Source organism: Mirounga leonina, unplaced genomic scaffold (assembly GCF_011800145.1).
Source record: "Mirounga leonina isolate KUSES-001 unplaced genomic scaffold, KU_Mleo_1.0 Mir_151, whole genome shotgun sequence".
NCBI lineage: Eukaryota > Metazoa > Chordata > Mammalia > Carnivora > Phocidae > Mirounga > Mirounga leonina.
This window is the reverse complement of record NW_023270377.1, coordinates 99,740,632-99,805,508: the sequence shown is the minus strand read 5'-3', so window position 1 is coordinate 99,805,508 and position 64,877 is coordinate 99,740,632. Positions and strand designations below refer to the sequence as shown.

The 64,877-nt window shown below is 50.8% G+C and overlaps 1 protein-coding gene across 1 annotated transcript; it reads right to left on the bottom strand.

Moving 5' to 3' along the window:
- Window positions 1-9,190: 9,190 nt before the first annotated feature.
- STEAP3 (STEAP3 metalloreductase) lies at window positions 9,191-53,544 on the bottom strand. The gene is made up of 5 exons (XM_035008177.1): window positions 53,312-53,544; window positions 28,232-28,731; window positions 26,057-26,584; window positions 19,402-19,566; window positions 9,191-12,024 (listed from the first exon to the last, which is right to left on the bottom strand). Exons 2-5 carry the CDS (start codon window positions 28,721-28,723, stop codon window positions 11,743-11,745), a joined length of 1,467 nt encoding a protein of 488 aa, XP_034864068.1. The 5' UTR covers window positions 28,724-28,731; window positions 53,312-53,544; the 3' UTR covers window positions 9,191-11,742.
- Between the last annotated feature and the right edge of the window lie 11,333 nt (window positions 53,545-64,877).

Below are 64,877 nucleotides of genomic sequence, written 5' to 3'. Positions count from 1 at the left end.
TAATGCCCTGGGGCAAAAATTGTTCTACAGACTAATCCAATCAAAGTGTGGCTCCTTTTTTTTTTTAAAGGTTTTATTTATTGGGGTGCCTGTGTGGCTCAGTCGTTAAGCGTCTGCCTTTGGCTCAGGTCATGATCCCAGGGTCCTGGGATCCAGCCCCGCTTCGGGCTTCCTGCTCAGCGGGAAGCCTGCTTCTCCCTCTCCCGCTCCCCCTGCTTGTGTTCCCTCTCTCACTGTGAACACAAGCAGGGGGAGCAGCAGAGGTAGAGGGAGAAGCAGGCTCCCCGTTGAGCAGGAAGCCCGATGTGGGGCTGGATCCCAGGACCCTGGGATCATGACCTGAGCCAAAGGCAGATGCTTAATGACTGAGCCACCCAGGTGCCCCAAAGTGTGGCTCCTTTGAAGGAGTAGTTTCTTAGGTCTGTGTTTGATATTTGTTCTGATCCTAGGAGGGTTCTTTCCAGCCATCTTACTCCATGGTTCTCTTGTAAACTAGCCTGCTGACATTCTAGGCTGTGTTTTCTTAAAATCCATGAATCTCCCCATTGCCTTTCTCCAAAACCTCTGGTGTTCTTGACAGTGCCCTTAGGTTTGAACTTCCTGTGCTCTGTTGAAAATGAAGTCAGTTACTTGGGAAGAGATTAGGAGCTATCTATTTTATAGCCTGCTTCTCCACTTAGGCTAATCTCTGAGCCAAGGCTCTAGAGGTGCAGGTGGGAACAATGGCAAGCTTCTGAGTCATACCCCTGCTCTAGCAGGTGAGTGGTAGAGTAATGGCAGCAGACTGAAGTCCCTTTGGTTTGCCTCTCCTGGCAGGGAACCACTACCTGATGAGCTGGAACAAGGGTAATTGGGGCCCCAGTATTCTTAGCATGCCACACCCAAGGTAGAGCCTCTGTTCTACAAGTAGGGCTAAGCAGAAGAAGGGAGCCCACACTTCTCAACAATACTTGATTGGAATTAGCTTCAGCAGTAGGAGGCTGGGGGTACAATGAGAAACACTGAAGTTCTGCTTCTCCTAGGAAGAGAGCCCTTCAACTGGTGGCCTGGGGAGAGGGAGCCCTGGGTTCTTGGCTGCAGCATTCTGGAGTCTTTACCTCACCAAGCTGGAAGAGGGAGGAAAGGCATGGTCTTAGTTCAAATACCACCACTCTTGCCTTTCTTACCAATTTTGGCAGGGGCGGGGGGTAAATTTTCTTAAATATATGTTTTGTCATTTGCTATTTGCCATTAAAACCTTTTTAGAGGCTTTAAATGCTTGTTTTCAAAATTAATTTTCACCAGTTTCACTGGGGAGTGGTCACTGGAGCTCCTCATGCTGTCATGTTAGAAGTGGACCTTCCTGTCCCTCATTTTGCAAGTATAGTTTTGCTGGATTTAGAGTTCTTGGTTGACTCTCTTTATCTTTCAGCATTTTAAATATGTCACCTTTCTGCCTCTGGTCTCCATGGTTGTCCCAGTTGGCTCAGGCTTCCATAACAAATACCATAGACTGGATAGCATAAATAACAAACTAATTTCCTCATAGTTTGGGACACTGGAAAGTCCAAGATCAAGGTCCAGCATGGTCAGTTCCTGTCTCTTTGTTGATACTCTATTTGATAAGGCATCATTCTCATGCTTTCCTGTAGTTATTTAGAGATGGTCTCCTTTAGTTCTTTGAACATGTTTAAGAATAACTAGACTCTCTTATTACTTATAAAAATTTCTACATTCTTTTGGGGTTCCAGTATAGGAAATTATTACTTGTTTTTTCAAAAAAGATTTTATTTATTTATTTGTCAGAGAGAGCAAGAGAGAGAGAGAGAGAGAGAGCATGCTTACAAGCAGGGGGAACGGCAGGCAGAGGGAAAAACAGGCTCTCTGCTGAGCAAGGAGCCTGATGTGGGGCTCAATCCCAGGACTTTGGGATCATGACCTGAGTTGAAGCCGGATGCTTAACTGACTGAGCTACCCAGGTGTCCCAAGAAATTGTTATTTGTAAATAATCAGTTTTGTGTCTTTCTCTCTCTCTATATATATGTGTATATACACATATATATATATAAATATAAATAATTTCTTTTTTTTTAAGATTTTATTTATTTGACAGAGAGCACAAGCAGGGGGAGCAGCAGAGGGAGAGGGAGAAGCAGGCTCTCTGCTGAGCAGGGAGCCCGATGCAGGGCTCTATCCCAGGACCCTGGGATCATAAGGCAGATGCTTCACTGACTGAGCCACCCAGGTGCCCCTATACCATTTATTTCATGTGTTATTTTCTTCTTTTGCATTGGCTAGTACCTCTGGTACAATCTTAAATAGGACTGGTGATCATGGGCATTTTTGTTCTTGATTCTAAGTGAACTGCTGCTAACATTTCACATTAAGAATAATATGTCCTGTAAGTTTTTTTTCTGTAAAATTAAAAAAAAATTTTTTTAAGATTTTATTTATTTATTTGACAGAGACATAGCAAAAGAGGGAACACAAGCAGGGGGAGTGGGAGAAGGAGAAGCAGGCCTCCCGCTGAGCAGGATCCTGGGATCATGACCTGAGCCGAAAGTAGACACTTAATGACAGAGCCACCCAGGCGCCCCTTCTGTAATTTTTAATAGATTATCAGGTTAAGGAAGTTCTCTTCTATTCCTATTTTGCTATGAGATTTTTAAAAAATTAAATCATGAAGAGGTATTGAATTTTATCATGTCTTTTTCTGTAATTGAGATGATAAAAATTTGGGGGCTGCCTGGGACGCACAGTGGGTTAAGCATCCAACTCTTGGTTTCAGCTCAGATCATGATCTTAGAGTCGTGAGACTGAACCCTGTGTCAGGATCTGCGCTCAGTGCAGAGTCTGCTTGAGATTCTCTCTCCCTTTCCTCCTCCTGCTCATACTTGCTCTCTCTCTAAAATAAATAAATCAATCTTCAAAAAAAAATTTTAATGTAGTGAATATAGAGTTTCTTATATTAAATTACACTTGTATTCCTGGAATATGTCAAACTTAGTCATGGTATTCAGTCTTTTTATATATCACAAGATTAAATTTGCTGATATCTTTATTTGGGATTTTTGCATTTATGTTCATGAGTGAGATTGGCTTATAATTTTCCTTTCTCATATAGTTCTCATCTATTTTTATTATCACTCATTGCCTCCTAGAATAAGTTGGAGAATAGTTTATCTTTTTATAATTTTTGGAAGAGTTTATGTAAGATGGAATGATTTGTTCTTTAAAAGTTTAGTAAAATTTTGCTGCCAAACCATCTGGGCCTTGGGTTTTTTGTGGGAATTTTTTTGGGGGGTGGGAAAATTTTAAACTACTGATAGAATTTCTTTAATGACAGGAATATTCAGACTTTCTTTTTCTGAATCAGTTTTGGTAAGTTATATTTTTGTCCATTCTAAGTTGTCCAATTTAATCACATAAATTCATGTGTAGTATTCTCTTACTATCTCTTAAATTTGTTTCATCTGTAGTTTTGTCTTTTTATACCTAAGATTTCTTCAGTCTTTTCTCTTTTCCCCATGACTGGCCTTATCAAAGATTGATCTATTTGATTCATCTTACCATAAAACCAGCTTTTGACTTTGTCAGTCCTTTATACTGACCTTTCTATTTCATCAATTTCTGCTCTTACATTTAGTGTGCCTTTCTTTTTACTTTCTCTGGGTTGATTCTTAGTGTATTAATTCTTAGTGCATAATTGAGACTGTTGATTTCCTTCTAAGTAATATTTTTGCTGTATCCTCAAATTTTTGATGAGATACTTAATTACCATTCCATTTTAAATTTTTGAAAAAAACTTCACTTTAATTTCCTTTTTGATTTATGGCTTATTTGGAAATCTGTATTTTAAATTTCAAGATATATGGGCATTTAAAATGCAGCCTTGTATTCTTGATTTTTAACTTCTTTGCACCAAGTTTAGAAAGTATATCTGTATGACATTTGTTCCTTGAAATTTTTTGAAATTTGCCCAGGTCTAATATATTTTCTATTTGTTTTCTTGAGAAGAACATAATTTCCTTATTCTTTATGATACCAAGCTTCTTATGTTATAAACACACACACACAATTTTTTGTTTGTTGCAATTTCCCAGTATAACGATGAATTTGTCTACATTTCTTTTTTTGTTTTTTGCTTCATGTATTTTGAAGCTGCATTATTAAATGCAGACATTCTAAAATATTTAAATCTTTATCATTATATAGTGACTCTATCTCTAATATTGTCCTTTGTCATAAAGTATACTTTGTATAATAATCTAGCCACCTCAACTTTCATTTGGTTTGTTTTTGCCTAACACATTTTTTTTTACTATTGCTTATCTTTAGTTTTTAGGTAGGCCACTTATAAATAGTATATAACTATATTGAAAAATCCAATCTGGTAATCTCTGTCTTTTAACTCAAGAGTTTAATCCATTTGTATATATTGTGATTATTGATATATGTGGATTTGTTTCTAACATCTACTTTTTGTTGTTGATGTCTCCTGCTTTTTCTATGCTATTTTTCTCTTTTCTTGCTTTTTAAGAATTGAATTTTTACTTGTTTGTTTTCTTATTTCGTTTTTTCCTCTCCTCAGGATTTGGATGTTATATTTTTAGGTTTTTAGTGCTTACCCTTGGCATTTTTCCAGGCTTACTTAACAAAATCTAAATTAGTCCATAATTTCTCCCACCCCTGAACAAATACAAGAGTCTCAGAACATTTTAACTCAATCATTTACTCAGTCACCTTACATGTCATTGTTGTCCAGTCCTTCAGTGTCCCCTTTAAAAAAAACCCTCACATTAAATAGACATGAATGTTATTTTATATAGACATGGCTTGTTTAGATTTATCTTCACGGTCACTATTTCTTTGTTTACCATTCCTTGTTTTTTGGCCCCCCCATGGGATCATTTTCCTTCTATCTGAAGTATACTTTTTAGAAGTTCTTTAGGTAAAAACTATTGGTAAACTCTCCAATTTTTGCATATCTGAAATGTCCTTATTTTGCCTCTTTTTTTTTTTTTTAAGATTTTATTTATTTATTTGACAGAGAGAGACACAGCGAGAGAGGGAACATAAGCAGGGGGAGTGGGAGAGGGAGAAGCAGGCTTCCCACTCAGTGGGGAGCCCAATGCGGGGCCCGATCCCAGGACACTGGAATCATGACCCGAGCCAAAGGCAGACACCTAACGACTGAGCCACCCAGGCGCCCCTTGCCTTCTTTCTTAAAGATCAGTTTTGCTAGATCTACAGTTCTAAAAGAAGTTGACAATTATTTCCTCTCTGTTCTTTTGAGATATTAGATCACTATTTTCTGATTTCCATTGATTTGTTAAGTTTGTTATAATTTCACAATTGTAAATAATCTGTAATTTTTCTCCAGCTGCTTTTTGAGCTTCCTAGTGTGTCTAGGTGTGGTTTCATTTTTCACATTTGCTTTCCTGCTCAGAGGTATACATTGTACTTTCTGCTTTTTGAGAGTCTAGTCTTCTGTTACTTTTGGAAAATCCTCAGCCTTTATCTCTTTAAAATTTGCCTTTCTACCATTTTTTCTTTCTGGAGCGCCACTTATTTGTATGTTAGACTTTTTCATTTTAAGCTCTAGCTCTTTTAACCTCTCTTTTATATTTTCTGTCCATTTCTCTCTCTCTCTCTCTCTTTTTTTTTTTTTTGCATTCTGGGCAACTTCTTCAGCTCCATTTTAGAATTCACTGATTTTCTCCAGTCAGCTGTTAAATTCATCAGATTAGGTTTGTTTCCAACAATCTTTCATTTCTGAATTTTCTATTTTTCATCATACCTGGTCCTTTCATTGTGCCTTATTTCGTACTTATTTTTGTGACTCTATTTTTTAATCCTTTAATATATCATTATTTTCTATTTGATAATTCTATTCTTTGAAGTCTTTGGGAGTTGTGTTTCTGCTGATTCTCACCTGTGGCTTGTTGAGCTTAGATACTGAGCTCCTGCTTGGTTGGTCTGAATTGAGGCAGGAAGGACTTAAATTTGCCTCTGCCAGGAGCCAAGGATAGCACTGTCTGGTTTATTTGTATGTGCATGCATACTCCCATTTCTCTTCTGCCTTGGTGATTTCTCTTACCTCCTGAGAGTTTAGCAATACGTTAAAAAGTATGTCTTTTGTCCAAGAACCAGTTGCTTTGTAGGAGGAATACTCCTCAGGAAGTGAAAGCCTTAATGAATTCTCTAGTTAGGGAACAGTTTTAACTGTTGGATAAATTAGATTTTTTTTTTTAAGATTTATTTATTTATTTATTTATTTGAGACAGAGAGAATGAGATACAGAGAGCATGAGAGGGAGGAGGGTCAGAGGGAGAAGCAGACTCCCCGCTGAGCAGGGAGCCCGATGCGGGACTCGATCCTGGGACTCCAGGATCATGACCTGAGCCGAAGGCAGTTGCTCAACCAACTGAGCCACCCAGGCGCCCTGGATAAATTAGATTTTTATGAGTAGGCTCTGCATATGATAGAAATTATAGAAATAAGCTAGGTTTCTCATCTGGTAGATGAAATCAACACTCAGTAAACAAGGGGTTGATTATTCACTTTATGGGAGGATTGGCATGGAGGCTTTTGTTTGCTAAGTGTATCAAAAGTTCCATTTGTGACTGTCCATTTCTCAACAGAGAAAACAAAATGAATCCAAAGCATTTTGAGTAACTATTAGAGGTCAAACTGAATAAGTTAAAGTACTTGGAATTATTACAGAAATTGGTGGGGGAAAACAGAATTTACCTGAGCAAAAACTCCACTTTGCACACTAAACAAAATTAGTACATTTCACCTTAGACAAAAAATGTTATAAACAAGTTGTTTGTTTTGTTTCATCTTGGCTAATTGTATCAAGGTTCCCTGGACAGCTCCCTTTTCACTTTCTCCAACAATTATTTTTAACCTTTTCCTCCCTCTTCAACCATCAGTGTCAAATCTTCTTCCCTCACGGTTATGCTTAGCAAATGCCACTGACTTTTCTACAAAGGATACAGACATCATCAGAAAAGAACTTCTACACCTTACGTCACCAAAGTAAATCCTCCACCCATTGGCACCTATCCTTTTCTCCTAATTTAATTAATTAATTTATTTTTTAGAGAGGGAGGGAGGGTAGAGGGAGAGGGAGAGAGAGAATCCCAAGCAGCCTCCATGCCCAGTGCAAAGCCGGATGTGGGGCTCCATCCCACAACCCTGAGATCACAACCTGAGCCAAAATCATGAGTCGGACGCTCAACTGACTGAGCCACCCAGGCACCCCTTTCCTAATATTAAAAGACAAGCCGCTCCTCCCTGTGTTCTGGACCTCATCTCTTTACATATCTTCTGGGACTTTGATTCCCATTCTCTTTCTCTCTCTCTCTTTCTCACTCACCTTCAACTACTCCTGTTCATCTTGTTCTTTTCCAGGAACACCTAAAACATGTTCAGGTTAAAACCATGGGGAAAAATCCCCAGCTCTCCTTCTTCTACCCCATTTCTCCCCAGTTTCTGATCCTCTCTCTCTCTCCCACTTCATAGCCAAATCTCGGATGAGTTGTCCACTGCTCTCCATTTCCTCACTTCTCATTCATCCCCAGTCCTCCAACACATTCCATTGACATTCTCACTGTAAAGTTTCCGTATTTCCAAATCCAGTGGACATTTATTGGTCTTCACCCTCTTTGACTGCTCCATAGCATTCAACCGTGTTTCAAACACTCAGTGCACATGTCTACACGCATACACACTCATACACTTCTTTAACCCTTATTTTAAAATGTCAGTTATAAAGGAGGTCGATAATGTTACGTTCATTGTATTTCTCTTAAAACCAATTACTGTAAGATTATTACTCGTAATAATCACTATTCATTATTACTATAGTATATATTAGTGTAAATTACTTTATTTCTACTTCATGTTTCAATTAAGACCTTATTATATTGATTTAAAAAGTGTATGCATAGGTAGATTCTATTTCTAAATTTCATTTTAGGTGAGTAAAAAGGGTTTTCAAATTATCTGTTAGAAAGAGTTGGTGCTGGTTTGGTGGGACTGAGTTTCTGCCAGCTTCCTCTTTGTAAAGAGAGCAGGGCAGTGACCCAGTAGAAGCCAAGGGCCCACGTCACTGCTTTTGGAAAAGATTCAGCTTGTCAAAGAGCTGAGTGACAAATCTTCTCTTAAACTTCTAGGAGTTATTTTGGTCACTCCTTAGTTCTTGTGTGAACCACCTTAATAATGGACATTCTTTCATCACTTCTTTTAAAGCTTAACTCTCAGCATCATGTGTGGGAGGACACAGAGTAGAAAAACAAAACTCCAAGCGTGAGATATTTTTTGCTGTTGAAAATGATTTGTAGTGAAGTTGTTTTCTGACCATGGTTCTTTCTTTGGAAGACTCTTCTCGTGGGCTCAAGGCCATCTTTTGGTTATTGTTCCCAAGAAATGGTTTTTAGCCACTAGACTGCTTTATGCACGGGGGTTTCTTTTTTCTTTTTCCCCCTATACAGTAAGACAGTTCTGCTTTAGTAGAAAAGCTTGACTGCATAATAGGTCGGTGTTCTGCCTTTCAGAGAACAGGGGCTGCAGCTGCATCTGCAGTGTGCACGGGCCTACCTCTCCAAGGCTGCCAGGGAACCAACGTCCTGGGGAGGGTTAACGCCGCAGCGATGCAGCACAGCAGGGACAAAGGAAGCCATCTAAGCCCTTGTTACTTAAGAGTGTCTGAGGATCAACACCATCCATGTCACCTGGGAGTTTATTAGAAATGCACAGGCTCAGCCTCATCCCAGATCAGTGGCTCAGAGCCTGTGTTTGAACAAGATCCCTATGTGACTCCTGTGCACACTCTAGTTTGACAAGCACCACTGCTCTTAACCTACATTCAAAGTTGCAGCCTTCCGACCAGAGAACAGACACTGCTTCCTCCGGGAAGCCTTCCCCTGACTCCACTGGCTTTGGTTAGGGTGCTCCTTTTGCACACACAACCGATCCCCTTCCCCCCACCCCCACGTTGTTGCCTGGATCTCGTCTGTCCTTCCTTGCCTGTTGCTGTAGGTCTGCATGCCTGTCCTTCCTCAGGGGTGAGCTCTAGCCCAGATCATTCTGTGCCCCCCCTTGCATACTGCCTGACTCAGAGCAAGCGCCAATCAGAAGCCTCATGGAGCCAATGAATGAATGAGTGGGCAGTGATCGGCAGGACAGAAATAAAAGCCTGAAATTCACAGAAGGTTAGGTGTTTATTTTTGCTGCTTCTTCGACAAGCTCTACAAGGTAAACACAAAATACACAGACTGTTTCAGTGGCATTGATTTTAAACATCAACCTCAGACCATGGCATTTAGGACTTCTGGAGCACATTGGTTCAGGCACTTTTGTACCCAGAGGCACATAGAGTTTACCAGGCTGAAAGGGAGTGACTTGCTCTCATGGGGATGCTGTTGCCAGCTGCCTGGTGAGGTAGGGAAGAGCAACAGACACCAGATCAAGCCCAAGCACACAGCACACCCTGCCTTTCATGAGTTGATTGTCCAGTTGGTAGGCGGCCAGGTCCTCTGCTGCACCTGTTCCCTCCTGCCACCCACCTTGGAACCAGTTCCCTCCCCTAGGAGCACCTGCAGCAGGAGGTGGGTGGGGAAGGGAAGGGAGCATACTGGATGTTGCTGGAAGTCAGCATCTTTGGTATAAGGAGATTCCCTGGGCCCAGGGAGGGCTGGAGAAGGAAGGCAGCCAATACTGACTGGGGTTGGAGATCCCTAGTGGATCCCAGGTGCCCCTGTTCTCCCCGCTTCCAATCAGCAGGAAATGGACGGGCCCTCATTTTATGAATCGAATGCTGGAATCTGTGCTTCGCCTGCCTCCTTTCCAGCAAGCCTCTCCGAGGAACACAGCGGCCGCTCCATCAGGGCCCATTTGGAAGACAAGCTTCTGCCGCTCAGCCTTCAAGCAGCAGATGGAAAACATCAGCAGGAAGCAGACAGCTTCGCCTGCACCGCCTTCCCTCCATCAGTCACTGGCCTAATGAGATATTCTTGCACTTGGCTTTTTTTTTTTTTTCCCCTTTTCACTAAAGGACCCTAATGTGCTCTACAGACATGAGCTCATGAGGCCTCCCTGGGGGAGGCAGGGGCCTCCTCTTCTCGCAGCGGTCTTGTCAGCCTTTGCTGCCTCAACTCTCTGTTCCTAAGATCCCCCCTGGCCGGGAAGACCTGAGACATAAGCATGACCAGCGCTCCCCATTCAGAGCAGAGTCCAGCGTTTGCCTCACTTGCGTCTTCCATTGGGACTTCATCCCCTTTGTGTTCACAGATGCTTTTTATGTGGAGGTGACAGATCATCCTGGTTCTAGGGTGTGGGGGCTCAGCCCAAAACAGCTTTTTCTCCACAGGGGACATAAAAGTGGTTTCAATAGGAACGAGCATGGGGTTTGAGGACACGTGTCCTATGACCCTGGCTGTGGTCCAGCCTCTTGTGCTTTGGGGTTGCAGCACTTCAAGTTTGTAGCTTTGGTAGAAAAGACCCTCCCCAATGATTCTGAAGCGTGACCGCCTGGGGTTGGTGATTCTTGGGGTGGCCCACTGCCCACGTTCTCCCTGTTTCCCTGGAGCAGTGGGGAACTTGGAGCCAGTGTGGTTTTCTGGCAGGTTCTCTGCCCGGCAGCAGCAGCGGAGGACATACTGATGAGGTCCCCAGTATTTTTCCACGGGACGGTTTCAGTGGAGATAATCAGTCCTTCTGTGCGCTGGGTGGGACCCCGGAAAGCCTTAGCTGGGATGCTGAGCGCTGTCTGCCTTGTTTTCCCCTCCCCCTCGAGCTGACTTTTAGAGGGCCTGCTCTGGGTCTTCCTAAGAGATATCCACACTAATGATCTGAAAGGTGAGAAGGCACAGTGGTTTAAAGAACGGTCATCACCAACTTAAAGGAGGGAAAGACATTACACTTGTTCTCAAGATGGTTCATTAGTAGCTCCTGCACAGAGGTGACTTCACACTCCCATAAGAGATCAATGTGCCGCCGCTGTGGTGACTTCTGACTTTCAGGGAAAAAAAAATCTCCCCAGCTCAGGGAGGACTGGGGAGATCAGCTTGGGCCCCAATCGCCTGCCCCCTCGACCTGGCAAAGGACCCCTCGACAATTGGCTCCCAGGGTACAGACAGCAGGCTCACCCCCCAGGGGCCCTGGCTCCCGCCTGACCTCCTGCTGCTGCTGAAGGTGAACGAGGGAGGAGGCCTCCCCCTGCTCTGCTTGCTTGCTCGAGACTCTTTAGCCCGGTGCACCAAATCCGGCTCCAGGCCGCGCTCTTATCTGCCCCCTTAGAGCCCCGGCTCTGCAAAAGCCTCGGGAAAGCAGCAAAAAGGGAGTGGGAACACAAATGGATCGAATCCACCAAGGTACAAGCCTCTCACTGCCTTTTCTGTGCAAAGAGTGTGTGTCCGTCCCTGCAGAGATCCCAATAGGGTGAGGTGCTGTTCTCCTAACGTCTGGCACTGGCTTTTAAATCTACAAGTTGAAATCTCAGGGACTCAACTTTTTAGCTAAGTAAGTATAAATGCAAATCCCGTTATATATATGAAATCTATATGAACATATATGTCACACCCGCACATGTGCCATTCTGAATATTACCGCATACATGTGGGTCCCAGGAATTCAGACCTCGAACCACCACTTGGTGCACAATTTCACCGGACCGCACGATCCAGAAAAGCAGCCCTGACAGGCCCAGGGCACCGTCCTGCCCGTGTCTGGTTTCTGGGATCAGAGGCAGGCACCTCACACGTGGCTCGTCTTCTGGGCCAGGGTGTGGTCCATTGGCAGAGTAAACTTGATGCCACCATCCTTCTCCCAGCCCCTCCGGATTTTGGAGAGCCTGCGGCTGAAGCAGGGGAGCAGGAACAGGCCTTTGGCCAGGATCACAACACAGGGCACGAGCAGTGTGAGCGTGAACGTGGGAGGCAGGTAGAACTTGTAATGGTTATCTTCGAAGGCACGGGTCCAGCCATAGGTGAGTGTGTGCAGGGTGCTCAGCACCAGGGCCACAAAGCCCAGGGTCGACTGCAGGAGAAAGGAAGGATGGAGTTAGGGCCAGGGTGGTGACACGGGGTGATTCCACCAAGGGCTCTTCTGCCTGCCTGGCCGAGGGGAGAAAGGAGGACTGCTCTGGTAGTCGAGACTCTGGGTTCCAATCCCAGCCCTGTCCAAATGCTCTGAGCCTCAGTTTCCCCAACAGAAAAAGGAGAATAATGCCTCTACCCTGCAGGTGTGTAAGGATCGACTAAATCATGAGGATCTGGTAAATGATGCTGCTTTTCCTCAAACTGTGTTATTTGTACCTCTGGTGGATGCTAGAGGACTTTAGATGGAACGATGTTTAAAATGTTTAAAAACATTTTAAAAACATTTTACTAGTTTTGTGCATAGTTTAATGTATAGTAGAGTAACAGGTGTCTGACAGCATATCCAAGCCATAATTTCACCAATAATATTTGGCCTAAGATGAGGCCAGATAAAAAAGTGAATTGGTTTGAAGTTGATTTAAACATGGACACAAAGTAACAAATGTACTTGACGTGTGGATTTGGCATCAGTAGTGAGGGCGGCTCTGAGGCCTGTAGGCCGGGCTACAGGCCGGGCTACAGGCCGGGCTACATGACACCATGTGTGAAGCCCTCGGCTTTTGAGCATCATGTAGATGCTCTTGGTAGGGGCTGGTCCCTCCCCTCCTACCCACACCCTGACTCATCAACACCTCAGATGGAAACCCTGCCAGGTTCCTCTCTTGCCTAGAAGGGAGTCGGTACTGCATGGAGACCGGGACAGTCACAAACCCAAACGGAAGCAGTTTAGGCCATCCTGCAGCGAAGGTGAGCATCCCAGCCCTTGAGCCACAGATGGGCTTCTGTGCGCCACCTCCAGCCAAGAGCTGCTCTTCATCACCCAAGGGCTATACAATCCTGACTTTCCATGGGAGCCGGGGCATGTAAATGGCTGGGAAGTGCTGATCTGTAGCTCTAGCCTTAGAATCTTGGGCAGTTTCTTGTGGACGACAAATGAGGCATTCCAGAGTCTACTGGAACAACACTGTGACCCTGGGCAAGCCACTACTGAGCCTCAGTGACAAGTAAGTGGTCCCCAAAGCTAAAGTTGGAGATGTGGGGGAAGCACTATATGGATGGGCATTCTGCAGCCGCCAGAGGAGCCAGGGATGATGGAGAGCTTGGGGCAGCAAGGGGCAGGGCTTTGTGGAAGGCACAGAGGAGAAGCACTGGGTGGTTCTGACTGCATTCCGTAAGCACCAAGGAACCACTGAGAGATCTGGGGCAGGAGAGCCCTGTGTTTATTACATAAGGAATGAAAATAGCAGTGACTCATCAAGCCATGAACACATATGCATTTTCTCCAAGGAGACACTGGAAGGGCTTAATTGAAATGTGGCAGTATGACGGTACCTCGGGGTACTCTTTATAGGTTGGCTTGGAGCTTTCCACAGAGAAGCTACAATTGGGCCTCCTGGATTTCCTTCCAGCCCCACTTGTCAGCATTGATCCAGGGGGCTTGGTTGAGAGACACTGTCTTGCTTGCACTCCCCTCAGGCACGGTTCTAAGTGGGTCTGATTCTGCTACCATGCCTCATTCTCGCTTCTCTCTATTGTGGGGGACGCCTTGCTTATGCCAGGATGGTCAACCTTGGTATGCGGAAGAACATTGTTCGGGAGAATTGCTTGCAATACTTTTATGAAAAAAACAAAACATTTTCTAATGGCTCTACACTATATGTTCACAGATAGGTTCCCAAGTACAGCATTTTTGACCCCTAAAAAATACTAGTTGCCAAAAGATCCCCAGTTTCTAGCCTTCCTAGCCATCTCTGTGTTTTCTTGGCTTTTAATAACTTTGAAGATGTTTTTATCCCATCTTTCACAATTTCCTGGCTCCGCACAGCCTGTCGGGAAGAGCCGTGGGTGGCTCTGTGCTTCTACCCACAGGTATGTCATATTAAAATGGTCATCCCCCAAAATGAAAGGCTCCCTGACTGTGAGTCACAACCAGCTCCTCGTCACTTCTAGATGTATCTATCAAGAATTCCAAATCTCCTCGAAACTTCTGAACCACACCCACTTTGTCTAAAAGTTCTGATCTATCGATATTGAAGACTGGGGTTAAGAAGGTCTCCAACACTGAGGAACTATTTGGGATTAATATCCAGACTATATAGAGAACTCCCAAACTCAACGACAGAAAACCAAACACCTCAATTCAAAAATAGGCAAAGTACTTGAATAGAAATTTCTCCAAAGAAGAGCTACAAAATGGCCAATAAGCACACGAAGAGATGCTCAGTATCACTCATCATCAGGGAAATGCAGGTCTAAACCACAATGAATTGTCGCCTCACACCCATGAGGATGGCTACAGTCAAAAACCCAGAAAACAAGTGTGGAGAGGATGTGGAGAAATTGGAAGACTTGAGCACTGTGGGTAGGGGCAGCTGCTGTGGAAGGTGTGTGTGGGGGGGTTCCCTGAATAAATTAAAAATACAATTACCACACACTCCAGTGCTCCCACTTCTGATCTATACCCCAAAGGAATGGAAAGCAGGGTCCTGAAGAGATATGTGGACACCCCATATTCGCAGTCGCCAAAACATGGAGGCAGCCCAAGTGCCCACCAGCAGAAGAATGGACGAGCAAAACGGAATATTTCTAAACAGTGGAATATTATTCAGCCTTAAAGAGGAAGGCAGTTCTGACACCTGGTGTGACATGAACGGACCTTGAGGACATGATGCTCCGTGAAGTCAGCTGGGCACGAAAAAGACAAATACTGTAGGATTGTCTTATATGAGGTGGTAAAGTCATAGAGACAGAGTGGAATGGCGGTCGCCAGGGGCTGGGGAAGAGGACCGTGGGGAGTTAGTGATTCATGGGGACAGAGTGTCAGTGTTGCAAGACGGAAAAGAGCTCTGGAGATGGATGGTGGGGATGACTGCCCCCAGTGGGAATGTACTTAATATCACTGAACTGTTTACTTAATGGTTAAGAGAGTAAATTTTGTGTTACGTTATTTTACTACAGTAAAAAAAATTGAGGGGGAAGGAAAGGTCCCTAGCACTGACCATCAGAAATAAATCTTGAACAAGCTGGACAACTGCCCTGACATTCCCAGCCAGCTGCCTGGCCCCAAACCGTGGCTCCCCTTACTCACATGGATTTACTGGGCTTTGCTCAGATGGCTGGGAAGTGCCTTTTACCCCTGAGTCTGAGACTGTGGTTTTCACATCCGGCTCCATGGTAAAACAATGGGGAGCTTGGGAAAAATATGAATGCCCAAGCCCGGCCCGGAAATGCACATGAGATTGGTTTGGGGTGGGGCTCAGGCATCATTAGCTTTTAGAAATTCAGTGATGATGCTAATGTGCAGTAAGGACTAAGAACAACTAATTTAGGGGACTCTCATCACCCAAGCCTTTCCAGCATCAGGATGAGAGGCCTCTGTGTGTCCCTTTGCCCAGGCTATTTGATTAGGATGGACCTGATCCTATGTGTGCCTTCCACAAAGATCCACTGAAGCCTCGTGGGGCTTCCCCAGATGCTGAAGCAATGAGAACCCACCCAGGCCGAGGGACCTAACCCTGGTGGCCCTCCAGGGAGGCCTCAGCATTTCCCTTAGTGACACGTCCTGGAGCTCCAGTGTTTGACCCACGTGGGCCGCCATCCCCAGCCCCTAATTTGGAGTGACGGATTGTGCTAGACAATGTGGACGTGCACTGGGAGGGCACTGAGATGCTGCTCCCATTCCTGCATCCCCATCCTTTTGCTATCCAAAATTCCATGGTAACAGATGGCAGGAAGCCCCAGCCTCAGGCTAATGGTTTAGAGAGAGGGCTGACAGCCAAAGATCAGCCAGTAACAAAGGGCCTTTGGACTTTGCAATCCCAATGGGATACCTGGATGGTTCCAGTGAGTTTGTTTTCCTCACCCTCTCTCCTTGGCAACAATCTGAAACAACAATCAGCCCACACCGCCCCCCCACTGCAACAACCCCCCCGTACTCCCCAAGCTAAGGCCGTTTATATTGTGTGTAAGCTTGTTAGCAAAAAAGAAACAGCCAGGTTGTCAGTGGCTCCTGCTCTTGGTCACTTACTGTGGCGTAGAGGGGCTGTGGACAATCGTTCACGGAGTTGGGGTCAGAGCTGGCCTCTGTCATTATTTCAGGCAGGTGGCTAGAGTGGGCGACGTCACAGGAAGTCCCTCTAACCCTGGGGCAGAACTGAGCTGCTAGAGGAGAACCCTAATGTCCCTGTGCAGGTGAGCGGCCCTGACCTGGCAATTCTGCAACCTAACAACGTTTAGCTGGCTAACTTCGAGCAGTGAGCACACCAAGACCAAACCAGAGCCATAAAGCCATAACCACAAAACCTCAAATTTAAACCTTTGAAAACAGCCTCGAACAAAAGGATAAACATAAACACAAGTCACCACTGTAGAGTCAACACACTGTTTTGATGCCTTTTAGCTCCATAAATCATCACAGAGCTAGGAGTCAGGCCAAGTCCATGGAGAGGCACGGCTCTCCACAGCCAGCTGCTCAGCCCTGGTGACCCCCAGTGGTCGTGCGTGGCAGCGGGAGGAGACGGGGTCCGGACACCGGCGGGCTTGGGACTGAAACCCAGAATCTGCTGGCTCCACAACCTGGGTCCGCCACCCCAATGGTTACCACACACGTGCACCTGTCACCCAAGGAGCTCACGAAAACAGACTGCATGGACATCTGAGTCCGTAGGTCAGGGGTGGTTCTGGGTATCTGTAATTCTCCAAAAGAGCTCTGTGACTTCAAAATTGGAGATGGTGGCTCGCAGTAAGAACCACACTTTTCATTACTGTCCTGGACACAACCAGAGACACCACATATGTAAATATAACTACTGAATCAATATAATACTGAAAAAAAATCTATCCTTAGAACATGCAAGGCCCTCTGACATTTTTGTAACATTTTGTCCTATTTCATTTTTAAAAAGCTGGTTGTGGGGCGCCTGGGTGGTTCAGGTGTTAGGCATCTGCCTTCAGCTCAGGTCATGATCCCAGGGTCCTGGGATCGAGCCCCGCATCAGGCTCCCTGCTCAGCGGGAAGCCTGCTTCTCCCTCTCCCACTCCCCCTGCTTGTGTTCCCTCTCTCGCTGTCTCTGTCAAATAAATAAATAAAATCTTTAACAAAAAACAAAAAGAAAAGAAAAAAAAAGAAAATCAACATTAAAAAAAAAAAGCTGGTTGTGATCCACCGAATTCATTTCACGACCCACCAGTGAGTACTGACCATGGTTTGCAAACCCAGCCTTGGACCATTCTGACACCCAGGGTGGGAGTCTCTTGGCCTCTCGTGAACTCAGAAATGGGTGGTTGGTAGCTTAGTCAGGGGTAATGGAAATGTGGCCACATACCCTAAGAATAATAGCAAAATACTTTCTACTTTCTTCCACATGTCGTTTTTCTCACGGGGGCTCATGACACTTCTGCAGCCATTAACGCCATCTTACAGGTAAGGCGAGGTTCGGGTGGGGTTCGTCACCTGCCCAAGATTCTAGAGCTGGGACGGGGGACGCAAAGCTGGACCCCAGGCTCTGGGCGCTGACTTCCTCCTCCCTACATTAGCACTCTCGGGAGACAGAGTATTTGTTCTCGTGGACAGACTATGGGCGTTTGACTTCCCCAAGTAAAACCCTGCCTTTCTTACCCATCTCCCAGCCTTGCAACCCCCCACTGTTCTTGCAGTGGCCGAAGGACTTCCATATTTACATTTCAGCTCTTCAGTATGTAAAGTCGAGCACGGCTCCTGAGGTTCCAGTCTGCTTTCCCTAACAAAATCAAATCCTCTGGCTTTCTCTGGCAGCCAGAACCGGGCTTGTAATCTACAGCTGCTTAACGGGGCAACTTTTCGGTGAGGGGAGCGACCTGCAGTCTGTTTTAATTGTGGATAAACCAGGCACCGCAGGATACTCCAAGCAGGTACAGGAAAATCCAAGATTTGGGTGTGCGACACATGGGGATTAGCAGCAGATAAATAAAATTCTGTTTTCCCCCTCTGCTGCTGGCATGTGTCAGCCCTGAGCATTCCTCCGGAGACCTTCCGAGATGAGCAGAGCCAGTGAGATTCAGAAACAGACAGACTTCAAAAAACCAAACAAACCCAAAACAACCACAACTGTGTTTTGTTCTAGGTATGTTAGCGTCCCCAATCGGGGACAATTAATTTTAGGATTACATAAGAGCATTGCACGGTCAGTGTCCCTCTGTGAATCCCGCACTGTGTCCTCACCACACAGAGAAGAGATGTGACAGATTTTTGTTGATACTGGGGGTGGATATGAGCGCTGTTCTCTGCCCTGATCCAAGATCAATGGCAGAATCCAGTATTAGTCAGCACCTATCCACAGAGGGGATGAGTTAATCCGCCAACACTTGGGGGCTGACCACGTACTTTGTATAGAGAACAGTGGGGGATGCCAAAGCAGTGTAAAAACTGCCCCTGTCTCAGTCGGCCTTGTAACTGAAACGTGGCTGTGCCTGTCTTGTTCCCTCTCACATCGGAGGCCTAACACAATGCCTGGCATGCAGTAAGTGCTCAATAAACACTGCCCGAGTGAATACCTGCATAAAGGCCTTGTGCTATTGGCAGTATTTCCTAAGCGGTGTTTGGTGGAGTGCAGTTGCCATACTCTGAAAACCAGAAACAAGACAAAAAACCAAACCCCAAAAAGTGAGGGGAGGGAGGGTGTTCATGCTCAAAGAAGTCTGGTTAACAGGGTTGGTTTGTTGTAGATGTTACTAGAATCTTTGATGTGCCAAAGTGCATTGTGAATGTCTTAGGGAAGGCAAATCTTTTCTCAAATTTATTTGACTACAGATCTCCTTTTCTCTGATGTCTCATAGGAATGGTGTCCTTCGGGACATGCTGTGTTTTAGCCCCTATAAACCGGTGATCCTAATGCTCACCTCCTCTTTGGCCCTGTATGAATCAAGGGGTTAAAGGGGACCAGAGAGCCGGGTGAGAGGAGGTTGCTGAGTGGTCGGCGAGGCTCACTCACTGGCTCACTAACTGCCAGCTAGACTAGTGAGATACGCAATGACTGCACAAAATCATGCAATTTTGTTTGGGAAGCTCAAGAACTGTAGGAACGGAGAATGTTTAGTCCAAGGTTCACTGTTCTGTTGTCTAATTTTTTCACATGTCTACATCTGGCTTCCCTAGATGATGAGCTTGTCCTGCAGCCCCTTTATCAGGAGACTTGGGGGGAGCCCTCGAGGCTCGGGAAGGCCCCAGCGTCTGAGGGAGCGGTCATGTCGCACGGATTATGAGTCAAGCTGGTTCATGGAGTGTTGGGGCCAATGCCACGTGAGCTGAGGCTCACCAGCACAGGAAGAACTACTTTACCTGAACAAAGCTGAACTCCCTCCAGTTGAGCGAGTTTGCAATGGAGGGCAGTGACGTGACAGCCAGCAGGGACAGCGTGCCAAGGGCCAGCACTCCCAGGGAGAGGTAGATCTCCATCCGCCAGACTTCCTCCTCGATCCACAGGTGACTCTTGTTGGCCAGGACCTGACGTGGGGGGAGGAAAAACCATGAGCACAGTGGCAGAGGTTGGTGCGCCGGGGTGTGGGCGACAGGGTAGTTTAGGGCCGGAGAAACACTGTGATGACTAACACCCCCACCACGTCCCACATGGGCCTGGTCCCGTTCTAGGTGTTTTTCAGGCATCAGCTCCTCTAATCCTCAACAACCCCATGAGGTAGGGTGCACTATGATCCCCATTTTCCAGATGAGGGAAACGAGGCACGAGGATCAAGTCATTTTCCCAAGGTCATGCACAGGGCAGTAGAGGGCAGAGCTGGGATTGGGACCCAGGCAGTCGGGGTCTTGGCTTTCTCAAATCTTCCTGGGGCCAGTCAACCAGCCCAGTAAGCCATGCAGACCACCGCCTTCCACTCAGGGCACACAAAGACGCACAGAGATACTAGACCCCTCCACATTTCCTGACTCAAAGCCACCAGCTCCCGACTTCCCACTCGGTTCCCCATTTCCGCTTGAGGAGTATAGCTTTGGCTTAACTGTTGCCAGGCGACAGAGACTGACAACTATCACCATCACCAAGTCGTGAGCACTTGTGGAGCACCTGCTGTGTGCTGTGCCCTGGGCTGCAGGGAGCCAGAGTGCCTGCCCTCCCAGAGCTCTGGGATCCCCCACTGAGCTAGAGGTAGACACAAACCAGGGAGCCCCTGCGGGCCCAGAGATTTCTACCACCCCACCTCCCCACTCCCAGCCCGGCCAGCACTCCCTCATACGGCGCACACACTTGAGGAAGCTTTTATTAAGGTCTTTCCATTGGAACCGTCATTTGCCAACCAGACCAGATAGCTGAGTTCCTGGAAGTCAAGGTGTTCTCTGAGAAACCCCAGGAAATGCTGGTCCTTTCATTCTAGCAGCAGATCAAGGAACAGTATTTTCTATTAGGGAATGTGACTCTGCCTTAGCAGGCAGGTCCCTGCTTTGCAAAACAGAATGACTCATACAAGTTTGTGAGAAACTCTTTCAGCAGGAAAAAAACAAAACAAAACAAAACAAAAAAGCCAGGCCCAGTTACCAGATACAATATTAAAAATGAGTCTGGTGGGCCGAGCAAAATGGTTGAAAAGCTGATGAGACGAAGCTTAAAGAAACTGAGAAAATGCCATCCCCCGAGTGCTTTTCCTGCAATTGAGAAACACGATGGCCTCGGTTCTATTTTAGGGCAGGCTGGCTCACATCGGTGTCCTTAAGCCACAAAAGGACCAGGAGTCTGGGGACTCGGGTTCTCATCCTGACCACAAGTCGTATGTGACTGTGGGCAACCCTGGCTCTGGGCCTCGGCTGCGGGCTGGGAGAGGTGATGTCTACAATCCCATAACTGGGCTTGTGTACCAAGCATGCCGGAAGGCCCTGACCGACACTGCCCTGCAGAGGGCAGTGAGGTCTCCTGCCTAACTCTGCTCCGAGTCTTACTCACCCCTTCGAGGTGTTGACAACTGTCTTTAAGTAAGTCATCTCATTGCAAATTGTTTGTTCTTCAGATAGACTTCATTAGTCATTCCTCTCTGCGTTTTGGTAAGATCAGGCGGTTAATGTCACAAGTCAGAGTCTGGAGGATTACACACACATACCACACTTGCTTGCAAAATGTCTTGTTTTTTTGCTCTAATAATTTCCACTCTGCAATGACTCTGGGAAGCGGTGGGGTGAGGTGGGCAGCAGAACAATGGGTGCTGAGGAACCTGATTGAGGATCTGCAGCCCGGCTGCCTTCAATAGCCTGTGGGATTCTCATCAACCGGCTGGGCCACTGTGCTGGACTCAGGGCTCCCCAGTGCCCAGTGTCACCCACAGCTACCTGGAATGTCGATTCAACAGCTCTTCATTCCCCTGGTAATTCTCCCACATTCACAGCTCATCCAGTTGGTCACCTTGAGAATGACAAGGATAGTGCTCGCCGACAGGAGATGGGATAGTGGTGTTCACGTGTAGGATTTCCTTTCCCTGTGGGTTGCAGGCTACAGCCTGAAGAACCCAGGGGCAGGAGGACCAGTGAGGCTGTGGCATGAGGCCCTCTCCTTGTCCCAAGGGTGGTCAGAGGGTGGGAAGAGGGTGGTGCTGACCCCCAGGCAAACCCAGAGAAGGGGGATACAGGACATAAAAGAGGCAGCCTTTGGTAATGGGACAGCGGCTTCAGTCCCAAGGCCAGGCTCCATGCCGATGCTGCCACTAGGGGGCAGTCACGAGACCCTGGGCAGTGCCTTCCCTGGCTCATCGCACCCGGGCCTCTTTCTGGCTGTGTTATCACAGGGAAAAAAAGATGATGTTTGTGCAATGAGTCGCATATGACTGGCACGCAGTAGGCGATTGGTACAATAAATGGCTGGTGCTGTTTTTAACGCCAGCTAGGAAGTTAGACTAGTTCTTGCCCTAAGCCCTCCATGTTCTCCTCCTAAGAGATGCCTTGTACTGGCTTCACGGTGGCCAGTTTAACAGCCACTCCATGAACATGCGCTGGGAATCTCTCAGGAGCCATGGACCTCAAGGGGTGGAAGGCCCAGCCACGGAACCGAATGGGGGCAGAAGACAGACAAGTGCTGCACAATAAACATCACAGAAGCATGGACAAAATACAACAGATTATAGAGGTGGATATGGGGAATGGGCAAGACAGGCAGGAGGAGCTGAATGGAGACAGGGTTTTACAAGAGAAATACAGGGGCACCTGGGTGGCTCAGTTGGTTAAGCGTCTGCCTTCGGCTCAGGTCATGATCCCAGGGTCCTGGAACTGAGACCCATGCTGGGCTCCCTGCTTAGCAGGGAGTCTGCTTCTCTCTTTCCCCCACTTGTGCTCTCTCTCTCAAGTAAATAAATAAAAATCTTTAAAAACAAAATAAAAGAGAAATACAAGTTTGTCAGACGGTCAAGGTGTCCCAGGGTGGGGGGTCTGGGCCAGGAGGAACGAGCTGTGGCCACTCAGAGGACAACACGGGACCCGAGTGTCACAGAAGCAGTGGTGGGGGGGGGGGAGCATAGCTGTCCTGTGAGGGGTCTCTCATTACCCTGAGGACGGTGGGGGACCACTGAGCTGCTTTTCAGCAGGGACATGGTAAGATGCAAATTTTAGACTCTCCAACAATGCCTAGCCGAGGATGGGGGCAAGGGAAAGGAGAAAACAGTGTGTGGGTTAAACATTTTCTTTGATCTTGTTTTTTTTTTTTTTTTTTAAGAATTTTTTATTTATTCATTCGAGACACAGAGATACAGAGAGACAGAGAGAACATGAGCAGGGAGAGAAGCAGAAGGAGGGGGAGAAGCAGGCTCCCTGCTCAGCAGGGAGCCTGATGCGGGGATCGATCCCAGGACCCTGGGACCATGACCTGAGCCGAAGGCAGACGCTTAACAACTGAACCACCCAGGCGCCCCATCTTTGATCTTGTTTTTGATCTTTGATTTTGTCTTGAAATGCATTTCTAGGGGGCCGCACAAGCAAATCAGAAAGCGCTGTACAAATATTAGGTATTGTAGGTGATACTATGTCAATAAACGGTCTCAGAGACTCTCTCTGTAGCTGAGATGCCGCTCTGTTTCCAAATTTGCAGACTCAGGGGATTGAAGGGAACCGTGGAGAGTTTCCGGTGCCCAGGCTAACCTGCTCCCTTTCCCCTAAGGCCCAACAGGGCAGCCAGGATGGTGAGGACGGCCTGAGGGCAGGCTGGAAAAGTCACACGTCAGGCAGGAACCTGAAGTTAGGGGCTGAATGCAGAACAGCTTCTCAGCGGTCCAGTCTCAGGGCCCGAGGGCGGGGGTGACCCACAGACTATCTAGCCTCTCCTCCAACACCTCCAGGTTCAGGCGATTCACCACTGCTGGGCTGCCCTGCCCTGTGTTAGCCTCCCCCCTCCCCATCCTTCTAACCCCTCCTCCTCCCCGACACACTCACTTCCGCCCTGGCTTCAGCCCTGGCTCTATCCTCCAGAACTCTACAGGACAAGTGAAAGCCCCTTTGCATGACAGGCCTTCACTGTCTCCAAGCGATTCTGTCCTGTGGGAGGGATGGTTGCCTGGCAACCTCCATCGGTGGGGTGGGGCGGGGGGGGGGGGATGTGCAGGCTGCAGCCCTACGGGGCTTTGGAACTCCGGGAAAATTACCTCACACTCGCCCCTCTGAGCTCTGGTATTTGCATCGTGGCAAAACTGGGTTAACAATATCAAGCAGAGCATTGGCAGGGTAGAGAATTTAGAGAATGGCAATCAGAGGGTGGATGGGGGAAGGGAGGGCACAGGGGTCTGCCTTGTGCTCTAGGGGGGAGGAGGCATTACCTTCTTCACTGCCCACTGCCTGAAACACCTGCCACCCAGATCTGCCACCTCCTGGGCAGCAAACATTGTGCCAGTCCCTGAGAAGCCACACAGAGCCTCCTGCTGAGCGAGCTGGCTCATTTTAGAAAATATCATCAAAGAGCATCACAGACATTAGCAGTGGGAGAGGCCTCACTCTGTATTAGGGCCTTCAGGACAAAACAGGGGCTGTGACTTGCTGAAGGTCAAGGTCTTTGTTCTAATCAGTGATGCTGGAGGACAAGAGTTTAGGGCTCTGGCCTTCAGGAGTCGGCGCCACCCCCACTCCCACCCCAGCATCAGCTACAGCAAGAGACGAGACGGTCTTATCCCATTCTGGGGCCCCAGGGTCTGGCAGAGTCGGTGCTCAGGGAATGAACGAGGGAATGACCTGAGTTCTGGGATCATTTACTCAACTGTTAATTTGGACTTAGTTTCCCCATAGAAAGCAATAAGGATATAAGCATGGATCTGGAGTCAAATGGCTGGATCTGAATCCCAGCTCAGCCACTTACTGGCTGCATGACTTTGGTCAAGTGACTTACCCTCTCTGTGCTTCCGTTTGCTCATCTGTAAAATCAGGGTAGCCTAGCACGTGCCTTAGAGGAATGAGGGTTAAATGAATTCCCGGGGAGTACATGAAGCACTTAGGATGGCACCTGGAACGCAGCACGTTCTTTTTCAGGGTTTGTGCCTGTTATTTTTCCCTTCTTCTCATTTCCAGTGGGCATCTTGCTTCTCTGCCTGAAGTCTGGGGTTCTTCCTTTCTCTGAGGAAAGCCTAAGCCCACAGACACAATGATGCCAGGTGTCCGTGGGTAGGAAAGGATGAGGGCTTGAGAAACTACCAGCAGGGGAGCAGGAACCCCAAGAGTGAATGGGGGCTGAGGCCCTTGGTTCTCTGGAAGCGGCCCAGCCTTGCCTTCAGTTTACCGCTCTGGGAGGTGGCCGGGCTTCTGAGGGGATGGCTGCATGGTGGGCACAGCTGGGGAGATCCCTGCCTCCCAAGCAAGAACAGGAACTGCAGGGGCCACCTGGGCTGGAATGAGGGTCTCATTGGCACCTGGGCCAAACTCTAGTGGGTGACTAGTGTCCTGCATGCAGCGGGAAGGCCCCATGTGCCTGGCTGGGGACTGGAGGTAGGATTAGCACGTGGGGCAGTGTTGCCTGGGACTCAGAATCAGGCCCCGTGAGCTTTGTAAACCAGGCCTACCTGGTTGCTACCTGGCCTGGCCCGTAAGGCCCTCCGTTCTCCAGGAATCTTGTGGCAAAAGAGCACCACACAGGTTTCCTAAACGAATGAATCATTAACGCCTCCCCCTAAACCCCACCAAAACAGCTTGCTTCTGCAGCCTTCTGCAGCCTTCTGCACCTCAGCTGATGGCAACTGCCTCCGTCCAGATGCTCAGGCCAAAAACCCGGAGTCATCCTTGATCACCCCGCATACCCCCTATTTCAAAATTCTGGGTACTAGGGCTTCAAAATATGCCTTCAATGCTTTCCGGCCCTCTGCTGTTCCCACCTCACTCCAGGCCCCTGTGGCCTCTCGTCTGGGTTCCTGCGCAGCCCCCCATCCCCACCGCCCCGGCCGTGGGTCTCTCGGCATGTGCCTTTGACCCCTACTTCCTGTTCTCCCTGCAGCAGCGAGAGTGAGCGAGCTAAAACGTCAGGCAGAGAATCTCCCCTCCTCAAAACCCTTCACCGGCTCCCTGTTTCACTCAGAGCCTAAGGCCAAAGCCCTTCCCCTGCCTTCAGGGTTTCCCTGGTCTGGCTTCAACTACTTAGGCCTGGCCCACCACCCCTCGCTGGGCTCCTGGAGGCTCCCACGTGAGAGCCTCTGTTCTTGTCGCTCCCTGGGCTGGCTGAAACTGGCCGCTCTCACCTCCTTCCACCTCTGCTCACCCGTCACCGCCTCACAAGGCCTCCCCTGACCTGCTTCAAGACTGTGCTCCACCACACTCCCCTGCTTGGCTTTTCTCTTTAGCACTCCTCCTGCAGAGCCTCGAAAACTCGCAGCTGTCTTGCGTCCGTCTCCCGCCCCCAGCCCTGGGCTGCGTCCACCAGCCCTGGCATTGCCCCGCCGGGCTCACCGGTCTTCAGCACGTCGGGCGGCGGCCGGCGCAGCGCCCCTGCGGGGCCAGAAGCGGCCGAGGGCGGCCGGTGGGCTGCGCGCGCCGGTCGTACCTGTTTGATGGCGAGGTTGACCACCTCGTAGCGGTTCACGCGGCTCAGGGGCAGGCAGAAGCTGTAGAGCGCGTGCAGCGCGGCGCAGAAGAAGCTGAGCAGGCCTATCTGCTTGCGGTGCTGCAGCCAGTGGTCCAGCCAGTCGGGGAAGCGGCGGTACTTGGTGCCGCGGCGCAGCTGCAGGGCGGCCGCCAGCACGCCGGGCAGGTACACCAGGGACAGCAGCACGTAGGCCACGCACGGCAGCGTCGTGTTGACCACGGACACGGGCAGCTTGTAGAACTTGCTCTTGCCGTCCCGCACGTAGGGCTGCAGGACGTCCCGGACGAAGTTGTAGACGTAGAAGAAGATGAAGAGTCCCAGGGCCAGGAGGGCGGGCACCTTCCAGCCCGGGAGGAGGCGCAGGGGCATGGCCTCCACCTCCCGGGCCGAGACCAGGGCCCCCATGTCCACGGGCATGAAGCCCATGGCCTGCACCATCTCTGAGACGGCCCGCTTGGCGTCTGGGTGGTCACTGCAGATAGGCACCTGTGGGGAGGAAGGGGGGTGGATCAGATGGGGTCACAGGCCACAGGGGCGGGCAGGGCCCCAGAGAGTGTCTCGGCCAAACTCCTCACCAAGCGGCCAAAGAAGCTGAGGCCAGGGAGCCACAGCTTGGACGGTGGCTGTGACTCCCAGACCAGGGTCTTCCCCCAACTCCCCCGGCCCCCTATAGCTGCCCAGCCCCTGGTTCAGCACACCCATGATGCAAAGGGAGGACCCAGGGCTCACCCGACAGTGAGCGTTTTGTCCAGTTCATTGCCATCAGCAACCACAAGCAACATGCCACCTGGGGGGCCCCCAGGAGCCCCTGGAGTAGGTGCTTTGAGAACGGTGGCCTGCTCGGGGGTTGCTCAGTAATTGGGCTTTGCATATGGCCCAGAACATGCAGCTGTGGATGCAGCTCCAACCCTCAGTCCCCTTCGATGGTGTCCCCTTTGATGGTGTCCCTCAGGCCCCCATGCCCCTCAGCTAACACACAAGCCAGCCCTAGCCTCATAGCCCAAGGCTTCCCACCATGAGCTCCAGGCAGTGTCCAGTGTCCTCGGATCTCTGAACACTGTGGCCTTGCTCACACTGCTATGGTTAGTCTGGTCCACCGACGCTGGCTCAGCACCTACTATGCGCTAGGCTTTACACACGCAGTCCCTCCGCCTTACCACAAGCCTGCAGGTTGGTACGGCCCCATTTTGCAGGTGAGGAAACTGAGGTCCAGGAGCATCATTTCTCACCTCTGTACCTTTGCCGGTTGTTCCTGCAAACTGGGATGTCCTCCCCGCTCCCTGTCACCAGGAAGTGGGACTAGGCCAAAGCTGACCTTGAAGTCTTCCCTAGCCAGCCGCTAGCTCTGTTTCCTTCTAGGCCCTCCCACCCAGCCTTCATGCCCTGTTCCTTGCCTGTCCACATATGGGAGTCCTACAGCGCAGGCCACACGTAGGGCCTTCCAGGCGAGACCACTGTGCACTCTCCCACAGGCTGGCACAGAGCTGAGCAGGTGAGGCATGTGGGCTGGACAAATTGGTGGAAGTTCTCACACACATAAAGCCTGACATCCTTCCTCCAGGCAAATGCAGGTGGCCCGTGGGCATTAAAAACGACCTTGTCGTCATAGGAGCCCCTCCTGCCAAGAACTGTATGCAGCTCTGGCCATTTTCTGGAGCCATTTTCCACCCCCAGAAAAAAACCCACTATTGACTATTCTAGGAAACCAACTTAGTTCTTGGAAGTTCTTGGAATCCAAGCACTGAAGTTTGGGACCTGCCTGCTTCCTTGGGACCTGGCACATAAATGTGTTGCTTTCCTCTTTCTAAGTCCATTCTCAAAGCAGAGTCTCTCCTATTCTTGACTCCAGATAGTAAAAAGAAAGCCTCTTCCTCCTTGCCCCCTTGGAAATTGAGTTACCACAGAAGAAAGAACATGGATTTCAGATTCATATGAACTGGGTTCACATCCCAGCTCTCCAGCCTGTGGGAGCTGGTATAAGTAAGTTCATTAACATCTCTGAGCCTCAGTTTCCCGCTCTGTAAAATGGAACTCTGCAGTGATGTGAGATGAGGCTGGCACACTGAGGGCCCGCAACGAAAATTAGCCATTTATATTTATTGTTTTGATGGCTGGTATGCCCCCAGCACCTACCTGCCTGTTCCCATCTCTTGGGCCGGACTGTAGGGTCCAGGCGGAGATGACATTGAAGGCCTTAACCACCGTGCAAGTGGGGAAGAGGGAAGCCAGGTACTCAGCATTGGACTCGTGGTGCCGGAGGTGCTCCTGCTCTGTGGGGTTGCTCACGTCCACGAGGATCTTGCCAGCCAGCTGGTCGCTGAGGCCACACAGTGAGGAGTAGTGCTCCCGGAACATGGCCACAAAGATGACGTCAGGGGAGTCCACTGCCTCCGCCTGGAAAGTCACTTGTGCCGCTGAGGGGAACAGCCCGGCCGTGCGTTTGGGGTTGCGGCTTCCCACCACCACGCTAAAGCCAGAGCCCACCAGGCGTGTGACCAGGGAGCGGGCAAAGTCCCCGCTGCCCAGGATGCCCACTTTGGGGCCTTCACTGGGGGTCTCGGCAAGGCTCCCATCGCTGTCCACCAGGCGGCGGCTGATCAGTGGCTTGTCCATCTCTCCTGACATTTGGGTGGCTGGAAGGAAAGCAGGAACTTGATCAGTGGAGAGCTCCCAGACTGTCCTCCATACCACCTTCCTCTTTCTTGTCCACTGTAACCATATGGTGGTCAAACATTCACCCAACAGAGCTCCATGGGTGTTAGCAGGTGCCAGCATAGGGGGATGGGCTGAGCGAGACCTAGCGCCTTCCCAAGGACAGCACAAAGTCAGGAAGATGGGGAAGGACCTCTGCCCTCCACCCTCTGTCCTGAATTATTTCCTTGGCATAAATGTGCAAATTTGCAAGAGTGCTGAGAAAGAAGTATATAGAACTTCTATGATGAGGGCACCTGGGTGGCTCAGTTGGTTAAGCATCTGCCTTTGGCTCAGGTCATGATCCCAAGGTCCTGGGATCGAGCCTTGCGTAGGGCTCCCTGCTCAGCAGGGAGTCTGCTTCTCCCTCTATCCCTCCCCTCTGCTTGTGATTGCTCTCTCTCAAATAAATAAATAAAATCTTAAAAAAAAAAAAAAAGAATGCTTAAAAAAACCCACAAAACGTCAACTTCCATGATGAGTGCTATGCGGTGCCATACTTCTTTTCAAAGGAGTATGTGAGAGATGGAGGGATAGTGTTACTGTCTAGGAGTGACCCCGACCTCACCACTGCTGGGTGTTATCTGATTACCAGGAAGGGTGACATGTCCCTGTGCTTGTGTACATTTGCATTTTGGGAAGGTACCTCTGTGCTCTTCCTTGAGTAGATGATGAGCAGCTTGAAGGAGGGACCTCATCTTATTTGACTTCGGGTCTCACCATTTGTCCCAGGGCCTGGTACAGAGCTGGTGTTCAATGTCTGCTGAGTGAACAAATGAACACTGACATCTGCTCTCTGAGGGTAGGATTGGAGTGGAACGTGACAGTGAGTGGGACCCTGAGACTGCGTGGGTGCCCTGGGATCTCCTTTACTGAGCCTGACATATGAGCGGCCATGGTGGAAAATCTGGGCTTGGGCCAGGAATTCATAGTAAACTTGGGTGGGAAAAATTCTGCTGGCCTTGGCACCAGCTTCAAACTGAAATTTGCCATTTCCTTTGAGCATGAACGTGAGCAGCAGATCACAATAGTACTGGTAGTCAGTGCTGACCATATCCCAAGTTTAATTGTGAAAGAGTTCTTCAAATACTATCTAAACTTATCACTCACTTAAAATTATGGCAGACAGGATAAATATATAATAAATTTAGAAAGCAAATATTAACATATGTGAAGAGAGAAATAGATGGCAACACAATAATAATAGGGGACTTCACTACCCCACTCTCAACAATGGATGGATCATCCAGACAGAAAATCAGCACAGAATCGTTGGACTTGAACTATACTTGAGACCAAACAAACCTAACAGACATATACAGAACATCCCATCCAACAGCAGCAGAATACATGTTCTCCTCATGCATCCACAGAACATCGTCCAGGACAGATCACACATTAAGTAATAAAAGAAGTCCTACAAATTTAAGAAGGCTGAAATCATAGGGGGTATCTTTTCTGACCACAATGGTATATAACTAGAAAACGGAAAAATTCACAAATATGTGGAAATTAAGTAATACACTCTTTTTTTTTTCTTTTCAAAATTTTATTTAAATTCTAGTGAGTCATCATACAGTGCAATATTGGTTTCAGGAGTACAATTCAGTGATTCATCACTTACATGCACCCAGTGCTCATCATAATAAGTGACTTCCTTAATGCCCATCAGCCATCTGGCCTATCCCCTACCCACCTCCCTCCATCACCCCTCAGTTTGTTCTCTATCTTTAAGAGTCTCTTACAGTTTGTTTCCCTCTCTCCATTTCCGCCCTCCCCCCATGTGTTCATGTTTTGTTTCTTAAATTCCACATATGAGTGAAATCATATGGTATTTGTCTTTCACTGACTGACTTATTTTGCTTAGCATAATACACTCTGGCTCCTAAAACAGACATATAGATCAATGGGAACAGAATAGAAAACCCAGAAATGGACCCACAACTTTATGGTCAACTAATCTTCGACAAAGCAGGAAAGAATATCCAATGGCAAAAAAGAGAGTCTCTTCACCAAATGGCATTGGGATAACTGGACAACAACATGCGGAAGAATGAAACTGGACCACTCTCTTACATCATACACAAAAATGAACTCAACATGGATGAAAGACCTAAATGTGAGACAGGAATCCATCAAAATCCTAGAGGAGAACACAGGCAGCAACATCTCTGATCTCAGCTAGAGCAACTTATTAGACACGTCACCAGAAGCAAGGGAAACAAAAGCAAAAATGAACTACTGGGACTTCATCAAGATAAAAGCTTCTGCACAGCAAAGGAAACAATCAATAAAACTAAAAGGCAACCTGTGGAATGGGAGAAGATATTTACAAATGACATATCTGATAGAGGGTTAGTACCCAAAATCTATAAAGAACTTACCAAACTCAACACCCAAAAAAGTAATACACTCTTGGAGAACCAATGAGCCAAAGAAGAAATCAAAAGGGAAATCCAAAAAATCTTGAAACAAATGAAAATGGAAACTCAACATACCAAAACTTATGGGATGCAGCAAAAGCAGCTCTAAGAGGGATGTTTGTAGCTTAATGTGTACCTTACAAAAAAGGAAAAATCTCAAACAACCTACCTTTACACCTCAAGGAGCTAGAAAAAGAACAATTCCAAAGTTCTAGCAGAAGGAAGGAAATAACAAAGATCAGAGTAGAAATAATGAAATAGAGGCTAGAAAAACAATAGAAAAGATCAATGAAACTAAAACCTGGTTTTTTGAAAAGATAAACAAAATTGACAAAACTTTAGCTAGACTAAGAAAAAATAAGACTCCAAATAAAAAATGAAAGGTACATTCCAACTGATACAACAGAAATACCAAAGGTCATAAGAGACTATTATGAACAATTATATGGCAACAAACTGGACAACCCAGAGGAAATGGATAAATTCCTAAAAACCTATAATCTACCAAGACTGAATCATGAAGAAATAGAAAATCTGAACAAGCCAATAATGAGTAAGGTGACTGAATCAGTAATAAGATATCTTCCATCAAGCATTTCAAGAAGATTTAATGCTAGCCCTTCTCCAACTGTTCCAAAAAAGCAAAGAGGAAGGATCACTTTCAGGCTCATTTTATGAGGTTAGTGTTACCCTGATACCAAAGCCAGATAAGGACACTACAAGAAAAGAAAATTACAGGCCAATACCCTTGATGAACACAGATGAAAAAATCTTCGACAAACTACTAGGAAACTAAATTCAACAGCACATTAAAAGGATCCTATACCATGATCCACTGGGATTCATCCCTGGGACACAAAGATGGTTCAACATATGCAAACCAGTAAATAAATGTGATGCACATCAACAGAATGAGGGAAAAAATCACGTGATCATATCAACACATGGAAAAAAAGCATTTGGCAAAATTAAACATCCTTTCATGATAAAAACTCAATACTGGTATTGAAGGAGTACACCTCCACATAATAAAGATCATATATGACAAGCCCACACCTAACATCATACTCAATGGTAAGAAGCTGAAAGCTTTTCCTTTTAGATCAGGAACAAGACGAGGATGCCCTTCTTGCCACTTCTATTCAACATAGTACAAGAGGTCTTAGCCAGAGCTGTTAGGCAAGAGAAAAAAGAAAAGGCATCTACATTGGAAAGGAAGAAGTAAAATTTGTCTCTGTTTGCAGATGACATGATCTTACATATAGAAAACTCTACAGACCCCACCAAAAAACCCTGTTAAAACTAAGAAACTAATTCAGTAAAGTTGCAGGATACAAAATCAACATAGAAAAATCAATTGTGTTTCTAAGCACTATCAATGAACTATCCAAAAAAGAAATTAAGAAGATAATCCCATTTACAATACCATCGAAAAGAATAAAATACTTAAAAATAAATTTAACCAAAAAGGTGAAATACCTGTATACTGAGAACTATGAAACACTGATGAAAGAAATTCAAGACACAAATAAATAGAAACGTATCCCGTGTTCATGGATTGAAAGAATTAATGTTGTTAAAATGTCCATAGTACCCAAAGTGATCTACAGATTTAAGGCAATCTCTATCAAAATTCCAATGGCATTTTTCACAGATATAGAGAGAACATTCCTAAGATTTGTATGAAACTGCAGAAGACCCCAAATAGCTAAAGCAATCTTGAGCAAGAAGAACAAAACCGGAGGCATCACTTCCTGATTTCAAATTATATTACAGAGTTATAATAATCAAAACAGCATAGTACTGGCATAAAAACAGACACATAGATCAATGGAATGAAATAGAGTCCAGAAAGAAAGCCATGCATATAAGGGCAACTAATCTTCAACAGAGGTGCCAAGAATACTCAACGGGGAAAGGACAGTCTCTTCAATAAATGGTGCTGAGAAAACTGGATGTACTCATGCAAAAGAATGAAATTGGACCTTTACCTTACACCATACACAAAAACCAACCCAAAATTGATTAAGGACTTACTCAAAAGGGATGTAAAACCTGAAACTGTAGAACTCCCAGAAGAAAACATGAGAAAAAGCTCCTTGTCATGGGTCTAGGCAATGATTTTTTTTGTTTGTTTGTTTTTTTAAAGATTTTATTTATTTATTTGAGACAGAGAGAATGAGAGAGAGAGAACACATGAGAGGGGATAGGGTCAGAGGACGAAGCAGACTCCCTGCCGAGCAGGGAGCCCGATGCGGGACTCGATCCCAGGACTCCAGGATCATGACCTGAGCTGAAGGCAGTTGCTTAACCGACTGAGCCACCCAGGCGCCCTTTTTGTTTGTTTTTTGATTGACACCAAAAGCACAGGCAACAAAGTAAAGACAAATAAGTGGGACTACATCAAACTAAAAAGCTTTGGCACAGCAAATGAAACAATAAACAAAATGAAAAGGCCACCTATGGAATAGGACAAAATATTAGCAAACCATCTATCTAAAAAAGGATTGATTTCCAAAATATGTAAGGAACTCCTACAACTTATACAACTCAATAGTAAATAAAACAAGACAACCCCCCGCAAATAAATAATTCCATTAAAAAATGGGCAAAGGACCTGAGTAGATATTTTTCCAAAGACAACATACAAATGGCCAATAAGTATATGAAAAGATATTTAACATCACTAGTCATTAGAGAAATGTAAATCTAAACTACAATGATATATCTCCTCAAACCTGTTAGGATGACTATTATCAAAAGGACCAAAAAGTCAAAAGATAGTAAGTGTTGGAGAGGATGCAGAGAAAAGAGAACCATTGTGCACTGTTGGTGGGAATATAAATTGGTGCAGCTATTATAGAAAACAGCATGGAGGCTCCTCAGAATACTAGAAATAGAAATACGACATGATCCAGCAATCCGTCTTCTGAGTATGTATTCAAAGAAAATAGAATCACTATCTCAGGGACACCTGGGTGGCTCAGTCGGTTAGGCATCTGCCTTTGGTTCAGGTCATGATCCTAGGGTCCTGGGATCGAGTCCCGCATCAGGATCCTTGCTCAACGGGGAGCCTGCTTCTCTCTCTGCCTGCCACTCCTCCTGGTTGTGCTCTTTCTCTTTCTTTCTCTCTCTGACAAATGAAGTCTTTAAGAAAAAAAAAGAATCACTACCTCAAAGAGATATATATGTACCCCATGTTCACTACATCATCACTCACAGTAGACAAGATATGGAAACAATGGGAGAGTCCACTGGTGATGAATGGACAAAGGAAATGTGGTATATACACACAATGGAATATTATTCAACCTCCAAAAAAGAAGGAAATCCTGACATCTGTGTCAACATGGATGAACCTGGAGGACATTATGTTATGTGAAATAAGCCAACACAGAACAACAAATAATGAATGATCTCACTTGTGTATCAAAACATCACATTGTACACCTTAAATATATATAGTTTTGTTAATCATACCTCAGTAAGGGTGAGGGAAAATTTAAAAAAATAAAACTATAGTAAATATTAGGCCAGCCACTAGATGTTATTTAATGTATTCAAAAGCATGCCTATTACTATGACACATTCAAAACATATTTTGGGAACTATGTTTCACTATAATTGGTCTCCTTTGTAACCCTATGTCATTTTGTGCATGTAGGAGCATTCTTCTTCTTTTTTTCAACTAACATCTTCTTTCTTGATATTAGAAGTGTTCATTATTATTAGTCATTATTATTATTAGTTTCAGGGGTAGAATTTAGTGATTCCTCAGTTGCATATAACACCCAAAGCTCTTTGCATCACATGCCCTCCTTAATGCCCATCACCCAGTTACCCCATCCCCCCACCCCACTTCCCTCCAGCAACCCTCAGTTTGTTTCCTAGAGTTAAGAGTCTCTTATGGTTTGCCTCCCTCTCTGTTTTCATCTTATTTTTCCTTCCCTTCTCCTGTGTTCATCTGTTGTTTCTTAAATTCCATATATGAGTGAAATCATATGGTATTTGTCTTTCTCTGACTAATTTCACTTAACATAATACCCTCTACCTCCATCCACCTCCTTGCAAATAGCAAGATTTCATTCTTTTTTGATGGCTGAGTACTATTCCATTGTATATATATATATCACTATCACATCTTCTTTATCCATTCATCTGTGGCTGGACATCTGGGCTCTTTCCATAATTTGGCTATTGTGAACATCGCTGCTATAAACATCGGGGGGCACGTACCCCTTCGGATCACTGTTTGTATCCTTTGGATAAATACCTAGATCATAGGGTAGCTCTATTTTTACCTTTTTTTTTTTTTAAAAAGATTTTATTTATTTATTTGACAGAGAGAGAGACAGCGAGAGAGGGAACACAAGCAGGGGGAGTGGGAGAGGGAGAAGCAGGCTCCCCATGGAGCAGAGAGCCCGATGCAAGGCTCGATCCCAGGACCCTGGGATCATGACCTGAGCTGAAGGCAGACGCTTAATGACTGAGCCACCCCAGCGCCCCTCTATTTTTACCTTTTTGAGGAACCTCCATACTGTTTTCCAGAGTGGCTGTACCAGTCTGCATTCCCACCAACAGGGTAAGAGGGTTCTCCCCTTTCTGTGAGAGCATTATTCTGAGCAGAAGTCTAGAGGCCTCACCAGCCTATGGGTCCATGGGAGTCCTCGGCAGAGAAGGGGTAAGAAGCATTGCCACTCTGAGTGCAGCAGCTCAGAGAGGTTAAGGAACTTGCTCCAGGCAGCAAAGAGGATAATGGGGAAAGGAGAACAGGACGCAGGTCTACTAGCCTTTGCAGTGAGCTTCACCAAGAGTCTTATTGCTCAGACAGAAGACCTGTCCAGAGATGCCCAAGCGAGTGGCAGAGCTGGAGCCCTGTGGCTGAGAAGAGGGGGTCAGGGTCGAAGGGAATGCACTGACTGTCCATTCTAAGAGTCAGGGGACATGCGTTGTGGCCCCCACCCTGCTCCCGTGGGACTCCACTGTACGCTCTGATGGGGACAGTCCCTCCCTGCAAAATGGGAGAGCGTTTTCTGTCTGGTTCTGGGGACAAGGATATTTTTTCCAAATGGTGATGAGCTAGCCTTTGCAGTTGCAAGCGGGGCTCCTGATGATCCCTCGAGTGCAGACTTGGAGTCGTGTGTCACCATGGAAGGCCAACCTCGGCACCCAACTCTGCCTGGGTTCTAATTCTGACTCTGCCACTCACTAGCTGTGACTGTGGGCCTGTCAGTGCCTCGGTCTCCCCAGCGATCCAAGGGAGACAATCACAGCACCTTCCTTAAGGCAAGGTTGTGGCAACAAATAAGTCAATATAAATGAAGCACCTAAAACCTAAAAGCCCTAAGATTAGAGAGTGACTGATCCTGGCTCGGCACTCGGTGGGTGTCGGTCGGTAATCGTAAGCAGATCCTGGAGCCAGCACTGTACCAGTAGCAGGGACAAGGCAAAGGAAGGATGCAGAAGCCCCTGCCAACCCCTCTCTAGCCCTGGGAGAGTGGGGAGAGTCAATGACAGGGGCTCTGCCGGTGGACTCGGGCTCCCAGGCCTGTGTGGGGGATTTGGGCCGAGGTGAATATAAACCCCTCCACGAGGCCTCCAGCATTCCCTGTGGTCAGTCAAGGCTGAGACAGATGCACTGGGGCCTTCCGCTGTCCCTGCAACAGCTGCCTGAAGACACCAGCCCTGGGGTGAGGCTTGCCTTTATGGGGAGCGGGAGTGACGACCCTGAAGCCCCCAGATCATCTCCACGTCTGCTGGCAATTCAGAGGGTCCCAAGTCGGTCCCTCCCGGCCAGAAGCGTCTCCTCTGCTCTCTCCTCCCAACGCTGGAGTAACTACCATGTGCTGAACAGTCTGAAGAGAATAAAGATGAGGAAGATGTGGCTCCCACTCTTGGATGGTTTACAATCGTGTGTGTGCGCATGTGTGGTGGGGGACGTGTTCGATAAGACGCACCCAGTCATGAGTGGACACAGAGCGACAGGGGATGGACACCATTTCCCAAGGGGAAGTCAGCTTCGTGGCACGTGTGGCATTGTCTGGCTCTTGAAGAACCCCCCGTGGTTTACAACCTCACAGCAAACTGAACCAAAGTTGGTGACACCCAGACTTTGAATCTTGTCCACGTTGAACCCCAGACTGAGCAACCCAAGGTGGAGGTGGGGAGGACTTACGTGGGGCTGGCTCCCGAGGTTCTTTGCAGAACCTGACTCGGTATTGCTTCCTTCGGGGCGCCAGGGTGGAGGCAGCTGCAGAATAGGGAAGCCTCGGGCAGGGGCTGGGGGAACTGGGGCTGGTGACCTGGCGGTGGGACATCGGAGTGTCGCTGAGCCTCTCTGGGTGGCTTCTCTGACCAAGCCGCTGCACCGAATCACCTGCGAGCCCCTCCCAGTGTATTAATGGTCCCACACTTAGGGGCCTGCTTTCAGTCGTAGGCCGCGTGGAAACTAAACACAAAACATCCCTAAGTGCTTCTTGCCACCAAGACTGGGTCCTCAGGACAGGAAAATGCCCGGTTGTAATGGTGACTTGTGAGGCCTCCCACCCCAGGGGCAGCTCCCACCTCTACAAGTTCTGATGCAGGGACAGAGCCATCGGCAGGCCGGCTGCGGCGCTGGGGTCCAATCAGAGCGCTGCGTCGCTAGGGGGGATCCCTTTGTGCCTCAGTCCCCCTCCTTTAAAATGGGGGCACTACTTGTACTTTCCTCCAAGGGTTGCTCTGAGGATGAAATGAGTTAATGGGTGCAAGAGCTCAGAGCCGAGTTTCCCGACCGATGCGTGTGTTTGCGTGTACATGTGCGTATATGTGTACGTGTGTATGTACCGTTCGCTGAGGGGGCTTCGGGGGCTTCACGGGCGCGGTTGCCTCCCCAAATTCTGCCCTCCCAGTGCCCAGCACAGGGTCTGCTGCCGGCGTGAAGGCCAGAGAAGGGAGAGCAGGTGGTACAAATCCTAGAGGCCTGGGGCGGGCGGGGGCGGGGGCGGGGGCGGGGGTGGGGGGGGTTGGGGGGGATGGGCAGAGGAGCGCCTGTCGCCTGTCCACGTGGCCCTAAGATTAGAGAGTGACTGATCCTGCCTGGGCCCTGGCTCCCTGGTGGTTCTATTTACAGAGCTGGAGGAAGGAGGAGGGAGGGGATCAAATTACAGCCCGAGTGGGGGTGGCAGGCTGGGGCTTGCCCGCTGCGAGCTGCCCACCTGCCCTCCCCCCCCCCCCCCGTCCCCCCCCCCAAGCTGAGGACAAAACGGCTTTGAGGCTCCGTTGAGCAGGAACTGGCACACACCACAGGCCCCAGTCCTCTCTGGGTGTTTGCCCAGGCTTGCCTGGTCCCTCCCACTTCCTGGCAAGGTCATGACATGGGCTGTGTTTGTGGCTGGGAGCCATGTGGGGCCCAGTGGCCGGCCTGCCCGCTCCCGCCGCGCTCCCGCCTGCTCTCAGGCAGCCACTAATGGTGGCCAGTCACGCCACGGACAGCCTGACAGCTTCTTCTGCGAGGGCAGCGACAACCTTTCAGACTCACATGGCCAGGGCAGTCCCCGTCCATGGAGGGGTCAGGGTGGGTCACATGTGGTGGCAGGCGTGGGGTGGCTGGTTGTGGCACCTTGCGGCTGGATGGAGGAGGGGTGGCTTGTGGGTCAGCTGGGGTGCTTTCCACCCCTCCCACGCAGAGGTTGACTTGCGCTAACATTTCTGGCCCCAGCTGGCCCCAGGGACTGAGAGAGGACTATGGCACAGCTCTTATCCTCAAGAGGTAACTTTGTTTAGGTTTTATCTAGTCAGTAAAATTAGACTGGGGAGGGGGGAGACACATTCCTATTACTGCTATTTTTACTTATAAGTTAAATATATTTAAAATGTCCTAATTTGTGGTGTATAATATTATACACAGGATAAACCATTATGTTAACATAAATGTCAATGTAGATAAATGTAAAAGGATAAGGCTAAGCTTTATAGAAGCTCTAAGTGTTCTTCTTGGCCCCAGGGAATGATCCTTTACAATCCCTGGGGGGTCCATACCCATCCTGGAGACTTGAGCCCAAAGGGACCAATATCTGCCCAGCTTCCCTCCTGGGGCAGTTGGGAGCCACACGCACCCGGGGCATTGCTCGGTGGCTGGGGACTTCTCTGAGAGTCCTCGCCTGGTGGCTCCTGTGCTCACTGAGCTGCTTTACCCTCCTGTCAATCTTGGCAAGGCAGAGACTGCCACGATCGGTTGCATGGTTGTTAACTCTGCAATCCAGCCCTGTGCTGGGCACATCAGAGAAGTTTCATGCATGTTTCTGAATGAAGGCAAACATCCTGGATCTCACAGCTTCAAAACTTACTCTGCTTATCCTTGGGGACCAAAAATCCTTCCAAAATGTAGTGCATATTTCAAGAGAAGCAGTCAGATCCTCACTGAGAACCCTGGCATCACCCTGAACTGCAAGAGGGGATGTCCTTGGGTCTTGTCCTTGTTTTTATAAAACCGTTTTATAAGTTTACAGGTTTAAATCCTCCCTCATTGTCAGGACATTGATCACAGCTCTCTCTCTGCCTGCTTGCCTCTTAAAGCCTTCCCAGGTCCTGCTGTGGACAAGAAATACAGGCCACACACCACTGAGAAAGCACAAAGACAGCCCACAGAGTGGGAGAAGAATTTTGCAAATCATTTCTCTAATAAGGGGCTTGCTCTCAAATATATGAAGAACTCTTACAACTCAGTACTAAAAAGACATATAACTTATATAAACATGGGCAAAGGATTTGAATCGAAGTTTTCCCAAGAAGATACACAAATCGTCACGAAGAACACACAAAGATGCTCAACGTCATGAGTCCCCAGGGAAACACAAATTAAAACCATGACATGCCACTTCACACTCACTTGGACGGCTTAAGCAACAAAGGCAGACATAGTAAGTGTTGTTGAGGATGTAGACACATTGGAACCCACATCCAGTGTTGGCATAACAACAAAATAAAATGTGTACCCACTGTGGAAGAGTCTGGAAGTTCCTCACAAGGTGGGACAGAGAGTTGCTATATGACACAGTGATTCCACTCCTAGTTAAACACCCAGGAGAACTGAACGCACACTGTCCACACAAAAATGTCTACACCAACATTCCTGGTAGTATTATTCATAACACACCAAATGTATAGACAACCCAATGTCCACCGGCTGGAGAACGGAGAAATCAAACGTACTCTAGCCACACAACAGAGCATCATTCAGCAACAAAGAGCAAGGAAGCAACGCTACGGGGCCACAACACCCTGAGTCTTGGAACCACTATGCTAAATGAAGGAAGCCAGTCACAAAAGGCCACATGCTGTATGACTCCATTTATATGAAATGCCTATAAGAGGCAAGTCTACAGAGATAGAAAGTAGATTAGCAGTTGCCCTGAAGGGGGCTGGGGTGGGGGGAGTGGAAAGAGTTCATTGGCACAGGGTTTCTTTTCGGAGGTGATGGCACGATTCTAAAATGGACTGTGGCTGGGCGCCTGGGTGGCTCAGTCGGTTAAGCGTCTGCCTTCGGCTCAGGTCATGATCCCAGGGTCCTGGGATCGAGCCCCGCATCGGGCTCCCTGCTCACCGGGGAGCCTGCTTCTCCCTCTCCCACTCCCCCTGCTTGTGTTCCCTCTCTCGCTGTATCTCTCTCTGCCAAACAAATAAATAAAATCTTAAAAAAAAAAAAAAAAAAAGGAAATTGAGATAGCACAGCCTGATGTGTGTTACTGATGTGTGCGAACGAGAGAAAACTTGCTCTGGGTGAGAGCCTCCTCATGACCTTAGAGCATGGATTCCGTGACGTCAGTGCTGGCGGCTCTAATTTATTCCCTGGTTGTTTCCCATATATCTGAGTTTCTAAGCCCCACGACCTCTAGAAAAGTGAGTTGTGTAGTCAACACTATTAATAACTGTTGTAGGGGAGATGGTACCATAGGCTAGTCTTCTGGTTTCTGAGTGGACCTGCAGCTTTTGCTCACGAAGCTCCTGCCCTGTGCTCCATCCCATGCAAGCAGACAGCCACTGAGGACCACAGTGCACGGCACGCAAGGAAGGTTGCTGAGGTCTGAGGCCCACCCATCCAGCTTCCGGGATGGGTCAATGAACAAGGCAGATGCGTTCCAATGAGAGGGGGTAAGGAAGCATCATCTGCTACTCTGGCAAAAGGCAGAGGGTTTATATCAGGACACGCAGCTGGAAACTAGCACATAGCTGCCAATCTGCTAGCATTAGGTCGGATTCGTTCCCCGTTCCCCACCAAACGCATCCCCTCCTTAATGAGGCAGAGGATCAGCCCCAGGGAGCCATCATGGTCACTGGGAGCTTGTCCGGCTAGGCTAGCCTAGCTCCTCTGAGTGCAGCCATCAGAACGTGGGCTCAGGAAACATCTGGATATTCCAGACTTACTCAGGTTCAATCGCCGTGGTAAACTGCAAGGCAGGCCAGCGAGAACACAGGCTTGGAGGCAGCTGGGGTTCGATTTCAGCCCTACCACTTATTAGCGGGGTGGCCTCGGCAAGTCACTTTACCTCTCTGAGCCTCGGTTTCCTTCTCTGTACTACAGAGTAACGTTACCTACTTAAAGGAGACATAGTAAGGATTATATGGCATCAGCAAAGTGCCATGATCTGTGCCTGTTAAATTCACTCCCTTTTCATTTTGTTCCTCTCTGTCTAGGATTTTTAAAGACCTTTTGTCTGTGTAAAGGAGAAATAGATGCACCTAAATCAATACATGGCGTTCTCTGCTGAATGGAAAAATTTACTCTGAAATATTCTTAAAAATGTGCTTGGAGATCATGGCGTGGAGGTATGCACACATTTCCCACCAAGGCAGTTGCAGGGAGGGACCTGCGGCTCTTTGGGGTTTGGGGAGTGGAAAGAAGAGGGGGCGGCAGAACTGGGAGAGGCTGCTGGTCAGGAGTGGGGCACCAGGGTGGTCTGGGACTGGGCAGTGGGCCCCCTGAGCTCTCTGAGGACTGCTAGTCCCAACATCCAGCTCCCTACAAGGGACGGTCCTCATGCCACGGGTGTCCCCAGGCCACCCTTCCTCAACAGGACCCCCAGCTCCTGGATCAAACCCGCACCAGCTGCCGATCTGCCTCCACAGCCCCGGGAGCAGCCCCTTCCCCACTGGCAGCATTGCTGTCTGTCCCGTCTGTCTCCTCCCTGGACACTAAGCTCCTGAGGCATGGGAACTGAGTCAAACTCACTTCTGTTAGCCGGCACTTAGCCCAGCACCAGACACGTATCTGGTCAAACCTGAGTCTCACCGGGGTCATCTGGAGGCCTTGTTAAAACATATTGTTGGGCTCCCTCCCCACAATTTCTGCTGTTGCTGCTCCCTGGACCACACTTTGAAAACCACCACGGGAGATGCTCGCAAAAGGTGCTGTGTGAGGGGTGAACCACTCCAGATTCGACTTTTTTCCTGGGTTTTTACAGTCAGACCCAGCTCTCTGCCTGCCTGCTCTGTAAGTCCTCCCTGCCCTCCGGGACCCCTAGTATCAGTGCTCTCTCCCCATGCTCCTCTCAGCCCTGGGGTCAGGTGCACGTGCCCCATCCCTGCATACCCCTTGGCTGCCCAGAGCTGGGTCCTTCCGGGGAGAAGGGGGTCAGGGCCATGGCAACATTGCTCCCTGAGCCAGTGAGGCAAACTCTCCATGAGGTGCTCCCATGGCCCCTCCCCTCCCACATGTGGGTCACCAGGTCCACTGCAGGCTGAGGGAAAAGAGGGGGGCAGCACTGGGCTGCCCCCACACAGATTCTGGGGGCCCGGGAGTCCCCGACACCCTGACTGGGGACATCTTCCAGGAGGACTGAGTTTCTTGGATGGCCAAGAATTCAGATGGCCTGACTCGGCATCCGGGGCTCTTCCACTACCACAAGTTGACAGCGAGGCCAGGAAGAAGTGTTCACTGGACCAGTTCATTACCACCCACCACCAGCACGGAGGCAGGATGGTCAGTGCTGGTTAGGAGCGGGAAGGGTGAAGTCCCCATGGTCAGCACCAAGGCCAGCGGCTTGAAGCTGGGAAGATGCTCAAGCCCTTAGGGTCCTCATGCTGCACAACCCCAGGGGGCGCCATCCACATTGTAATCCACGTGAATAGTAACCTCTGGAGTTGTGCAGTGCACACCCTGTGCAGTGTTATGAAATAGCTGGTCCTACCAATCCTGGAAAATTTCCTCATTTGATATTCCCTGAATACCTACTATGTACCCAGTAGGTATTCTGGCAGGTAGCCAGAAGATGGTCTATCCTCTAGGGGCTCTTTGGGGAAAGGCCAGCTACAGCCTGCGGTGAGGAGAAGAGCGCTTGCACGAGGGCATGCCCAGGCGCTGTGGGAGCCAGGGAGTGGCTTATCTCTGCCCAGTGAGGTCAGGGTGCTGGCGTGTGGGGGCAGCCAGCTCCCTATGGGCTGGTTAATCCAGCCAGGCTGGAGGCTATCAGGCGGCGGCAGCTGAATCTGCGGTCTCAGCGTCTGGGCTTGGGTGCCTTCTTGCTTTCCAGGGACACCTGGAACCGCAAAGCCTGGGGCCAGATGGGTCTTGTGGGCTGTGGCGGCCCCTGAACCCCCTCCCCTTGCCATGGTGTAGGTTTGCAGAATCAGGGATCAGAGCCCCCTATTCCTGGGCAGAAGGAGGTGTGGAGGCAGGGAAAGGGGCAGAAGCAGCCAAGACAAACCAGAGCAGCCCCAGGGTCTTTTGCCAAGGAACTCAGCCTGCCTCACTGGCCTGGTTCCTGGGCCTGGTTGGGGATGCATGCTTCCCCTGCTTTGCCCAGCCGTTGGGCCGCTTTTTCAAAGAAGCCTCTGAGAGGCCCTCCCAGGCCCTGTGCAGCATCTTCCCCTGGGCTCCGATAACAGCTTCTGTAAAACCTTCCCACTGGAAGTCAGCCTCCACTCTCCAAATGCTCTGTGTGGGTAGGGTCCTGCACTGACTTCCCACCCACCCACCACAGGCTGGCTCCATGCAGACCTCTGACTTTTACAAGAATCCCTGAGAGCTCAAAAGGCTGGTCCAGGCATCCCTGGGAGACCTGATTTCCTCCAGGACCCTTAAAACAGAGAGGATCTCACACTCCGGGCCTCACTTTGCATTTGACATGTGACCATTGACTGCACAGGCTGGTTTGCTTTTCCATCTATACGGTCCACTTCGTACTCATTTCTGTGTCTCTAGCACCTATCCTGGGGCCTGGCACCGACTAGGTGCTCAATTAATGTTTGTGGCTTGAACGACTTAACCTAACCGCTAGTTTCTGTGCCTAAGGGCAGAGCGTACTTAGGACTCCTGGCTGTTCTCCTCGGAACCCAATGGGCCCTCTTACAGTCAGTGGTGATTAAATACTACCAGGACTTTCTAATCCCTACCACAGCCCGATCATGTTGTTAGACCTGGCCAGGCATTTCACTATTTGATACATTTAATCACACAGAAGACTTATGCACAGATGAGTTTAAACACTGAAAATAAACAGAAAAACACAGAGACTCGTGCAGCTCTGGCCAAAGTGGAAAATCAAACACCAGCTGTGAGGCCTATCAAGGTACAGCCTGGTATGTGAGTACCCAAGGAAGAGGGCTTCAGGAATGCTGGGTCAATGGCTCCAGGGCCAGTGGGCTTCTGAGCCGGAGGGGGGGGGGGCGGGGCGCGGCTGGGGTTTGCGGGGAAGAACCATTCAAAATGGTCTGCCCAGTCTCCATGAGGCAGGGGTGTCCAGGGGCAAGTGAGGCCCTGTTGTGGCCTCCCCACTCAGACCGCATGCTTTTTTTCTGCTCTGGATACAGATGTAATCTTTTTGCCTGGAAAGCCCCCTTCCCTCCAAATGACAAAATTCAAGGTCCAGCAGAAAGGCTGGATTTTCTGTGAAGCCCTCACATTACTTCCTCTTCGAGACAGAATTAACACCCCCTCTCTGGTCCTCTTGATTCCACAGCACAGGTACCAGGATGGGACCAGCATATGATGGTGCGTACTTTCCCTTAGAGGTCCAAGGGGTGGATGGTGGTGAGGTCCCTGACCCCTCTAGTCTCCATCACCCCACCCCAGGTGCTAATGTTGACATTAAAACTAATACCCTTTGATATAAATAATTTACATTTCCCAGGCAGGTCAAAGGAATAACAGCTTCTGTAAAACCTTTCCCGTTGTGTGAATCTGAAAGAAACAATCCAAGTAAAAAGCAGGCTACTTGCTATGCAAAGAGAAGCAGCTTAAGAGAACTCCCCTAGTTCCCCCTTCTCTCCACATGACTGCCCCGAAAGCCCCATCATGTAGAAATTCCGGGCCTCCCCGGGGCTGTGAGGTCTGCCCTCTTACAGGGGCAGCTGGGCAGTCACATGCCAGCACCTAGCCAGGGCCTGACAGGTGGCACATCCGCAATCATGGAAAAGCAGTCACAGGGAGGCGTGGCCAGACTCACACTATGGAGATCCTGACCTTGGACTTGCACACTCGGGGTGTGGCCTGTGGAAGGCTATCGTTCCTTCCATTTTACAGATGAGAAAACTGAGGTCCAGTTAGGACTTCCACAAGGTCCCAAGGTTGGCTCTGGCCCTAGTCCCATCCGGTTCCAGCATTCCAGCTGCCTCCAGGGTGGTGAGGGCGGGCAGCTCGTTGCTGTGGGAATGAGTAATAGCTGGTCACCTGGTCACATGCGGCTCTGGGGTGGTCTGCTCTCTTCTGCCCAGCTTTCCCTCTGCCCTGCTGAGCCGCCCAGACTCAGACTTTCCAGCCTCTTATTCTCAGCTATTTCTGCAAATCCAGGGCCGCCCTCTCTCTCTGGCTGAGGGTCTAGGGGGCAGAGGAAGGCTCCACCTGAGTCTGCGCACCCGGCCCTCCGATCCCTCACGGCTGACCTGAGGAGGGACAGGACAGAGGATGCCAATCTCAAATCAGGGTTTAAAAGCTGGTTTACAGCCACACACATCTTAATTGGTGCATTTCTATTTTCTCTGTGGGCATTTTTCCTTTCTGATGGACTCTTACAAACATTTTACTGTTATATTTCTTGTAATACTGCCTGGAATCGTTATTTAGACATCATAAAAAAATCATTATATTTTTAAAAGAAAGGCTGAGAATTCCTTTGCGAGAGAGCACGCAAAGCTCGGGCACACACACACACACAAACACACACACACAAGCCGATCCACACGCAAGTACACATACGTGCAAGTTTAGCGTGACAGAAGAGGGAGGTCTGTCACTACACCGCTTTGCAAAATAGAAGTGAATGAATAATTTATAGGGCTCTTTACAAACATCTAGATTTCTTAATCATTCTAGAAAAATCCGGTTCAATTACTTACAGCAGCAGGTCTGTGCTAAACCAACCCAGAAATGGTTCCCAATAAGTAAAATTTACAATTCCCAATGGGCCAGTCTTCCACAGGCCTGCATTGTAAACATTAACATCTTTTTTTTTAATACACCAGAACCCACAAAGCCATTGCTCCCACTAACCAAAGGCCCCATGTGCGATAAATCCTCGAACGCTTTACTTTGCAAAAGGTTCCCGACTTAATGTACAGATGATCATATTTCCCACTTTACTTTGGCAAGAACTCCATTTCACTGCGCTCTTTGTGGCCAGTTACAAATTAGGGGTGCCTGCACAGAGGCCGCGAAGCTCTAATACTTCGGACTCCCCGAGATGCTGGGGCACACGGAAGCTGGCCAGGGGTTGGCGGCGCTGGTGGGAGAGGCGCACGTGCCACCCGTGCCGCCGTGGATCTGTGCCCTCCCCAGACTTACCGACGGCAGGCTGCTGTGACATCTGGCCCACGCCAGCGTCTGAAGCCTGAGTCCCTTGACAAGCCCACCGTGATCCTGGCCACCGCTTCTTGCTCAGGTCTCCCTCTGATGAATGGGCACCCCGACTTTGTCTTTGAAGTCGGGGCTCAGGCTGCCCCTCCGAGGGGAGGGACCCGCCAGGCTACTGCCCGCGCAGCCTACACTCCAGCTCCCGGCCACAGGCACGGGCTCCTGGACCGGGAGGGGTGACTGAGGCTCGGTTACCGAGTGCACTACGAGAGAGCTGCGCCGGCTGGTACTTCCTGTTCGGGGAGGAAACCTCACCAGTGATAATGAGTGGCTCTGACTCAAGTGTCCTGCCTCAGGAACAGCAAAACCCAGGATGCATAAAGTGAATAAATGTCATCCAGGGCGGGGTGGAGGCTGCCTGCCCACGTGTGTGTTTGTGTGTGTGTGAGAGAGAGAGAGAGAGAGAGGGAGGTGCGTTTACTCTTCGGGTTACAAAGCCAAACATAATGGCTGCAGAAAGTGGCAATTTATCAATCGCTGTGGGGGTGATTTATTGCAATTGCCGTGGCTGTCATCGGCCTCGTGATCATTTTCTCAGCGTTTCTGTGCCAACAAAGGCTCCATGGTCGTCTGTATTTGCTGGTCGGTGCCCACAGTGGGGAGAAGGACAGACAGAAGGACCCGCAGACAGAAGACAGCGCTGTCACAAGGGCGAAGCCTGGATGGGCGTGTGCCTGCCTGCTGCCGACACTTTTTCTAGGGACCCTGGAGGCCACCCTGGCAGCCCAAAGGGAGCCCAGAGGCTTGGAGGCTTTTTTTATCATCGAAGTTAATTATACCATGTCCAGTCTTAGGATAAGTATATTCAACTGCTTTCAACTTGTTTGAAAACTGGTGATCTTGGAAAATGGTAGTTTTGAGTAACCTGTTCATTTTGAGAACCAGAATACACACCACCGGGCTCTGGGCGGGTTCACTCTGTTATTACAAGCAGCAGAACAGGGCGTGCACGGTCGTCTGACCGCCGAGCCCGTCCATGTCCTGTCTCTTGGGCCAGAAAGAGACCTCCTGCGGCCAGGGGTAGTCTTGAATCCCCCGAGTGTGCACAGCCGGGTGTGACCTTGCTCAGATGCCTTTCCTTCTCTGCTCTGATGATCCAGTTAAACAGTGAACGTGAAAGCCCCCCGAACCCCATCTTCGGACTGCTTGGGTTCACACGTTGCCTGTGCTTTGCTGTGGACCACTCACTGGACCACTGCTCTCCTGGAATCTTCTTCCTCTGCTGCCTGCTGGTACTTTGTACGGTCACTCAGCTTCCCGACGAGACTGTAGGCTCCCCAAGGGCAGGGACCTGGTGCCCTGTAGCCCTATGCATCCTCAGAGCCCGGCTCATGGTATGCTGCTCACTGGGAGGCCCGTAGGTGCCTGTGGGGCCCATGAGGGCTCAGGTAGTGCTCTCAAACAGTAGCGAACACAGGATCCTGGGCGAGCTTAGGCTGCAGGTTTCAGGGAGCCCCAGCGCCCCTGATTCAGTAACTGGGACAGGCTCGGCATTCTCTGTCCTCATCATGGCTTCTGGGGGGTCTCCCATGCCCTTGGAGAAGCTGTACTGTCAGGACTTCACTCTTTCTTTCTTTTTTAAAGATTTTATTGATTCATTTGTCAGAGAGAGAGCGCACAAGCAGGGGGAGTGGCGCACAAGCAGGGGGAGTGGCAGACAGAGGGAGAGGGAGAAGCAGGCTCCCCGCCGAGGAGGGGGCCCGACGCGGGGCTCCATCCCAGGACCCTGGGATCACGACCTGAGCCGAAGGCAGACGCTCAACCAACTGAGCCACCCAGGCGTCCCAGGACCTCACCCTTTCTTATCAAAGTGATCCCTCCAGGTGTGAGTGGACGGGGGCACGCCCATGTCCAGGTCGGCTGTGACCCCCATGTCCTGGGGTTTTCGGCGAGCCCTCAGCTGTGCCCTGAGCTCCCCCTCTCCCTTCGTCGGACACAGCCATGCTAGACCAGAACATTCCAGAAGAACTGTAGCAAAGGTTACAGGAGGACAGACAGGCCCAACAGGCAACACACAACAGATCATTGTCAGCCCTCCAAGCCAGGAACACCTGGAGGGCAGGGCTTTCCTGGATAGAAGTCCCCAACCCCCAACACAATCCTTGGCTGCCCCGCCCAGCACAGGCTCGCTTCCTTCCCTTCCAGTTCCTTCCTTCCCTTCCAGTTCCGGGCACCACCTTCTTTCTGGCCAGCCTGAAGCCATCTGCGCGGATCAACCACAGGGGGCCTTGCCCCACCTCTCGTCGGGGCTGATTCACTGGACAGTGGGGACTGGCTCCCCCACCCTGCCCCACCGTGGCCCATGTACAGGCCTGGCTGGTCACGCAGCCCCAGCAAAGGCCCCTCGCAAAGGCCACCCTAGCGATGCGGCAGGTCGCCCTATCTTGGCGCAGACTGCACCCGTAGGACCCATGTCACAGCCAACACCCTCCCGCTGTATGCCCTGAATGATTCACCTTCAGAGAGACCCTCACCCCGACTGCTGGGCATGCTGGCACCTCCCGAGCCCACCCTCCCCACAGCCTGACGGCCGTACCACAAACACACATTACAGTCAAGGGTCATCCAGCACAGAACCCCGCACCCCAGCTTTGGGAGACCTGCTGTCCCCCCGGGGAACGGAGACCGCCCCATTCACCAGTCCCCAAATGCCTTTACATTTCCCTGGGATTGAGTTTATCATCTTGGGCCTGTATCCTTTACAGTTTAATCTCCTAATCCGATAGCTCTGGAAGGTTTAAGAATGTGTTGGCTTACATCCCACCTAGCTCCCAAGATGCGGGAGAGAGAGAGGTAGGAAGAAGTTACTGCCTGATCGAAGGACGGTTAGCATCCACCTGTTGCACGTTCTGCCAGTTGCTGATTGTGAAGAGCTGTGTAAGTAACTCTCCAGGGACCTCATTCCGCACCTGAGGGGGAGGGAAACCTTCTGCCCTGGGATGAAGTGATGAGCAGTCCCCGATCCCACCCCGACAGCCCACTCAGCCTGAGCCGGCTCTGAATCCCATTAGCCGTGGGCCCTGGGCCTCAGTGCTGCTGAATCCCTTCACTTCTATGCAGAAATAAGTGGAGGCTGCGGGTGTTTTGCAGGGTTGAAAATGACAATGGATACTCATCCCACCAGAAGCGGGACTCCGTCTTGAGTGCCTGGCACCCAGCTGGTTCTCAGGAAATGCTTGTTGAATGAATAAATGAGGCAGAATTTGGACAAGCATGTATAGTTAGTGGTTAGGAGCCCCAAGCTCAATGGGATGAATGGATTGAAGCCTCGTGTTTCCTCGAGAAAGTTATATGGTTGGGAGTACAATATTATCTACCTCCTAAGAGAGTTGAAGGTTCAAATGTGCGCACAGATATAACACGCTCGGCCCGGGGCCTGGCATGCGGGGAACTGAACGTTCAGGGATGATGACTGTCATTTCAGGTGTGATCCAAGAGGTGCCCGTGGCATGCCAAGGACGTGAAGGGCGGATGTGCAGAGGTCTGGGCAGGCTGGGCGGCTGCAGAGGGCAGCCAGAGGAGGTGAGAATTCTGTAGTCGAATGTTTGAAAACCACCTAGAGTGGCCCATCCCCACCCCTCCTTTCCTCCCCTCTCCAAGTTCCGTAACCCCCACAGCCTCCTGGATTGGGGCGGGGCTGGCAAGGACAGAATATGAGTGGAAAAAAGAGGCACACACCCCTCCAGCCCCCAGGAGGGATGAAAAGAGCCAGCTTGACCTTAGGTCTTAATAACTGCTTAAAAAGGCAAGCTTCCTTGTTTTAAATCCAGAGGACCATTCTCGGTCCAGGTAATAAAAAGCAATTTCATGGCAGGCTCATTGATGCAGCTTGGCCCGCCCCGCCAAGGAAGTCATGGCCACTATACTGGTGGGGGCGGGGGGTGGGCGGGAAGGGATAGATCCAGCCATAGGGAGCCTGCACATCACTGCATCGCCTGCTTCCCTGGCCCTTCCCAACGTGCCTGAAAATCACCCCGGCCACTGAGGTGTTCTTTTGCAAGCTGGCCAGGGAATGAAGCAGGAGCACAGACTTTTCTCCCAGTCTGGAAGGCACTGGCCAGGACAACAAGCTGGGAGCCTGGAGGCCTGGGCCCGTGGCCAGCTCTGCAACAGAGAAGAAGCCACTCTCTGGGCCTTAGCCACCTTCTCTAGGGAACTGAGGGGCTTGGACTAGAAGAGCAATGAGCCTCGAAGGTCCCCAGCCGATTAACGCTCAAATCCCGGGGGGGAGTGGGAGGGCTCTGAGATTTAATTTATTGCACTCCTAAAACTCAGCACTTCACACAACTAATCCCCCAGGCAGGTATTACTGTCGCTGTTACATAGAGATATCAGGTGCAGTGTCCTCAGCGAGGTTTTACAGATGAAGAAGCGAGTGCAGAGAGTTGAGGACTTGGCCAAGGTCACATGGGAAAGAGCTGAGCTTCCAGCTCGGTTCCAGGGGACTGTGAAGCCAGCGGCTCTCACCTACTGTCAGGCAGCTCCACTGCACAGGGGCGCAGCTTTGCACTATGGTCATTGACTTTCACTTTTTAATTACCTGGAGCCCTGCCCAATACTCTGATAAGCGCAAGGAGGGAAGGGCCACGAGGCAAGGACAGGAAATATGAACTGGAGAGCAATTTACCTGTTTGGCATCTCTAGGCTGGAGAGGGCACACCTGTGGTCCTAGAGTGCCCACAGGTCCCTGGGAAGTCAGCGGGCTTGGGACTGGCTGTCCCGCCCTCTAGTGAACGGGTGGCCTGGGCTGAGCTCCCTGCCGGCTCTGAGGCCAGCGTCACCCCATGCCAACTCCTAGGTTGCCTGGCTGAGCCCACCTGCCCATCATTCAAGGCCTCCTTCAGGGAACCTTTGTACCCCAGTGATGCCCCTTGCCCCACTAAGGCCATTTATCCATCAGACGATGATCAAGCACCTGCTCCAAGCGGCCCTCCCACCACCCCTCCCCCCGATCCCTGACGGCCAGGAGGGATAGCGACAGGTACAGAGATGAGTAAGACAGTCCTCCAGGTGCTCCCGGCTGGGTGCAGGGGGGGGTTCATGCTGACTCAGATTCAGTCAGCCGTGGGGAGGACCTAGGCATCTGTATTTTTAACAAACCATGCAGGTGACTGAAGGGACACACCCAGGTGAGACCCTTTGGTCTTGTGCATATCCTGGACCCCAGCACTGCCTTTGCTGGGCTGCCACTTCTGAGAACATGCCCTGTCTGTCCCACTAGCAGGTTCCCCTGGGCTGCCAAGTCGGATAAATCTGGGTACAAATCCCTCTTTCGGCAACTTGCTACCTGTGTATCTTTGCCAAATACCCATGCTTTCTGAGGCTCAGTTTCCCCATCTGTAACGAGATGATAGGGGTGCCTTCTTGCCCTGAGGATTAACTGGGACAGTGTGCAAAGCAAGCTGCCTGGCAGATAAATGCACAATAAATGTCTGCTATTAGTTATATCATCACTGCACTCCGATGGACAGAAATACTTCCCTGGGGCTATTTCCAGAACCCCACTTCTGGAGCCTGTTTCAGACGTGGCCCTGGACACCTGACAGGCCTTTCGGTGCCCTCTGCCAGGGCTCCAGCAGGACTTGCCCGCATTTTCTCCCTGGTTTCGGCCTCTTGGCCCCCAAAACGACATTAGCTCAGTACCTTCCCCTTCATCTACCGAGTGCCCAAAGTTCCAACCACACCCCTGTGGGCAACCTTGCCCCCAGATTTCGGGGAAATGGTCAGGAGGGTTTTCGGGGAAATGGTCAGAGCTCGGAGGGCAGGGGCGGGCAATGGTCAGCCTGGCCTCTTCCAGTTCAAGGTCGGGCGCCCCCGCCCTTGTCGCCGGCTCTGTTGGGGCGGCGAAACGGCTCAGAGGCCTGACGGTAAGGTCCCGCCCTCCCCGCAGACCGGCCGGCCGGAGCCTCGGGGACCCGGGACCCGTGCCCTCGGCGGCTCCGCAAGGCTGCAGCCTGGGTCGGGACGCCCGCTCTCCCTAGTCCCGCCCCGCGCGGGGCGCCCCCGGCCCTGCCTCCCCGCCCCGCGCACGCGGCCGGCGTCCCCGGGGAAGGCAGGCGCGCAGAGTGGGGGACCGGGGATCCGGGTTCTCTGCCGCTGGGCGCACGTGGCTCGGTCCCCGCGGCCCGGGTCGCCTGCAGACGCGTGGCGGCGCCGGGCCTCAGATCGGCGGCGGCGCGGGGCGCAGCGGGGTAGCCGCCGGGGGTCCCGGTGGGGGTCCCGGGCGGGGCGCAGCCCACAGCCCCGCGGGGACGCGGCGGAGGGGTCACTCACCAATCCGGCTCGCCGCTCGGAGCCGCGGCGGCGGCTGAAGGTCCGCGTTGGAGGCGGTGGCCCGGCCCCGAGGCTCCTCCTCTCCCCGCGCCCCGCCCGCCCGCGGGGACAGACCTGAGGCGGAGGTGGCCGCCCGCCAGCTCGCCGCTGCTTATCCGCCTCGGCCACCTCCCCCGGGACCACAATCGGGGAGCTGCAGGGTCGCCCATCCCCGCCTAGCGCTGCAGCCCCGCCGACCGCCGACCGCCGACCCTCCGCCCCCGGCCCGACGTTCAGAGCCAGCCCGCCCACTTCCTGATCTGCGTCCCCTCCTCCCTGCCGGGGCTAAAGTGTGCAGAACTCCGGGCCGCCACTTAGCCAGGACAGTGAGGGCGTGGAGGCCAGGGCGACTTCCTTAATCAGAGGGACGCCTCAGATCCACTGCCATTTTGTAACCGAGGGTGACGGTCGGTCAGGTTTGCACACAGGGTAAGAGGCCGAGGTGTCGGACTGGATACTGATTCCTTCCTTCCTGCCGCTGAAGCAGCAGGCAACTGAGGCCCCTTCTCAACAAGGCAGCCTCCAAGGCACTGTGGTCCTGGTACTTTTCTGTCCCTTGTCCACGCATAGGGTAGACCTTTGATCCTTTCCCATATCCTCAGGTTTCAAGGCCTGGGAGCTGGTGGGGGGCGCTTGGGAGGAGCTGCTGAGGACAATTTGCCTTCCTGTCTAGACTTCTGAGGCCCCCACACACTCCCCTGCCCCTGAGAAGGGTGGCCCCCAACACTGCCTGCTGCCCTCCCTTGCCCCATGTGGGTGGGGTCACAGCACAGCAGGGAGGAGGCTCTAAAGTGAGAATATGCTGGGGGTGTCTTTCTAGAGGTGTATGCACCCATCTGAAGCCCTTTCTCACCTATAACCTCACAGCAGGTGCTGCTGACTTATTCCCCTCCCTTTACAGGTGAGGAGGTGGGGGCTCTGGTTAAGTGGGCCACCCTTGGCATTAAGGTCCCTCATCTCCTGGGAGACTGATTGGGGTAGACCCTTGGGACTCCATCTAGGAAATGCCTGGGGGGCATATTCCACCAGCCCCTGATGAGGAGCTTTAGATTATTCCAGGGAGCCCTAATGGGCAGGGGAGATAAGCCCTAGGGAGGGGTTATCTGAGCCCTGAGGCCAGACTCAGGGGACTGGGCCCTACAAATGGACCCCAAAGAGCACAGTAGGGGGTGAGGAGGCAGAGTTCCGACCTTCCCCATGGTGGTGGGAATGCTGCTGTGAAGCGCCTCTTCTCCTCACTCCCCCCCCCCCCCCCCCCCCCCCCCCCCCCCCCCCCCCCCCCCCCCCGCCACCCTGAGATCTGCCCTTGAGCACCTGCGCTTGCTCACTTCCACAGGTTTCCTCCTGCCTAGAACACCCTCTGTCCCCAGCTCTCTGCCCCAAGGCCCCAAGGCCCAGATCCTCTCCTGCCTCTTTTTGCTCCATGCTGCCCCAGGACAACACCCTCTCTGAGCTCCCGGCTCAGGGAATCCTGCCGTACCACACAACGTTCTTCCGTGTGCCAGGGACCCAGGTGCGCAACGCCTGGTCGCTGCCCTTGGATGGTGGGTTGCTGCCGCAGTGGGTTGTAAACTTTAGGAAGACAAGAACCAGTTCCTAGCCCCCTTTGGTGCCCCCCCCCCCGGCCACACACTGGGTGCTCTTTAAATATCTCTGGCTGATGGCGATCTCTGAGCATCCTTCCTACAATACTAGCGAGCAGCACAAGGAGGCTGAGCTTGGGAAATGGAGGCACTCAGAGCTCTTCCAGCCTTCTTGGAAGGACCCTTGGACCCATCCAGCATCCTTCCAAAGAGACCTGGTGGGCCTCTTTGTGGGGCTCCCCATGAGTTGGAGAGAGATGAAGGCTGGCCTGGCCGAGGACTATAGAGGGAGGAACGTCCTAAGGGAAGCATGAACTTCTACAAGAGAACATCCAGGGACCTGAAGGAGACAGGGAGGGGGGAGGTCGGTGAATGCCCCACTGAAGGCCAAGAACTTAAGTGGACAGAGCACCAACTACTCCGTTGGCCTTGGCGCTTTGCTCGTCTGTTTCCCCCCAGGATTGGGAGAAGCTTAACTGACAAGGGGTCTGGTGTGGGTGAGGGTTCAGGAAATGTTTCCTGAATCCTTGGAGGGCCCCACTTTGGGAAGAGGTCTGTCCTGATCTAGCAGGGAGGACAGTGCATTGAATGGCTGAGCACCTCTTCTGTGCCAGCCTCATGTCTGATCAGGCCAAGGGCAGAGCAGTCAGAACCATCCTTTCGAGATGTTTGGTAGATCGTGTTACTTCTCTGCTCCACCCCCCGCCCCATCCTTCTCTGGTGGCCTCCTCTCTTTCCCTCCGATAGATTAGGCAGGGTCCCCAGACAGGCCACAGCCCTTGTCGTTCCCTCTGCCTGGCCCCTGGGCGTCCCTGTGCCCCCGCTTCCTCCTTCGGGTCCTTGCTGAAATATCATCATCTCTGTGAGACCCACCCCATCATCCCTCATCCCTCATCCAGGTACCATGTCCTGTTTCTTTTCTGTTTTTTAAAAGCGTTTCTCTCCTAACATGCCATAAGACACACTTCTCCCGTTTGTTGTGTATCAACTGCCTGCTCCCACAGAAATGTGAGCTCCCCCAGGGCAGGAAGTTAGCTCTGCCTCATTCACTTCTGTATTCGCAGTGCCTGGCACATAGTTGAGTGAATGTACCCCCATACTTACCCTTCTTCACCTCCTTCAGCATCTCTAGGAAGCTTCCCCCATTGGCTCTTGAGCCCCTCTGCTGTCCTCGCTTGCCTGCCCCAGAGCTAGCCTGGTGCTGGGACAGAAGAAGTGCCCAGTACACGCACTGCTGGATGTCTGGGCCTAGAGTTGCCGAATATTCTCTTTATGAAGCCCCTGGTGTCAGCCTCCTGAGATTGCCCTTTTCTCTGAAGACAAGGCTAGCCCCTTTGACTACGAGTGTCCAGGAAGAGAATCTAGGTTCACCTCCTTCTTGGGCCAGAGAGGAGAAGAACGTTATGCACTCTCAGCTTCTTGGATTGATCGAGCATTTATAGGCTAGGACAGAGCACATCCATTTCACAAAATAAATACCCTAATTGACTGTGAGGAGATGGCCACGAGGAGCCATGTGCCCAGCGTACTCTGATGGTTGGGAGCCAGCCTGCCTACCCCCCCCCCCCCCCCCCCCCCCCCCCCCCGCCGCCGATCTAGTGCTGTTGGGCTGGAGCGTCAGCCCCACGGAGGGTGCTCAAGCCTCGGGGCGCAAGGAGCTGCTCTCAGGAGGGAGGGAAGGAGGCTGCAATTCGGGTGGGCGATCCTGACGGTGATCTGGGCAAATGGAGGAATTTCTCGGCCACTGAGGTGACCCAATGGGTAAAAGCATGTGGGAACCACCCAGAGCTGAGGTAGCGGCCGACGGTAGGAATAGTCTGTGAGGAAGAGGCACCGAATGCAGAAGCAAGCTGGCAACAGTGTGCTTGGGGCCTGGGACTGAAGTTTACAAAGTCTTGTCTCCACTTGGCACCTCATTTCGAACCAGTATTGTATAGCATGATAAGGCTGGCTTCCAGGGCACTGGGACCCCCACCTCAGTACCCCGGAGCTTAGTACTCTGGCATAAGATTGCCCTTCTTCCAGTCTACTGTTGAAACATGAGCCCTCCCGAGAGGAAAATGTCTCTGAGCTCAGTGGAATGAACTGTGCATCCACGGGAGATTTAACTGTGGCCAGCCCAAGAGTGTGGAGAAGGTTCTAAAGGCAAGTGCTAAAAGGGGAGTGTGGATAATGGACTGGGGATCGGGTGGGTAGGAGCAACCACTCCTCTAAGGGAGCTCACTAGCACATAGTAGGTACTTAACTCTCTGTGTATCGTCAAGTGTCTTGGCTTGTGACTAGACCACTGGTGGCCAGTGAGAATGTAGGAGGCTGGCCCAGTACCTCCAGGGAGCATTCAATGAGCCCAGAAGTGGGTCCTCCTTGTCGGTCTATGGTAGCATTACTTTGCCTTTAAGTTGGGGGAGTTTGCAAAGGCACACAACTAAAGAAGTCTGGGTTTTAGTCCCTTGCTCCAAAGCTGGTGCGCGTGATGGCCTCAGGGAGGGTTTAGAGTTAACAGAGTCTCGGCCCCGCCCCAGATGTCCTGAATCCGAAGTACATTTTAACAAGATCCACCAGAGATAATGTGCACGTTCAAGTTTGAGAAACCCTGGTCTATGGCACACATGAGACCAGCAACCCCTTGAGCACCTGGGCCACAGCTGATGACTGGGAGCCTGTCTCAGGCTACACCCAGCCTCACCGGCTGGCACTTTAATACTGTCCCCTTGGCTTTCTCAGAGGTTCTTACCAGCCAAACGGCCTGACTTAATCTCCTGAATTTTTATAAATAGGGACTAAATGACTCTGTCCTTCACAACACTCAATGCCCATTATACAAAGCTCCAAGAAGGGGCGCCTGGGTGGCTCAGTCGTTAAGTGTCTGCCTTCGGCTCAGGTCGTGATCCCAGGGTCCTGGGATCGAGCCCCGCATCGGGCTCCCTGCTCCGCGGGAAGCCTGCTTCTCCCTCTCCCACTCCCCCTGCTTGGGTTCCCTCTCTCGCTGTATCTCTCTCTGCCAAATAAATAAAATTTAAAACAAACAAACAAACAAATAAAAACAAACAAACAAAAAAACCACAAAGCTCCAAGAAGAAAAATGTAAGGTTGGTACACTTACTCCTTTCCAGTAACTGATCTTATTTCTCTTTTTACCATGGTAACTAGGATACTCAGGCTCATAGTCCTGACTATATGATCCCTATTGAATGTATTTAAGTTCTACTTTATTTTTCCCTAGTCCATGATTTTTTTGGTATCAAGCTTACAATAAGCCTTGGCGTTAAACTTTTCACTCTAAGCTATCGTTTTAAGTTGCTTTTGGAAAAAGCCAGTTATGTAAGCAAACTAAATAGGAAAACTCCTGGGTGCTGCCATGGCCAGTCCTCTCTCCCCACTCGGCGGCCATCACCCTTTCATGGCAAGAGCAGGGTCATGGCACGTCCTCCGCTGGAGTTTTGAGAAGAGGATGGAGGGCTAGGGAGAAGGATGTGCGCTTGCAGGGCAGCGAGGCATCACTGAGGAAAGAAAATCCCACCGGCTTGGGGTCACGTTGGGGGAGATCATGAAAAGGTGCTCACACCATGCCCCTCCCTGCTTCCTCTCCGTCCCTCCGCACGTCTGTCTCACCTGATGGGGGGTGCAAGGTACTGTCCTTCATGCCAGGGGACTCCCCACAGCCTGGGGTGGAGGGATCCTGCTCACCAGAGGCCTCGGCCGCCATCTCTGCGCGGGCTGCTCCTTCGCTGGGTGGTATGCGCTCAGCTCACTGAGTGCAGGGGGTGGGCGGAGGAGAGAGTCAGCTCCCGGACTGGGACTCAGAGAGTCACAGCTGTGCAGGGCAGAGGTGGGGTCACTGACCTCAGGCTCATCTACAAACACACTGTGGTCAGCAAGGGAGATAAGCCCTCCCCCCGCTCCCCGCCCCCGTGTTTCAACCTGCTCCCTCTGTTTCGTGCGTCTTGGTTCTCCAGGAAAGGTGAGGGAAGGCAAATGACATTTGTTGAAGTCCCACCTGGAGGCCAGCACTGTGCCATGTGTAAATCACCCCACACAAGCCTCACTTATGCGCTTGCCAGGTGAATGGGATTGGCTCCCTTCCGCAGATGGGGAAAGTGACCTGCTTGGCCTCCCACACTGAGGAAATGACAGAGGCCTGACTCCCTGATCTTTCTGCTACCTTTGCCTCACTAAGTGGAAGGCTCCTGTGGGCAGTGGCCGGCACACCTTTGTTGACCCCCGTTAGTGCCCAGGCCTGGGGCCAGCGTGGTGCGGGGGCGGAACAGGGGCTGTCTGTGTGGTGCGACCCGAGGGGACATGAGCCACGGAGCGGGGTTCTGTCCCCAACACTCCTCACCGTGCCTGCCATGCCTAGGTGAGTTTCCATCAGCTGTGCCCAGCCTCCGCAGGGGCGGCGGCTCCACGACCCTGTCCCCCTGAGATTTGCACAGCCTGGAGCAGGTCTGTGGAGTGCCAGGTAGGCTGCCAAGAGCCTGCGTGTGTCTCTCTGGCGTGGTGCTGGTTTTGCTGGCGTGCACATTGAGTGTGTCATCATCCTCAGAGCCACCTTCAAATGTTTGCTGGGCCCTGGCAGGAAAGGATCAGGTGGATAATGGTCCAAGAGCTGCGATCTGTGCCAAGGGCCAGGAACTACAGTCAGCCGGGCATGGGGTCTCCTAGGAGGAGGAGGGGCCCAGGCTTGGTCTCTGGAGGCGTCTGTAGGGTAAAGAAACACGCTGACCTGGATTCAAATGTGGTCTCCCCACAGAACCTTGATCCCCTCAGCTGTAATCTGAGAGAATACACCTCCTCAGGTGGTGTGAGAAATTGCCAGGAAAGTGCCTGGTCCTTCGTAGGTGTTCAGTAAAACATTGCCAGCCAATCAGAGAGAAAAAGCAAGTGTGTTCAGGGAGAAGAAGACAGACCACTGAAAAAGCCTGATCCATAAGAAATATACTTCCTGGCAGGCCCCTTCTTCCCCCTTGGAAAAGTCTTCTTCCTTTGTCCTGTGTCCTGATCTAGATCTTCTCCTCCTCTGAGAAGTGCTCAGGGAACTCTTTCTCCTCTGACCCCATGGTGAGGAACCAGTAGGCAATGAATGCTCACCACCCCTCCCCTGTCTCCTGTCCCAGAGGTCAGCGGGTGCCATGGTACCCTAGTCTGGGAATCAGGAGACTTGGCCATGCTCCACCTTGGAGCTGACCATCAAATCTCCCCTTGCTAGGCTTCCCACTCCTGCCAGCTCAACACATCTGTGAAATGGGGATGATGAGGTGGGAGCAGTAAGCTAAGTACAGATGGTACTCATGTTAAGTCCCTACCTCCCCTCACCTAGATAACCTTGGCTTCTTGTCCTCTGCCACAATCAATCCCCTGGGCCTAGGCCAAGGGTTGGACTGCAGACTACAGGCCCTACCTACCCCTTATCCAGAAGCAGGGTGGAAGGCAGGGTGAAAAGAGAGTCTTAGGACCCTAGGTGCACTCTGTCCCTTAGGCTGGCCGGGGCTCGAGGGCCTGATTTGGTGGCAGCAAGGTCCTGTCTCCCCTCCACTCTCCTATTCAGGATCACAGTCTTTCCTGAAGTTCCAGAAACCCTCATTCCCCCAGGGTGGAAGGGAGGATGGGACCCCTGTCTCCCCACTTCCGCTCCAGGCCCATCTGGCTGCTTTGATTCTGGAAGTTGTCCTGTGAGGCCTGCAGTCTCCTGGGCATGCTCTCCACTTTTGCTGGGTGCATGAGGAGGTCAGCTTCCCTGGGTTCTGGGGTTCCAGCTCTGCCGCATCTGCCATGACTTTGGCCAAGAGCCTTCCCCTCCTCAGACCTCCATTCCCCCAGAGGTAAAATGCAGTGGTCGCAAATGCTCTGAGGAGCCTGAGGTCTCTGCAGATGCCTTTGTGGGCTGAGGGCCTAGATCAAGGGTGGGTGGGTGTCCCATCCTTTATCTAGATCAGGGTCCCTCTTACCTATCTATAGGTGGGATCAGGTTGACCGTCCCTGTGTTAGACATCCCGAAAGTCCCCTCCACATCTGTAAGATTCTCCTTTGGTTAAATTAAGGCCACTGAAGAGTAGGAGAAGATTGGCCGTGTCAAGACTCTGCCTTCCCCAGGAAACTGGAATTTCTGGTGGTCGCAGCCCAAGACAGGAGACAGTAGCTCCTGAGAAGGGTTCAGGGTCAGCAGGTGCAGGCCCAGGGCTCGGGGGTGATGGGGCAGGGGCTCTGAGTGCCCTTTTGACACTGACGCCCACAGGGCCACATCTCTCCTGGTGCCCTTTCCTGGAATGCAGTGATGCCTGAATGAAATAATTGGCTACAAGATACACATATACAGTGCTTATGCAAATTTATGCAAACAAGATGCAAATGCAGCCAGCCTTAGGCTGGGTGCCCCGGGATGGGGGCTGGTGGGGGATGGGGTGCCCCTGTCACTTCTGACTTTGCCTAAGGCCTCTGAGGACTTCACAGGGGGAGCCCCACCACTTTCCCTCTGCTCCGCACGGTCCCTTCTCAGCGGGCTTAGGCAGGAGACCAGCAACTGTGGATCGGCTGCCCCCCGTGCCTAGGCCCCACTGGGCAGGAAGACACCAGGGATACTGAGGGGACACCAGAGAGGTAGATTGCAGGCACAGATGGTCTGGTTTGGGTCCATGTCCTCATTCCATAGGAAAGGACAGCGAGGTTTGGGTAGTGTGGTGAATTTCCCTATCACACAGCTGGTGGGAGGAGAACCAGAATGCAGCCTGAGGCTGCCCAATGCTGACTCTACGCCCTTTGCCCACTACGTCCAGCTCCCATGCTGTGCCCGACTGCCCCCGTAACTACATGCCCCACTGTGTGTGTGGGGGGGGGGGGCATCGGGCCACTTGGAGCCTCCACACCCCTGCAGTAGGGCCTAGACCCACTTAACCTGTGAGCCCCGGGCCATCCCTCCATTCCCAGACCCAGCGCCTGGCCCTTGGCAGGTGCTTTGCAACTGTTCTCACGAAGGATGGAAAGCGTGCCTTTAAGGTGGGTACTCATTGCTCTTTTCTTAAGTCAGCCAGTGTCCAGGCCAGACCACAATCTGGGTGGCTTTCTTGCTGCAGAGAATGGATGTTCTATTAGCTGGTCATTGTCCTGGGGTGGGAAATGAGGGGACCTCAGCACTGGGCAAGGAGGTCCCCTCTGGGCCTGGGGAGCATTGGCCTGGCAGTTCAGAGTTCCCGCTGATTGAGCTGCACCTGTTCCCCCACCCCCTGGTCCACCCTTCCATTCCAGGGAATCATGTTGGCGCAGGCAAGGGGAGTGGAGTGGCAAGGTCAGCGCGAGGGTTGTGTGAGCCCAGAGTGCTGGACGTGGGTTAACTCCAAGCTTTGTGGGACATTTTGCCCAGAGACCCTTGGGCCTGGTTGTGCTGTGGGCCACCGGGGATCCTGTTCCCCCTCAAGTGGGGGCATCAATGGTTTCTGTGGAAATAGCCATGCCTGCGCAAGTGGGTGCATGGCCATCTCATGTGGTCATTGGCAACGTGGTGGCAAGACCAGATGCTGGAAGAAGGGCCTCATTCGGGAGCCCTTGCCGGCAGTCTTCTGGGAAACACTCTAAGAAAAACAGTGGTGGAGGTGGGGTAGGTACACTTTGGGTAGATGGTGGTAGGGACTTAGACTATAATGATTTCAGCCTAAAAAGCAAGGGTGCTTTCTTCTGGGGGGTCACAGGCCAGTGGGCTTGGAGACCCACACACTCCAGCCTGGTCTCTGGCCTGGGGCCTCGCAAGGCACAGTGTGGTGAAGACCCACTGAGGCCAGTGTGGTGGTGGCAGAAGGAAGAGTTAGAGCTGACCGGGGCTGGGCATCCTGATGGCCCTGGTGACAGTGTAGAGTCTCCAGACTCAGAAGGCCACTTTCCTTTTCCCATCAACCTTGGAGACCTGGGATGTCTTCCTAAGCAGCGTTTACTTCAGAACGTGACTGGTTCTCCAGGTGAAATAAGACACAACTTTTCACTTCCCTGGGCTTATCATGCAAGGACCAGGTACAATTACTGGTAAAATACGCTGCCAGACCCCCTGGCAGAGGTCTGAGTCCTTGGCAGAGGACACACGGGAGCTGATGGCGGTGTGGTGGGCCTGGCTGCGGGGCAGCGCCGGGCTTCCTGCCCAAGTAGGGCAGGGGTGGGGGAGGCCTGGGCACTTAGGCAGGGGTGGAGGCCCAGCCGGTTTCCCAGAGCATTAGCAAGGCAAGCAGCTACTGAAAAATTAACCACAGGCCTCGGTAATGCACTTTGGAGAGGAGCATCCCCTCAGGTGCTCAAATGCAAGCTGTTGACCCGAGGGGTGGACCGGAGGCAGGCAGGGCCTTTTGGAAAAGAGAAGGAAAAGGCATGGAGTCAGGCCCACACCTCCCTCCTCGAGTGTGTTTGAGGCAGTGACCCTGAGGGGTGTCTCTTGCATGGTCTCCACTTGAGTGTCCCCACCTTTGACTCTACTCCAAGGCTCTGCCCTCTCTCTTTGAGGGCATCCCATCGTGGCACATGCTCTGAAGACAGGACATTTCCTGGTCAACCCCCAAAGGCGCTTTCCTGAGGCAGAAGCCCGGTCTTAAACCCTCCTGCACAGAGGTCCTACTCGAGCCTGGGCAGGAGAGCATGCTGGGCGAGGGCCCAGAAGACCCTGGAGTTCCTTCTGCCTGCCACTGGGCCTCCTCGCCCACCAGCTGCCATCCTACTGTTGTTGAACACTCACTCGCTGGTGCGGGGTGCTCCGCTTTCATTGCCTCTGACGTCATTGGCACCCTTCCGGGAAGGTCTTCCATCTGCCCATTTCTCAGCCAGGAACACTGATCCTCTAGTGGTGGGAATCAAACCAAGTCATGCGGTGGATAGTGCTTTAGGGGCGGCCGAGCTCAGTACAGTGTGAGTGGGAATGTGGCCTCCACCCTTTCTTGCTATGGGGAGGGCACTTGAGTAGAGTTCTTCCTGGCTCAAGGTATCTATTTCGGTTGGCAAATATTCATTTTTTTTTTTTTTTTAAAGATTTTATTTGACAGAGAGAGATACAGTGAGAGAGGGAACACAAGCAGGGGGAGTGGGAGAGGGAGAAGCAGGCTTCCGCGGAGCGGGGACCCTGGGATCATGACCTGAGCTGAAGGCAGATACTTAACAACTGAGCCACCCAGGCGCCCCAAGCAAATATTCATTTTTGAAAGCTTTTATTGGGTGGCTGATTTGTCACATGGGTATAAGGCAACGGCTTTCCGGCTTTTTCATAGGGTTGTACAACCTGACCCAGTACAGACCCACTTAAATATAGATTATAGATCCATAACTGAAACAAAAGTGTTTAGAGACAGGACTTACCTTTACGACATGTGATAATATCTGATATTTTAAGTTTAATTCTATTCCATTGCATTAAAGAAAAGCGTGTTGACCCAACCCTCTAATAAAGCTGTATGCTGAAATTTACAAATACTCGCTGGCGGCCATGTGTGCAGGGTCAGGATATAGGGCCGCCAGCGCATGGTGGTTGTTGTGCTGGTGGGTTGTGGCCTTTTGGGATCCGTAAACTGGGGCCCCTGTAAGTGAGAAACAGATAAAGGATGGCCCCAAGCGCACACCCTCTTGCTCAGGTACTCGAGGGCGTGGCTGGGGTCAGAGGGATACTCTGCATCCTGCAGGGACCCCGGCTTCCTTAATGGGCCCGTGTGCCTTTGACTTAGTCATCCTCATCTCCCTGCTCCCATTCCCTGCTCCGAGCGCTGAGGTTACAGCTGAACACATTCCCGGGCCTTTGCAGCTTGGACATTCTGGGATGGCCGCAACTTAAACTTGGCTTCCTAGTCTATAAAATCCTGCTTTGTAGAGGCCAGAGCCATGGAGGGATGAATCACCGGAGGCCGAGTGGGGGTAGCAACTGTGCAGGGGGAGCTGAGCAGAGGAGGGGGATAGGGAAGGAGGGTGGCGGGAGAGGAGAGGGGCCTGAG

Bases quoted from the DNA above. Each gene is read 5' to 3' on its own strand.
- STEAP3 (XM_035008177.1), bottom strand. From the start codon at position 28,723: ATGTCAGGAGAGATGGACAAGCCACTGATCAGCCGCCGCCTGGTGGAC. The intron at 26,585-28,231 runs GTAGGTGCTGGG...TCCTCCCCACAG, and splicing joins CAAGAGATGGGAACAGGCAG to GTGCCTATCTGCAGTGACCA. The intron at 19,567-26,056 runs GTACGACCGGCG...CCCCCACGTCAG, and splicing joins TCAACCTCGCCATCAAACAG to GTCCTGGCCAACAAGAGTCA.